This window comes from Salmo salar, chromosome ssa13 (assembly GCF_905237065.1).
Source record: "Salmo salar chromosome ssa13, Ssal_v3.1, whole genome shotgun sequence".
NCBI lineage: Eukaryota > Metazoa > Chordata > Actinopteri > Salmoniformes > Salmonidae > Salmo > Salmo salar.
Genome location: NC_059454.1, coordinates 21,908,802 through 21,959,746, shown reverse-complemented (window position 1 = coordinate 21,959,746; position 50,945 = coordinate 21,908,802). Strand labels below are relative to the sequence as shown.

Here is a 50,945-nt window from a genome sequence, read left to right as displayed (position 1 = left end):
GTTTGGGAAACGCTTTAGTAGGGCTAATAAAGAAATATTGGCCACATTATGATCAAACATAAGTCTTAAGTAATATGTTGAGATTCTGATGGTCATCAAAAAGCAATAATTATAGGCATACAAGTAGTGTAGCATAACCCTTACTGTGTGATAATGCTCAGAAGGGTCAAAGATACTTGACAAAATAGGCTACATTTACAAACATGTCCACAAGATGTCATGCAACTTTCAAGACCAGAAGAATTGTCAAATGAAATAATATATTCTAAATCTATCTTCTTCTAATATATTCTCAACTAAGCCTATAGCCTACGAATAGTCCTACATTAAAAAGAGAAACGCACGACCACAAGCAGTCTATGTAGAATACGTATATTTGCATGAATTGACCTTATCAGTCTGTCTTCAACATCAAGTGCATGGTACAGCCTGCATCCGGATGTGACGAGATTGTTACTGCATTATGCTCAGTGGGGAATATTTGAAGCCACACAATATTGCGGAGGATAACGGAACCATGGACAGGATGTGTTGACATAGTCGTCTTCATTGGATTCAAGGTTTGATGTTATTGCGTTTTTATTTTATAGAGTGGGCACCATTTATAATAATAATAATAATAATAATAATGCAATAATACATATATTCAAAGTCCCAAATTCGCTGGAGCCTACAGTTGATAACTACATAACGATGATAAGCAATAGGCATCCGATATGTATCAATTTCTTTGTAGCCTAATATAAGATCAGGATTGGGGTGTCTTCAATCATAGTAACTTCATATTTACATTTTAAAACAAATAAATGTAGTATATTTCAATGTTGCGTGCGTAACGCTCTTGTTGCCAAAACGCTCATGACAACTGTAGGCTAGTATACAGTAGCCTATCAGTACCAAATCATGGCATACTGTTAAACTGCATTTTTATACGTAGGGGATGTTCTGTAGTGTAAGTCTTATTGTTTTCCCTGTAAGTGGTTGGGTGGAGTTTTTAAGATTAGGTTAATCATTAACGATGTCTCAGTTGGTGGTGGATGTGTAGTTGGATGTGTAGCCTATTCGTGTAGCTTATGGGTTAGTGTGATGTTTATGATCAGGATATTTATATAGCAGGAATCAACTGCTACACATCTTATATTTTTTTAAAGGATCGGTCTAAGCGACAAAGGATATCGCTCATTCAGAAGCTTTGCCAGGGCCCTCCTTTAGGAAATACTTTCTCTCTTTTGTTTTCATTTGCGCTGAGAATAACGACAACGCTTTGACGCACAGTGTTGTGGGATATGAAGCCATTGACAGCTCCAGGCAATGTGTGTGTTAACCCGATTCTATTTGCCTCTATAACGCGCAGCTTCCCTGTCCTGCTCTGGATACAGTGATGCAGCACTGAATGGACAACTCGTGCCACCTGCAGAGTGACAACATCCCAGAAACACCCACCAACAATCTGGAGAGTCATCTGCAACCAACCAACTGAGGGTTGAGAAAGACATACAAGTGACAGCGAGGAAGTAAAACGAGGAAATATAAGAATTCTGAGTTATAGAGCTGGAGTGAAAGAAGACAGGAGGATAAAGAGAGAAAGGGTGAGTTGTGGAGCTGCCTGAGTGCTGCAGTGTGGAGGTTGGAGGTCATGGTGGGACGGGGCCTGTGGGTGTGTAAGCCCCGCTTTGGTAAGCGGGGGCGGTTCGGGGTGGTGCCTGCTCTCTGTGTGCTGATAGTCAGTGCTGCTCTGCTAGCTCTGCTCTTTGTGGACTCCATTGAGTCATGGGCCACCTCCATGAACATGAACACAATGGTAGAGGCGCAGGGGGGGATCATACCCCCACAAAGTGTCCCCCCAACCAGACCCGAGGAGTACCTCCTTATGCCCAGCCCTCTCGTCTGCCAGCGTGCCAAACCCTACCTCATCGCCATGGTGACCTCCGCCCCAGCCAATCAGATGGCCCGCCAGGCCATCCGGGACACGTGGGGTGGGGAGGTGGAGGTCAGGGGTCATAGGGTCATGACTTTGTTCATGGTCGGGGTGGCCTCTGACCCTGGGCTAGCCAAGCTGCTGATAGAGGAGGCCCGGGAACGAGGGGACCTGATCCAAGGGCGCTTCTGGGACTCCTACTCTAACCTGACCCTGAAGACCCTCTCCATGCTGAACTGGGCCCGACGCTTCTGCCCCCAGGCCCACTTCCTGGCCAAGGTGGACGATGATGTCCTGTTCAACCCCGGGGCCCTGCTGCGCTACCTGAACAGGAGTACCGTGACCAACACCTACGAGCATGGGGACCTGTACCTTGGCCGGGTCCACCTTCATGTGGCTCCAGACCGAGACCCAGACAGTAAGCACTACCTCCCTAGAGGGGCGTACCCTGCATCTGTCTTCCCTGACTACTGCAGTGGCACTGCCTACATCCTCTCTCGCTCCGCCCTGCTCAAGATCTCCTTGACGGCCGCTGCCTCACCTCTGCCCACCCCTCTGCCCCCCGAGGACGTGTTTGTGGGTCTGTGTGCCCGTGCGGCTGGAGTGCTGCCCTCCCACTGCCCGCTGTTTTCTGGTGGGCCCGCAGTGCCCTACGGGCGCTGCTGCTACCAGGCCATGGTGTCCATCCACCACATCTCCCCCAGAGAGATGCTCCGGTTTTGGGCTGACATCCACTCCCCTCCCCCCTGCTCCTGGCTGGGCCTGCGTGCCTCCCTGGGGGTCTGTAAAGTCCGGGCCATGCTGGGGACCTTTCTGGGGGTGGATCAGGGGCTGTGAGTGGGGTGTTGCCCTCGTGGATAGGAAACTATTGTGTTTTGGGGGCTGTGCCTCTGCCAGGATTTCAATACTGTGAATAGCACAAGCGCTCTATTTCATTGGGTACGGTAAGGAATCACTGTGCCCTATGAAAATGTGCTTTTATTTTTTATAGCTTTTTAGGAATATTTGAATGTATTTTATGTTATGTTATAATGCTGGCATTTTGTCAAAGCTGAAGGAATATGAATCAGTAGTTGAAGGGAATTAGTGTGAAGATATATTTAAGACTGTTAGAACACACAACATACCAGTGTTTCCCAACTCCAGTCCTCCAGTATCTCCAACAATACACATTTTAGTTGTAGCCCTGGGCAAGCACACCTGATTTAACTTGTCAACTAATCATCAAGCCCTCATTGAGTTGAATCAGGGAGTTTGTCCAGGGCTACAACAAAAAGGTGTGCTGTTGGGGGTCCTGGAGGACTGGAGTTGGGAAACACTGCTGTAGAAATGTAAATATTACTGACCAGGAAACACATAACCTACAGGATATTTGCCATTAATGTAAGAATTTAGAGTAATGTTATTAATGCATAATGGAATGTTATACTAATTAAAATCTAATTTTATTTTTCACATCCGCTTAATACAACCGGTATAGACCTTACAGTAAAATGCTTACTTACAAGCCCTTAACCAACAATGCAGTTTTAAGAGAAATACATGTTAAGTAAAAAATAGATAAGTAAGAAATAAAAGTAACAATTAAAGAGCAGCAGTAAATAACAATACCGAGGCTATATACAGGGGGTACCAATGGTTAGTTGAGAAGTTTAGAAGCTGTTGAGAAACCTTTTGGACCTAGACTTGGCGCTCCGGTACCGCTTGCCGTGCGGTAGCAGAGAGAACAGTCTATCACTAGGGTGGCTGGAGTCTATACCACTGCCTGGTATAGAGGTCCTGGATGTCAGGAAGCTTGGTCCCAGTGATGTACTGGGCCGTGCGCACTACCCAAGCAGTTGTCATACCAGGCAGTGATGCAACCAGTCAGGATGCTCTCAATGGTGCAGCTGTGTAACGTTTTGAGGATCTGAGGACCCATGCCAAATCTTTTCAGTCTCCTGAGGGGGAATAAGTTTTGTCATGCCCTCTTCACGACTGTCTTGGTGTGCTTTGACCATGATAGTTTGTTGGTGATGTGGACACCAAGGAACTTGAAGCTCTCAACCTTCTCCACTACAGCCCCGTCGATGAGAATGGGGGCATGCTTGGTGGTCCTTTTCCTGTAGTCCATAATCATCTCGTTTGACTTGATCACGTTGAGGGAGAGGTTGTTGTGTTGGCCAGGTCGGTAATATGTATGTACATGTAGGTAGAGTTAAAGTGACTATGCCGGGTGACTATGCCAGGTCTCTGACCTCCTCCCTGTAGACTGTCTCATCATTGTCAGTGATCAGGCCTACCACTGTTGTGTCATCAGCAAACTTAATGATGGTGTTGGAGTTATGCATGGCCATGCAGTCATGAGTGAACAGGGAGTACAGGAGGGGACTGGCCCCCATGTTGACTATCAGCGTGGCGGATGTGTTGTTACCTACTCTATTTGCGCCCTACTGGGTGGAAATTACAAGTGTAATGGCTGTGCTCAATGCAATGGCACTTATAAATGTAGATCCTTCAAACACCCACAAACAGGGAAACAGATCCCAATCAAAGGTGTTATTACGTGCTCCACTAAGGCAGTTATTTATCTTATAACTTGTCCTTATGGAAAAAATGATGTGGGTAAAACAAAGCGTGAATTAAAAGTACGTATCTCAGAGCATCGTAGCACCATTAGGTGCAAAAACTTGACTTACCCAGTTGCGGCCCACTTTTTGGAAGCAAACCACTCGATTTCGTCTCTGCGTTATATTGGCATCGAACATGTCACCCTCCCGAGGAGAGGGGGTGACCTTGATAATTTATTGTTAAAACGAGAGGCTGCCTGGATCTTTAACTTAAAGACCCTTGCACCCTTCGGTCTCAACATAGACTTTGATCTTAAGCCATTCTTGTGATTATTGTGACTTTGCCATTGTAATTGTAAGCTCGTGTAGTCTAAAATGAATCTATGATCGTATGCTATCCATTTGTTTTTTTGTATGGTGTTCTTTGTATGCCATTTTTATATTTAAGAATTAACCAATGATATTAGGCCAAACTTGGCCATGATTACAGACACCTGTGTGTCTTTTGACACTATATAAACGAGTCATCTCGCAGTGTTTGTGATCATATCCTGATGAAGACAGCTTGGCTGTTGAAACGTTGGACATAAACATTTTTGCATCTGAGATCCTAGAGTGTGCGGCTCTCCCTTATTTTCAAGTTACCTACTCTTACCAACTGGGGGCGGCCCATCAGGAAGTCCAGGATCCAGTTGCAGAGGGAGGTGTTTAGTCCCAGGATCCTTAGCTTAGTGATGAGCTTTGAGGGCACTATGGTGTTGAACGCTGAGCTGTAGTCATGCATAGCATTCTCACATATGTGTTCCATCTGTCCAGGTGGGAAAGGGTAGTGTGGAGTGCAATAGAGATTGCATCATCTGTGGATCTGTTGGGGCGGTATGCAAATTGGAGTGGGTCTAGGGTTTCTGGGATAACGGTGTTGATGTGGGCCATGACCGGCCTTTCAAAGTACTTTATGGCTACAGACATGAGTGCTACAAGTCGGTAGTCATTTAGGCAGGTTACCTTAGTGTTCTTGGGCACTGGCACTATGGTGGTCTGCTTGAGACATGTTGGTATTACAGACTCGGTCAGGGAGAGGTTGAAAATGTCAGTGAAGACACTTGACAGTTGGTCAGCGCATGCTCGGAGTACACGTCCTGGTAATCTGTCCAGGCCTGCGGCCTTGTGAATGTTAACCTGTTTAAAGGTCTTACTCACATCAACTACGGAGAGCGTGATCACACAGTCGTCTGGAACACCAGTGTTGCTTGCCTCGAAACGAGCGTAGAAGTGATTTAGCTCATCTGGTAGGCTCGTGTCACTGGGCAGCTTGCGGCTGTGCTTCCCTTTGTAGTCTGTAATAGTTTGCAAGCCCTGCCACAAGACAAGCATAAGGTAATCAGCTTACTGTAAGACTGAAACAACCTGCAAAGGGACTTAGTATATAGTCTCTTCTGTATAGCTACTATGTAAGATTACTTACTGCCTAAGTAGACTCAAGCTGCTTTCACCTCAGTTATGAAAAATTAGCACTAACGATGCATGAAGTTGCCAAAATGCAACTAACTCTTGCTTCCACTTTAATAATATGGTAAAAATGTAAATGATAGTTTATCTCTTCCCCCACCCACTCCAGATCACTCCAGAGTACCAAACATTTTCTCTATTATGTATTCAGCTGAAATGTAATTCAAAACAAGTGGTTCTTTCATTGTTTCCTCTCATCGACTCCTGTCCTTCATCTGAACTGAATTCTGAATAGATGATTTGCTTTCATCTGTGCAGTTCTATAGATAAACTTGAAGGAACAAAAGAAGAAACAGAGGCAAAGGGAGCACCTCAGTACACAGTCAGCCCGTCTTCCCTGGTGGTTCAACCGCTATGGTCAGTCAGCAGTACTCAAGACATGAAGAAGACCAGATGAGATGGACTGCCATAGGCGAACACATACACACACAAACACACAGATGCGGTATTTATAACCCCGCTCCAATAACTTATGTAACTGTCATGTTTAGCGAGTAGAGTGTGAATAAAAGACATGCATTGTTTTTTCTGGGCCGGGAGGGTAATGATTTGTCTGACCCAGAGAGGGATTCAGTCCACTGCTGCAGAGGGCTCTTCTGTAGTCAAGAGGGTTGCGTTTACACAGGCAGCCTAATTCTGATATTTTCCCCACTAATTGGTCTTTTCACCAAATGTATATCTTTTTACGTCAGATCTTTCTCAGAGTTGATCTGATTAGTCAAAAAAACAATTAGTGAGAGAAAAAAATCTGAAAAGGGCTGCCTGTGTAAATGCAGCTGAGGAGATCCATTACAAATTAAAATGCAGTTTACAACATTATTTATGAGTGTATGTTGTAGACATAGGGACATCTCTTGGATTTTTTTGGGGGGGGATGTATATTTGGGGAGTGTTTCCAATAACCTTTTCAATACTAACGTGGTGAGAAGTGAACTGAAACATTGTAATTCGCATTGTTTGAACAAAGACAGATCCGGGTAGCCATGTATGTTCTTCCTCCTCCCTCACCTAGAATGAATATTGAGTACTGTATTCTGTGAAGATGTATTAGTATGAAGGATGTGTGAATGTACTCAGAAAATGTGTGTGTGCAAGAATGGATTGATCACTAATAAAGCCCTCAATCATACCCTTTCTCAGACTGAATATCTTTGGAACTGCAATAACAGTCACTCTTACCTATTAAACAACCTACTCTCTATTTCTCTTTCCCATTTACTCAACTCTCTCTCTCACACACTCACACCCTCTCACAATCTTTAACAGTTGACTTTGCCCCCTCTGATTTTCTGTCCAACTATGAAACCTTTATATCAGGATAAGATAAGGATAGGACAATTACAGCTGGGTGTGAGTAGAGGCTTGCGGGTAGATGCATATAGGTGATGACAAGAGGAATGCAAACAGTGAGCCGGAAAGATAATTAAGCAAAACAAAGTCCGTCCTCAGGTATAACCTTCCCTTGTGGTTGCCTAGCAACCATGGGACAGGTATCTTATTCTACCCATTATATGCTTAACCAGTTCTAGTAATATTCTCTGTCATTTGTGACAACAAACACTTGATTATAAGTGGTCAGCTGGAAAGCAGGCTTGAAGCAAGACCTGCATGCAATTAATCAACCAATGTCAATGAGCATTGACAAAAACATTACTGAGTGAGGTAGACCACACTTCTTACCGGTCTGCTGAGAAATGTTAACAAAAACCCAAAGAGACGCAAACATTTCATGCTTAATTCTGTTGCAATTGTATTATTCAGAGGTGGTGTTACCCTCACATAGGGAGGAGTAGGAAGCCAGTAAAGGTGTTGTGGTTGTCTTGAATATCAGTGAGCCCCTGGCCTTCAGCGAAATGCAGGTAGACCACATTCCCCTTCTCCAGCTCCAAAGTATCTAGTCACAAACTCATTACTCCCATTGTGGTTGATCCATTCCAAATCATTGACTGGACATTCTTATATAACCTCACACCCATTACAGCAGAAGCATGCCAATCGCAGGCGGTGAATCTGAAGTAAGACTCCTTTCACTAGTGATGATACCTGTAGTTGGGTTGTAGGCTGTGCCTATGTTGGCGAAGACTCTGCTGCAGACCAGTGATGTCTCAATGTTGAAGGGGCTTGCAATGCTGTCACCCAAGCCAGCAGAGAATGCCACTTGTGATCTGTCTGTGTTCTTTCTTCAGCTCTTCCACCTGGCTCTCACTGGCTGTCACTGGCCTCTAAGGGTGTTTTGTATTTCTTCAGCTCCTCTACATCATTCTCACTGTCACCCAGTCCAAGGCTGCATTCTCTCTAGTTCCACCACCTTGTTCTTGTGGCACTGCAGTACGGTCTTAGCTGCACTCAGCTCCAGCACCTGGCTTTCACTTGCATTCAGTCAGGCCTCTATGGCTGACAGGTGTGCTGCTTGGGCTGCATTGTTTCTCTTCAGCTCCTCCACTGTCCGAGTCTGACCTCCATGTTCCTCAGCTCCACTCTGTTCCGCCACTGTGATTCCCTGGTTGTCCACCAAGTCTCTCAGCTCGTTCCAGATTCAGTCAACTTGGATTGTTGTTGTAGTAGTTTCATTCTCACCCTGAGGCTGTGCTCCAGACAGACAGAATAGCAACACCAGCACAACTACAGCACCCATCATTCTGAGACGATGCCTCTTCCCAAATGATGTACTCGACAGGGCTCAGTCCCCCTCTTTATACACACGTTTTAGTAAACCCGCATGAGAAAGCTGCCAGGGAAAGTAAAAAATAAAGTAATAAAATCCATCAAGGAGTAATAAGAATGTTCATATCAGAACATTTTATCCCAATGTTCACAGACTGTGGACGAATCTAAATATCAATAAGTATGCATTTGTTTAGTGGTTTAAAAAAAAAACATTGGTAAAACTGCTAGTATGCCGCATTGATATGACATGCTGGTAGTAGTCTTAGTCGTAGTAGGGTTTGTGTAGATGAAACTGATGGTTGGTTTTTGCTTTCCAGCAGACCGAAAGAGAGCAACGGGGATAGACGACATTTCATCCTACTTTTGACTTCCACGTCTCTAGCATTACATTAAAGTTAATTGAAACATTATATGGGTAGAATGTGGAATCTTTTGCCACTGATGGAAAAGGACTGGTCAATACACCACACATACTTGTTTTGTGAACAAATGTTTTTTTTATTTCACAAATGCCATGTTTTTTATTTTTTTTTATATATAAAACATTTGTCAAGTAACAGTATTAAACTGTGCTGAAAACACCCATCATAATTGTCACAATAGAGAAGGCGATAATACTTAATGATAGCCTTTCCAACTGACATAAAAACACTGACAGCATTTCACTGAACCCACAATAACATCTGCTAAATATGTGTATGTGACCAATAAAATTAGATTTTGATATGAAATGCACTGACAGTTTATAAATGTCACACAGAATGAGCTCAGGGCACCGATTATGATGCAGTTCCAAGTCATCTCATACAGTTTGGTATGCATGTTCTGTGTGTCTGCAGTGGCTGTTGGAGCCTGCTGTCTGGGCTTCGGAGGAACATGTCCCATACTCAGAATGTGCCCTTTATCTGAAAGGTCAACGCTCATTCCCACAGAGGCGTCTACACACACACACTGGTCCCTCTGTCTTACTTCCTGAATCTGTCCAGAGCAGACTTCTGACCAGCTGCTGCCGCCTCTTTCTTCTCTTTCTCCTTCCTCTCTTTATCTATCTTCATCCTGTCTTCCACTGTTTGCCTGATCACATCCTGAGTGGAGGAAAGCCACCAAGAGCGGGTAGGAAGCAGAAAGACCAAGGGAGATGCACATAATTTGTAAAATATCAAAAGATGAAATAATGAAGACATAATTCCATATAAATTGCATGGTGTCTTTGTAGTAATAGAACTTACCCTCTGGTCCTCATGTGCCACTTGCTTCTTGCGCTTTTCCACTTTTCCACTTGAACTCCGACCTTTGGTCTTTAACCTTGGTGTAAACTTCTCCTTGGCCAGCGGGTCAAAGCCCTGAAATCAAACCCCACACACAACATCAATGCATGATTTATGAAAAAGTTCAGATTTGTCACCATCTTAATTCTCAATATGCAATATCCCTCTGATAAACTGCTTCCATCCCTTGGTAGTACTGACCAGTACTTGGACCCTGTCCTCATGTCTCTGTTCCCAGGTGGAGTGGTCCACCTGGCTGAGCTGGCTAGGGTCCAGGCCAATCAGTTCTGGCTGGATCTTCTCTAGTAGGGCTTTGACCTCCCACTCCTGCCTCTGCTTGGCACTGCGGTACGGGTTGGCATCCAGACCGTCAAAGTTGGGCTCGCCAGCACCTAATGGTGGAGAGAGAGCATGGAGTTAGAGACTGTTCACCAGGGTTGGGGTCAATCAGAATTTAGATCAATTGGACACGCCACACAGGAAGGAGAATATGGATTGAATTTGAGTCGGAATTTAATTCTGACCTGGTACGACCATGCTAGTGAAGCCCTCTCCATGGCCCACCCCTAGGACGTCCTCAAAGGGGCAGAAGTGCACACCCCACACTGAGCCCTTTGCCCTGTGGGCCATGTAGGGCTTGGTCACTGGGGTGCCCCACACATCTCTGTACACCTACACACAGACAAGCAGACAACGTGACCACAGAGATATCAATATGAGCACAAGAGGTTCCAACAGAGAAACAATCAGACACAGACATTAAAGGAAAGGTTCACCCATTTTGAATGTTATATTATTTTTGTGCATCTCTGAGGGATGTTCTATCGATTCTCTGGGTCATTTCACGTTTTCATGTGTATCTGAGTGATTGGCGTTCAAGCCGGTATGACGTAGTGTAACAGTGTAGGTTCCGTAGCTCTCTTCGCCCCAACCTGGGCTCGAACCAGGGACCCTTGCACACATCAACAACTGACACCCCACGAAGCATCGTTACCCATCACGCCACAAAAGCCGCAGCCCTTGCAACGCAAGGGGAAACCCTACTTCAAGTCTCAGAGCGAGTGACGTCACTGATTGAAACGCTATTAGCGCGCACCACCGCTAACTAACTAGCCATTTCACATCGGTTACACTCACCCCCCCCCTTTGACCTCCTCCTTTTCCGCAGCAACCAATGATCCGGGTCACGGCACCAATGTAACAGTGTAGGTTCCGTCCCTCTCTTCGCCCCAACCCGGGCTCGAACCAGGGACCCTTGCACACATCAACAACTGACACCCCACGAAGCATCGTTACCCATCGCGCCACAAAAGCCGCGGCCCTCGCAACAAGGGGAAACCCTACTTCAAGTCTCAGAGCGAGTGACGTCACTGATTGAAACGGTATTAGCGCGCACCACCGCTAACTAACTAGCCATTTCACATCGGTTACACTAGCACCGTGATAAAGTCGCTCTCACTACACTGGAAGTTAATAGGAATAAGACTTTTAGATCACAAAAACATATATCATACATGTCAGATTTAAACACTGGTCGCTGTCATAATGTCTTCGCTTGAATGTGGCATTGATCATATTTTTGCGATATTCCTACCTCGAGAAATGTTTTATTTAATGGAGGGTCTAGCACATTTTTTCCTATTTGTCTGCCTCTAGTCCAGTGCGCATTGCATGGTGCCGTTGCCAGAGATATTATAGAAATGAGATAGGAATCCAATGAAGAAGGAACGTATAACGCCGCACCCAGCATACTGTCGACCAATCGCGTTCATGTTGTTGTCACGCGGTTGCTAAGCTAATCGTCACGCAATCCTTTCTCAAAGTCAGTGTATATGTCGAGAAACGTCCCTATTTTCCTCAAGTATGTGATGTCACGATTCCAAAGCTATACGATACTACAGATTGCAAGTTCATTATCTCAATTCTCAGAAAAGATTTGTAATGTTGTACTTAGTGTTGACGAAAATCGTGCTAATGTTTTTTTTGTTTGTTGTGCTAGTGCCCAATAGACTCCCATTCACTCCTTGATAACTAGCTACGTTACATGCTGATATTGTCTTTGGTATTATTGTGTGTAGCAACGTTTTCTAGCTAGCTAGCTAGGCAGTGTTGTAGAAAATGACATAATTAGTCATGCTATCCCGTGTTTTACTGCTTAGTCTCGTTATCTGCTAGTGTTTTTTCTAACCTAATACAAACGTGTCTGTGTGACTGGGCGTATAGCTACGATCCGTTTAGGTGCGACATCCCGTGGGTTTACTATCTGCAGGAAGTCAGCTGTGTGGAACATTGCAGGAAGGAGCACATTATAGTGTGAACTGTGACAAATGCAGTTATACGGTTGAGCCCTTGCACCATCTTAATCTGCGCAGACAAACCAATCTCCTTTTACACAATGTTCCACCCGTTTCCACACATCTGCTAAACTGCAACGTAGACAAAAGAGGTTGTACTTTTCTATAAAAGTAGAGACCCGATTATGTTTGTTAAGCTGTCAACTCTTTATCATTCTTGGTGATAAAAGTTTGCAGTCTCTCTTCCTATAGAATTTCTCAAGACAGCAGCCCAGAGAGAGAGCATTGCATTGTGGATTTTGTAGTCGACTTGAGCTGCAGATTTCCACAATGATGTTCCATGTTGCTAACAACCTTATAATAACACCAAAATGAAACATTTGTTCACAAAAAATATTCTCCTCACATAGTGTTATTTAACACTGTAAATGAAAGGAATGAGGCGTTTTGGGTAGATTTTTCCAACGAATACTCATTGATAAAAAAAGTGGGTCAGGAAAAGTACAGAGTTTGGACAGCGTTAGAGCTGGGCACAATGTTGCTGCCTCAGATCAATCCATTCTCTCCCTCTTAATGAGTATTTGGGTTCCGGTTCCAGTTCTGTCAATTCCATTAGTATGCTTGGATCTAGATTCAGTGGACAATATAGGTCAATATAGTTCTGAGGCGTTACCATGGCTTGCTGGAATGGAACTATGGAATAGCAGTGTCAAGAAGACCACAGGAAAATACAAAAGGCATGGGACAAATACCTAGACAAAATTATAAGCAGCATGTATGACCTGGACTATGTCTCCTGTGGCGGCGGACAGCAGGCCCCTCTGACTCAGAGACAGGCAGGAAGCTCCCGCAGGCAGGAAGTAGGACTGCAGGGGCCGGTAGGATCTGATGTCATACACCTTCAGCTTCTTGTCCATGCCAGAGGTCACCATGTACCTGCACAGACAGAAGTGTTACAGGACAGCCCCCTGCTGGACATTTTAGGGAAGTACACAAGGAAAAGACCAATCACAAAACACTGACCCAAATGTGGATATCATATTGAATACAACAGCTACACTGCACAACATAGCCACCTTTTCAATGGCTGAGAGACCAAAACCACTCATAACAAAACCAGGACTATATCATGTCTTTGACTGGGACTCACGTGCCAGTCTTGTCGACGGCGACAGAGCGCACACCTCCCTGGTGGCAGAGCATCTTGACAAGTGGCTCTCTCTGGTTTGGCGTCCAGAGGGTGACAGTGCCGTTGGAGTGGCCCAGGTGGATGATGGCGTTGTGAGGGTTATGGGCCATCACATCCAGCCGGCCAGCCTTGGTACAGATGGCCACCACCTCCTTACCCACTGACACGTCCAGGTACTGCAGGAAGCCTGTCGCACTCTGGAGGAGGTAGGGAGAGACAGGATGAGTTCACGGGTGAGACTACACTCACCTGTTGTGTTGAGTAACCTGAGACAAGTAACCCGAGACCTGAAGACTTGTGTAACCCCCAGAGCTTGCCTACATCTTGATTCACATATCACTCATTACACAATTGATTCCCCTGACACATCTGACACAAACACACATATTACAACGTTAGTATAAGTTTACACACTGCTGTAGCCAGCAGGAAGTGGTAGGGGAGAAACTGCATGCGGAGAACATCGTTGAACTTGCGGATGCAGTGGAGCTCGATGCCCTTGTTGTCATAGATATACAGCCACTTCTTCTGAGCCACTGCAAACAAGGCCTCACTGTGGAGCCACCTAGTGGATGCACAGAAAAATACAGATTAGGATGAGTCAATGGGAGGAGGAAATTATGCCTAAAACTGAATGTAAATGAGTGTGTGAATGTAAGTGTGAACTCACTTTACGTCGTTGACTGTCTCCATCACGTTCATCTCACACATCAACTGTTTGGACTGCCAGTCCAGGCAGGTCACATGACCTCTCCTGCCACCAAGCAGCAGGTGTCTGGAATAGAGGGAACACACACATACAAAACATCAGACTTCCCAGGACTAAAACAACTAATCACAATGAATTTACCCAGCAAATCCAGCTCTAACAATAAAAGCACAAACAGAATATCTGGCGTGCTTGCACAGAAAACAGTCAACAAACAGAACATGAAACTGACCGCCCAGTCTTGCTGTAATCCAGTCGGTAAGGCCCAAACTGAGACAGGGTCAGGCTAAAGTACTGTGGAGGGAGAGAGAGTGACAGTTAGAAAACAATAATAATACTACTTGATTTATTGGTCCACTTGCATGGATATTCTTTATTTTTGTCACAGTACCCTACCTGACTGACAGACACACACACAGGGAGCAGCACAGGGGCTGTGGCAGAGCAGCGCCTCTGGAGCACTTAGGGGTAAAGTGCCTTGCTCAATGGTGGTAGTATACAGGGATATTGAAGCTGGTAACCCTCCGGCTGACGGATCCTTCCCTACAGATTCCATCCCAGGAAGCTTGGGGGTTCAAACCGGCAACCCTTGTTACTGGCCTGGCTCTCTAAACTCAATGCTACCACCACCCCCAGACAGATCCATCGTTATAAAAAAAGAGAACTCAGATCATTTCTGCCTGTGGGCAATTGAAATGACAAACACATTTTCATCCACAGTTTATATATATGAGAAAAAAAATCACGACAGCTGTGATGTAAACAGCACGTTTCGGTACAATTTTATAAATGTAGAAAGATCTTTTGTTTGTTTGACGTGGTTGGATCTTTTTGCGACTGTAAAATGTATTATGTGAGAAATGGTGGTGAAAACTGCTTTATGTGCAAATATTAATATAATAACCATTATATCGAAGGAACTTGGGAGTCACATGATGATATGTGATCCTCCCACTACGACTCTGGAAACCATGCAGTTTATTAGGCTACAGATAAATAAGTTACAGGGTGGTGAAAGTGCTTGGTGATCGTCAGACGGGGCCACAGTGTCTCCCGACCCCTCCTGTCTCAGCCTCCAGTATTTATGCTGCAGTAGTTTATGTGTCGGGGGGCTATGGTCAGTCTGTTATATCTGGAGTATTTCTCCTGTCTTATCCGGTGTCCTGTATGAATTTAAGTATGCACTCTCTAATTCTCTCTCTCTTTTTCTCGGAGGACCCGAGCCCTAGGACCATGCCTCGGGACTAAGTCCACCTGGCCGTGCTGCTGCTCCACTTTCAACTGTTCTGCCTGCGGCTATGGAACCCTTACCTGTTCACCGGACGTGCTACCTGTCCCAGACCTGCTGTTTTCAACTCTCTAGAGACAGCAGGAGCGGTAGAAATACTCTGAATGATCGGCTATGAAAAGCCAACTGACATTTACTCTTGAGGTGCTGACCTGTTGTACCCTCGACAACCACTGTGATTATTACTATTTGACCCTGCTGGTCATCTATGAACATCTTGGCCATGTTCTGTTATAGTCTCCACCCGGCACAGCCAGAAGAGGACTGGCCACCCCTCATAGCCTGGTTCCGCTCTAGGTTTCTTCCTAGGTTCTGGCCTTTCTAGGAAGTTTTTCCTAACCACCGTGCTTCTATACCTGCATTGCTTGCTGTTTGGGGATTTTAGGCTGGGTTTCTGTACAGCACTTTGTGACATCAGCTGATGTTAGAAGGGCTTTATAAATAAATGTGATTGATTGATTGGTGATGAGCTCGATGCTCCTTTCCAATAAATATCAAGGGTCTTATTCTGGTGACATGATGATCGATGTTTGACTACCGTTTCACAAATAAGAATATTCTCGCTCTTATATCAATAATAATATCATGTAGACTAGCCTTCCCGCACCGTATTTGAGAGCTGTTGGCTAGAGCGCATGTGCCAAGACCAGATATGCACATTAGCTATTTAATGCACGTTTTTGTGACAAAACTATTAGTAGAGTTGAAAAAGCGATGGAAATACATTGAAATCTAGACTTTTATTCGGTACATGAAAACGTAAGCGAAAAAGTAAATTTTGTGTGCACTACATCATCACGCACTGATTTTTATCTGCAACAAGTCCATTTAGTGGAAACACAGCACTGGTGTGAAAATAGGCATATTTGCATGAAAATCTGTCACCAATTGGATGGAAACCTAGGTATTGCCCCTTCAGTGTCTCACCTTTGCCCCGGCAGTAATATCCACAGCATCAGCGATGTCATCCTGTGAGATGGTGCATGTGTCCTCATATTCGTCTCCCTCCAGGAACCTAAGACCAGAGAAAAACAGAAAGTTGCAGAGATGATAGCGGGATAGCCATTTTGGTCTACTAAACTTGGCCCTACAAATGTATTGACATTACCCAGCATCCTCTGGGAGCATAAGGTCATATCGTGCATTCTGCTTCTGGGCCAGGTCTGAGGCTGCCTCTGATCGAATGACCACATCTCTGAGCTTGTACTGTGGCCGAGGGGGCTGGGGAGAGAGGGATGGGGAAAAACCTTATAACTTACTAAAGTTACAGTACATGTACAAAACAATGGTATATTTTCAAAATTAGTAATTGACCTTATTCTGGCAGAATGTCTTGGTAAATGTGTATTCAAACATGCCTCACCAGTTCTCCCTTCACTCCCCTCTTGAACTTTTTCAACTTCTCTTCAGGGACAGGCGCTGAGCCTGGGAATGGATCTGATTTCTGCGGGATTTAATTAAACATTCATGAAAAACGCATTCTTAAAGGATAGGGTGAAACATTTCAAGAATCTTCAGTGCTACAGATTGACTGGCCACTTACCCCTGATATGACCTTTCCTCTTGCTCCTCCTCGCTTTCCTCCTCCCTTTGTCCTCTTCTTATTTTTTTGCGGAGTCTTTTCGTTGTTATCCCCTTCTTTCTGTTTCTTTCCATCATTCTTCCCGTCTTCCTCTGTGCCCTCCCAGTATCTCGTTGGAGGCTGATTGCAGAACAAACATATCAATCATCAAGTCAAATAACACATTAATTGGAGCAGGCTGGATTTTTTGCATGCTGTCCATTATACATATTACGAAAAAGGTTAATATGTTACAGATAACTTTTTCAGATGCCTTTTCACCAGTTTCAGTGGTAGCTAGACAGACAGTAGCGGCATGGACGCTTACGTTACTAACGTTAGCCCTCAAGAAGACAGAGTAGCTAGCTAAAAGTAAAGGGATTTCAGTAGTATTCTCTCTATCCTAAACAAATGAAAACGTATCAACAAACTGGCTAGCAAACAACACGTTTTGAGAAACTGCTGCAGTCACTAAATCGTTCGCAGTGTAATGTTACTGAAAGCGTTGAGAAAAATTGGATAGGGGATCAGGGTTACAATCAGTGTGTAGCCTTTAATCAGCGTTGCGGGATCCAAAAAGTCGGACCGAGAGTAGAATATAGCTACATTAGTTGATCAGGTGTAAGTAATCTATTTGTAAACGTGTTATGGTAAATGTAGAACTTTACCTTTCTTTTTTTCCCCACGTGTGGTTTTTTCAACATTTTCTCGCTGGACGCCGCCATCTCTGTTGTGTACTTTTTAACTTCCGGTAAGAACTGGTACGTCATACGAATCGGCTGACTTCTTCTTCGATGAGTTTTAAGGGCGGTTGGCATCCAATATGTTGCATTACCGACACCTATTAGACTGGAGTACAACTCCCTTATACTTTGCTTGAAAAAAATAAAATAAACAAATACCCTACCATCTAACACTACACTCAACCAAAAATGACATTTAAAAAATATTTAAATTAAATATCACCCTACATATCAGGGGCTCACGAGTGGTGCAGCGGTCTAAGGCACTGCATCTGCGTCACTACAGACCGCGTTTCAATTTCAGGCTGTATCACAACTAGCCATGATTGGGAGTCCCATAGGGTGGCGCACAATTGGCCCAGCATCGCCCGGGTTAAGGTTTGGCTGGGTAGGCCGTCATTGAATATAAGAATTTGTTCTTAACTGACTTGCGTAGTTAAATAAAAGGTAAAATAAAAAACACTCCACTATTTAAATATATTTAGTCCTACCTCATGCCAACAACCTGAAAGGATGGGACATCACCACTTAACATACACTGTAACTCTTCTGATGTCAAGTCTCGCACCTCCAAATACCTCTCTGCAGCTGCCACCACAACCGCAATTTTCTGCGACTTATGTTCCATCCCTGCAGTACAGTTGATAACCATTGCTATAAATGCAAAAAAATCCAATCTTACTGAAACATATATCACTAGTTGGCCTATCCCTCTGTACTGGTACAGATCTACTGCCCACACCACTCCTCTCAGGATCCCTCCCCCTTTACCCATCTTCCTCTACTTTCTTCACTGCCTCAGCATATGACAACTTCTGCACTACTCTAACCCTGGAAACCTCAACCTGCACGGGACATTTCTGATCCCCAGCCTCACTACTTTCCCCAATGCTACACATTCCTTTGTCTCATGCCCTTCTGCACACTTCTCACACCTAGGAACCTCAAATAATGTATACAAAATGCTCCAGTCTGGTTTTAGACCCCATCATAGTACTGAGACTGCACTCATGAAGGTGGTAAATAATCTTTTAATGGTGTCAGACCAAGGTTCTGCATCTGTGCTTGTGCTCCTAGACCTTAGTGACGCTTTTGACACCATCGATCACCACATTCTTTTGGAGAGATTGGAAACGCTAATTGGTCTACACGGACAAGTTCTTGTCTGGTTTCGATCTTATCTGTCAGAAGATATCAGTTTGGCTCTGTGGATGGTTTGTCCTCTGACAAATCAATGATACGTTTTTGAATTCCTCAAGGTTCTATTTTAGGACCACTATTGTTTTCACTATATATTCTACCTCTTGGTGATGTTATTCGGAAACACAATGTCAACATTTACTGCTATGCGGACGACACACAGCTATACATTTTGATGAAACATGGTGAAGCCCCATAATTGCCAACCCCGAAAGTCTGTTTCAGACATAAGGAAGTGGAGGGTGGAAAATGTTTTACTTTTAAACTCGGACCAAACAGAGATGCTAGTTCTAGGTCCCAAGAAACAAAGAGATCTGCTGTTTAATCTGACAATTCATCTTGATGGTTGTACAGTTGTCTCAAATAAAACTGTGAAGGACCTTGGCATTACTCTAGACCATGATCTCTTTTTTGATGAATATATCAAGAATATTTAATGGGCAGCTTTTTCCATCTTCGTAACATTGCAAAACTCTGAAAGTTTTTGTCCAAAAATGATGCAGAAAAGCTCATTCATGCATTTGTCCCTTCTAGATTAGACTACTGCAACACTCTACTCTCCAGCTACCTGGATAAAGTACAAAATACATTTCAGTTAGTGCTAAATACCTCTGCTAGAATCTTGACCAGAACCACATTTTTTTTCATATTACTCTGGCTTCCTTTTAAGGCTTGGGCTGATTTCAAGGTTTTACTGCTAACCTACAAAGCATTACAGGAACTTGCTCCTACATATCTCTCCGATTTGGTCCTGCCATACATACCTACACATACGCTACAGTCACAAGATGCAGGCCTCCTTATTGTCCCTAGAATTCTAAGCAAACAGCTTGAGGCTGGGCTTTCTCCTATAGAGCTAATTTTTTATGCAATGCTCTGCCTATCCATGTGAGATAAGCAGACTCGGTCTCGATCTTTAAGTCTTTACTGAAGACTTATCTCTTCAGGTGGTCCTATAATTGAGTCTGGCCCAGGGGTGTGAAGGTGAATGGCAAGGCACTGGAGTGATGAACCGCCCTTGCTGTCTCTGCCTGGACTGCTCCCCTCTCTCAACTGGAATTCTCTGACCCTATGACGGGGGGCTGAGTCAGTGGCTCACTAGTTCTCTTCAATGCCGTCCCTAGGAGGGGTGTGTCACGTTGTGCCAGGCTTTTTTTTGCAATACTCGACTTGAGTGGGTTGAGTCACTGACGTGATCTTCCTGTCCGGTTTGAAGCCCCTTCAGACTTGTGCAGTGGAGATCTTCGTGGGCTATACTCAGCCTTATCTCAGGGTAGTAAGTTAGTTGTCTGTTGATATACCTCTAGTGGTGTGGGGGCTGTGCATTGGAAAAGTAGGTGGGGTTATATACTGCCTGGTTGGCCCAATCTGGGGGTATTGTCTGACAGGGCCAGAGTGTCCCCAGACCACCCTTGTCTCAGCCTCCAGTATCTACGCTGCAATAGTCTATGTGCTGGGTGTCACGTCCTGACCAGTATAAGGGTTATTTGTTATTGTAGTTTGGTCAGGACGTGGCAGAGGGTATTTGTTTTATGTGGTTCGGGGTGGTGTTTTTGTAGAAGGGTATTTGATTTATGTATTCCGGGGTTTTTGGGCACTGTTCCTTGTTAATGTATTTCTATGTTTAGTCTAGTTAGTTGTATTTCTATGTTTAGGTTAATGTGGGGTTGGACTCTCAATTGGAGGCAGGTGCTTTCTCGTTGCCTCTGATTGAGAGTCCTATATATGGGTAATTGTTTTGTGTAGTGTTTGTGGGAGATTGTTTCTTGTTTTGCGTGTGTGAGCATTACAAGACTGTTTTGTTGATCGGTCGTTATTTTGGTGTTCAAGATGAGCATCCACATTCCTGCTGCGTTTTGGTCCTCCATTCCAGACGACAACCGTGACACTGGGGGACTAGGGTCAGTCTGTCCTATCTGGTGAAATTCTCCTGTCTTATCTGGTGTCCTGTGTGAACTTAAGTACACTCTCTCTCTCAGGACCTGAGCCCTAGGACCATGTCTCATAAATCCTGGCTGTCCCCATTCCCAGTCCACCTGGTCATGCTGCTGATCCAGTTTCTACTGTTTTGCCTGCGGCTATTGGAGCCCTGACTTGTTCACCAGATGTGCTACCTTGTCCCGGACCTACTGTTTTCTACCCTATTTCTCCTTCTCCCTCTTTCTCTCCCTCTTTACTGCACCTGCTGTCTTGACCTCTGAATGCTCGGCTATGAAAAACCAACTGCCATTTACTCTTGAGATGCTGACCTGTTGCACCTTCTACAACCACTGGGATTATTATTTGACCCTGCTGGTCATCTATAAACTTTTGAACATCTTGAAGAACAATCTGGCTTTAACGGCCATATACTTTTATAATCTTCACCCGGCAAAGCCAGAAGAGGGCTGGCCAACTCTCACAGCCTGGTTCCTCTCTAGGTTTCTTCCTAGGTTCTTCCCTTTCTAGGTAGTTTTTCCTAGCCACGATGCTTCTACATCCACATTGCTTGCTGTTTGGGGTTTTAGGCTGGGTTTCTGAATGAGCACTTTGTGACAGCTGCTGATGTAAAAACTCCTTTATAAATGAATGTGATTGATTAATTACAGGCACACATTCTCTTTCTCTCTGACATGCAAGAGTTCAAATGGTTTATCTTTCTGTTGCATGAGAGTGGTGGAAGAGTGCCCCTCTCTCACTCTGTTCCACCTTTTACTCACTGTCGCACTTTAGCAGTTGATGTTATTCTTCAGTAACACAGACACCAAAGAAAATCAGGAGTAGAAAAATATATTTATTGAAAGAGAACAAATCATAGTTATGCTGGAAAGTAGATGTTTATTCTTCCCTGTCCTCAGTGTTTTCTCCACTGAACAAAGAGACAGGATGTAGTTTCTACCCAGGCCTAGCCTGTGGTTGACCAATTAGAATTCCTTGCAGTAAAATTGAGCCAGTGGCCAAATACCAAGTATCCCATTTCAGGTTCAATGTATAGACAATTTGGACCAATGAAAACCTTCCACATGTAGCTATCCCGGACTGAAATTCCTACACAGATCCTAAACAGATGTTGAACTGAAAAACACAGTTCTATTGCTCTCTAGCCCTCTTGACCTCTAGTCCGCTGCATTGTGTATTTATCTTAGAACATTCTTACACGCACATACCTCAGAAAATTATACTCCCACTTTCAGTTTGTGTCACGCATACACATGCAATCACCTTAACATATACTGTTGCCTGTAGACAACGTATTATGAGAACTGGTTGCACAAATCCCTCCTTCTTCTCTGAGTAGACAAATTGTTTGGTCCGAGGGTAGCTTGCTCCAGTGTTCCGGAAAGCAAGTGCTTACTTGAAAAGGGGCCAACAATGTGTCCCAGTGGACTAGAGGCTGAGGGGCACAAGAGAGCTTAGTTCCTCTCTAGGTTTCTTCCTAGGTTCCCGCCTTTTTAGGGAGTTTTTCCTAGCCACTGTGCTTCTACATCCACATTGCTTGTTGTTTGGGGTTATATGCTGGGTTTCTGTATAAGCACTTTGTGACAGCTGCTGATGTAAAAAGGGCTTTATGAATAGATGTGATTGATTGATTACAGGCACACATTCTCTTTCTCTCTGACATGCAAGAGTTAAAATAGTTTATCTTTCTGTTGCATGAGAGTGGTGGAAGAGTGCCCCTCCTTCTCTCACTCTGTTCCACCCTTTACTCTCTGTCACGCACATACCTCCGAGATTCATACTCCCACTTTCAGTTTGTGTCACGCACACACACATGCAATCACCTTAACATATACTGTTGCCTGTAGACAACATCTTATGGGAACTGGTTGCTCAAATCCCTCCTCCTTCTCTGAGTAGACAAATTGTTTGGTCCGAGGGTCACTTGTTCCAGTGTTCCGGAAAGCAAGTGCTTTCTTGAAAAGGGGCCAACAATGTGTCCCAGCGGACTAGAGGCAGAGGGGTACAAGAGAGCCTGGTTCCTCTCTAGGTTTGTTCCTGGGTTCCTACGTTTCTAGAAAGTGTTTCCTAGCTACCATGCTTCTACATCCACATTGCTTGTTGTTTGAGGTTTTAGGCTGGGTTTCTGTATAAACTCTTTGTGACATCTGCCTATGTAAAAAGGGCTTTATGAATAGATGTGATTGATTGATTGATTACAGGCACACATTCTCTTTCTCTCTGACATGCAAGAGTTTAAATAGTTTATCTTTCTGTTGCATGAGAGTGGTGGAAGAGTGCCCCTCCTTCTCTCACTCTGTTCCACCCTTTACTCTCTGTCACGCACATACCTCCGAGATTCATACTCCCACTTTCAGTTTGTGTCACGCACACACACATGCAATCACCTTAACATATACTGTTGCCTGTAGACAACATCTTATGGGAACTGGTTGCACAAATCCCTCCTTCTCTGAGTAGATAAATTCTTTGGTTCGAGGGTAGCTTGGTCCAGTGTTTCGGAAAGCAAGTGCTTACTTGAAAAGGGGCCAACAATGTGTCCCAGTGGACTAGAGGCCGAGGGGTAAAAGAGAGGGCATACGAGGGCGGCAAATTAAATTAGGCTTAACAAGGACATTAAGAGGGAAAGTACCTGAGGATTAAAGAACATTATGGTGAAGTGGTAATTCACAGACCCAGAGCACAAAGGATCCAACCAGTGCATTACTTCAAGAGAGAGGAGAGGTCATCTAGAACCAGACCCATGCAGACTTACGCATCTCTCTGGGGATCCATTGTGCTGTTGAAATCTGCTCATATCTGCTAGCCTGACCAATCAGAGCAGGCGTGGAATGAATCAAGGACTGAGAAAATGGGTATTCTCCAGTTTCTTTGACAACATATGTTCTAGGGAGCTTCAAAAGAGCTGAAACCCTTATATTAAAAACCAGTTCTCAGGGTCATGTGTGTTTATTGAAGTGAGTTGCTTTATGCTCTTGTCACCTTACCCATTTTGTGACATAATTTGTGAGAGGAGTGCTAATACACACATACATGTGTGCATGAAATAAAAACCAACCCACACACTGGAAAGAAGAATTAAAAACCATTCGAAGAAAGAAGTATCAGAGTGAGTGTATGTGTGCGTGTGAAGCAGAAGGAGGGTGGTCACTAACGGGGGAATAAAAGGATATGGAGGGGGTGGCTTGACACAATACATCTGTGACTGCAGTAACGAGAGAGAGAGAGGGAGAGAGAGAGTTCTGAACTTATGTAAGAAGGAGTGGAGGTAAGATAAGAATGCGAAGCTGGGTTGGAAAATAAAAACCAAAGCAAGAGAGAAAATACATTGACTGTAGTGAGGGAAGAGAGAGGAACAGGAGGAGAAACAGAAGGAATGCATGGACAGAGACCAGAAGAGACTGAGAAGCTGAGAAGAGTGGCCAAACAGGATACTACTGAATTCCATTCAACATGGAAAATGTGAGCTTCTCTTTTTTTTGGTGAAATGTTCTGTGCCAGTAGCTGATATCTTATGATTTTATTTGCATATTTCAACATTTTGAGTGTAATGTAACTGACTTATTTATTTTCTCTGCTCACAAATTGTGTTGTCTTACTGCAGATGGCTTTCTATTGTGTATTTGTGCATGATGGCTTTGTAATTTAGCATGAATAAATGTGACTGTGGTGAACATTAAGTTCATTAAGGGTCAAAAGGAAGTTGTTATAAAGCAGAAAGTTGTTTAAGTTATTCAACATTTTTACTGACACCAATGCAAATATTATGAAATGTATTCAAATGTACATTTTACTATTCGATAGAATCGAAGAGATTGTTGCCTTTTCTTAGATCTTTTCCATGAGACCGAAAAAGGATTTACATGCCTAAGTCTGAAAGTGTTTGTGCTCTGGTTTTGAAGTCTGTACAGATAAGATCTTGGCCCGAAATTACTGACCATCTACCTATAGAGACCATGCCAGGAAACCTGCAGACCTTTTCCCTTTAACGTAACATAACCAGCTTCTTACTTTTGTAGAGACAGGATCAAATGGCCTATTCAACCTATTTTTTATAGATCACATATCAGGCTCATTATGTTGGAAACATACAATGTTAATAGTCAACTAGTTGTGCTTTGGAAAGTTATCGTGACCATCTACAGTCTATCATTTTCTGTACTGTATGTATTTTGACAAGGGAACTGTCAAGGAATTATAAGTGGAAACTGGGACCTCTTGTCACCTGTAGAATATCCTTGAATGAAGCAAGAATATTAGTGAATAGTTGATTATTGTAACTCTCCCTGATAATATCTCTCTGATCAGCGGTGGACTGTGTTGTTGTTACAGATGGAGCTGCCACCTCGACCAAAACTCTTTGACTTCCATGGAGTCTCCATGACCCACTATTTCACTGACAACTGGGAGAACATACAAAACTTCCAGGCCAGGCCAGATGATATCCTCATCGCCACTTACCCCAAAGCAGGTCTGTGTGTGTGTTTGAGTGTGTGTTTGTGTGTTGTCAACATTTTGTAAAGATAAATCTTTGACATGCCTCTCTCTCCCCATTTCTCCATCTTCCCTCCCCCTTCTTTCTCTCTCCCAGGTACCACATGGGTCTCCTACATTCTAGACCTGCTGTATTTTGGTCAGACAGCCCCTGAGCGTCAGACTTCACTGCCTATCTATGAGAGAGTGCCTTTCCTGGAGAGTGACTTCCATATTCTCCCTCCAGGTTAGAATACAACTCTGATATAACTCCACACACTGTGAAGCCTTTATCTTGATTACACATCAATAAAGTATGCGGAGATCAAATCTTTGTCATGCTTGAAAACTGAATCCGGAAAACACCACATACAATACAATAACCCAAGTCCTCATCAACAGCCTTTTTACTGTCACGAAGTTGAAGGACTTTTTGAATGACTTGAAATCTTATACTGTGAGAAGTTGTGCCAATCACATATTCCAGCTACATGACAATAAGCAGTTTTACTGTAAAAATCATCCTTAACTCCATAAAGTAACCTATCCAGATCCTCACCCCTCTGTACACACAGGAACGGAGCTGGCAGACAAGTTATCCACCTCTCCTCGCCTCATCAAGACTCACCTCCCAGTCCAGTTGGTGCCCAAGTCCTTCTGGGAGCAGAACTGCAGGGTACATTATATGTAACTCTCTGTTTGTTGTCTGTGTAGTCTGTGAATATGACTCCGCTCATGTCTGCTGGTGTAGCATATGGTTAACATTTATGCATCCTCAAACCTGCTGTGCTGCATTTTGTCCAGTAAGTGAACTTAATTAATGACACAATTTGTGTGAATCCCCAATGGAGGGCAGCATAACACAATACACAAACTTTTGCAAACCTCTCTAGAACCAGCGTGCGTCTCCGTGTGGATTGCGAAGACTCTATAGAAATCCAGTCTTTGTAAACACTTTTTGTTGTCCTAATTTTTTCCTCTTCCATTTCCTTCTGTGTGGTTTGTTTAAGTGATATTGCCAGAGAAGCCGGTGTTAGGAGGATGTATTGACATGGGGGTTGTTAGGCCTGAGAGGAAGTCGAGGTCCGGTAAACTGTACCAATATATCCTCCAAACACCGGCTTCGAGGACATTATGACTTTTATACAACGAGTTGACAAATTTTCATTAAAAAACGTTCTTTTGATGAATTTATTCATACTTTTTAATCCTTCCATGGGATATAGTCCCATCACAAATCTAAGGTTGCTACCCAAGCCGGCTGGTCATCCTTTCTATCGGTTCAGTTGCCAGAGACCCAGTTGTTAAGTCTTTTTGTTCTGTATCTATAGACGCACCCCAGTCGTTCGTTCTAAATGTTCGATTGCCATACTGGTTGGCAATGTTCTTATACCTTGCTTGCTAGCTATCCAACTATGGCTAACTTACAGTCATGTCAAACAGAGCAGCCAGAATTACTAGTGACATTTATTTGGATACATCCATAACAATTAACTAATGATGCACGATTTCACCTGGTGTAGAAAATGTGCTCTCTCGTCAGGACACTGTTGTTCAGAGGAGCTAGCCAACAACACAGCTAACACACTCACTTCAAACTGAAGCTGAAAAGACTCCAAACTATCTGCATTTCACTTCATTTTACCTGTTTCCTATTGACATTTCTTTGTATATATCCATAAAAATTATGCCAGCTGATTCATGATTTCGACTGGCTGAGAAACTCTGCCTGCCTCTCTGTCTCGTCCTGACTCCCAACACGTTCATTACTATGGGACCGCTGGAGATTGAATTTGAATATTGAAACAATGTTGCAAATGTCGGAGAGACAGACAGCAAGGTTTATACAAATGCTAGTCTAAAATAAATGTGATATAATGTAAAGATGTTTTTTATAGAGGAGATCAAGTTTATAAATTGCCTGGCTGGGCTGATGAGACAGTGGATTGCGCAATGAGATGGAACAGAGTAAATAGGCATTTCAACATCATAGCTTTCTTTAGCGGGTGGTAACTTGTGGAACAGACACCGGCTGGAATGCGGTTTTAACCAATCAGCATGCAAGATTAGACCCACCCGTTGTATAATTAAATAATATACTCTTACATCAAGTAATGTTGTAATTGCAGCGATTTTTCTCTCTCTCTCTCTCTCTCTCTCTCTGTAGGTAGTGTATGTGGCCCGTAATGCCAAGGACAATGCAGTGTCTTATTTCCACTTTGACCGCATGAACCAGGCCGACCCAGAGCCAGGAGACTGGAACAACTTCTTACAGAGATTCATGGATGGAAAGAGTGAGTGAATGAGAGAATAAACGAGTGAATGAATGAGTCTGTGAACAAATCAATTACAATGAGTAAGAGAGATAGCACAGTACAGATGTTGATGAGGCTCTGTGATTCTGGCTTATTGATCAGTCTTTTTCCTGACTATATATGCATCTCTATCTATCTCCCTAACATCCTCTCATGTCCACATGGCTGCTTTCCTCAGTGGTGTTTGGTCCCTGGTATGACCATGTGACTGGCTGGTGGGAGAGGAAACAGACTCACTCAAAACTCCACTATGTTTTCTATGAGGATATGGTTGAGGTGAGTAGAACAACTACCTCTTGTGCCATAAAGGTGCTGACCTCTTTGCAGATTATGTAGCACATTAACTTACATAAAGGCAGTGTGGATATCCGTGTTATATTGTTATATTGATCAGCTCTAGCATTAGCTTTCAGTGAGGAAGAGTACTGTAGTAGGATGTCCCTTGTGGGTATCCGTACCTATGTATGACATGCACAGCATAGGCTAGTAGACATGCTGAAGCTTGAACCTTGTCGTGCCTCCTTATTTTAAGTAATACTACATGGTTTCAGAGTGGTTTTAATAATCACAAAAACGTGAAGGACTTACCATGTGAATCATACAGCCGACAGGCTGTTTCAAAGCAAGAAGGGCACAGAAACAGAGATAAGCAGCGTAGATCATAATTGGGCTAGTTAACGAGAGAGGACTATGTTACTGCGGGCAACGTTACAAGAGGTAGAAGCCGAGAGGGGTCCAGCTGCGACGTCCTCTCTCAGAGCACTCATCCCTCAGGGTCTCTATTCTGCCACCTACTGATATGTAATCTCAGTGCAGTGCACCTCTCAGGAAAAGAGGGGCTTTTGAAAGGAGTGGATGTTTCGAAAGGAACCATATATGGAGAAGTGGGATGCGAAAGGTGCCACTCAAGACGTTGTTTGGGTTATCAGATGTTACTCATGGTCTGCACAGACGACAGTATGGAATTTCATTTCTGCAAAAAATAAATTCTATTCACTCAGTGTGAGTTGTCTCTTTGAACGTTACCTACCGGTAGCCATGTATGTAACATTACGTTTTCGTAAAGGTAAATTGTAGCTAACGTTAGCTACCTTAACTTATAAGAGCATGCATTAATTTTACAATGCATTATTTATTATTGAATATTTAAAATAATAATAATTGAAATATCAAGCCATGGTGGTTCTAGTTGTTATGGAATTCCAGCGTTTCGAGTGTTTAAAGACTCTTTTTGAAATCCCCACTTCTCCTAATGTGGTTCCTTTCGACACCCCCACTTTTCCTGAGAGATGCACTGAGTGATGCACCGAGAGATGTCATATCAGTAGGTAGCAGCATAGAGACCCTGAAGGATGACTGCTCTGACAGATGACATTGCAGCTGGACCCTATTGAAGAAGCCGGCGGGATTTCAGGTCTGGTGACTCCCAAGTTCAATGTGCTCTTGAGCAAACCTGGACAGGCCAGTGGCTAGTGCTGACGGATTTCGAATTAGCTCCGCAGAGAATGTTGATTGTATGGTTTACACTATGGGTGATGAAGCCGAGGATATATTAAAGGCTTCAGTGTTGACTGAGGAAGAGAAACTTAACTGCAGTGCTGTTAAAGATTTCGTAGGACGACACAACATTATATTTGAGAGAGGTAGGTTCAATGTGCGCAAACAGAAGCTGGGAGAAACCGCCGACAGCTTTATCACATCTGTTCACAAGCTAGAGGAACATTGTCAGTTTGACAGTTTGGCTCACTCAGGAAAAAACTGATCCAAAATCAGATTGTAGTGGGAATAAGAAATATCTCACTTTTTGAAGTTACTGTTGGATTTACAGCTTACCTTGTCCAAAGCTATAAATCACCTTAGGCAGTGAGACAGTAAAAAACAACAGGAAATGCTGTGCAGCGGAAGCTCTATGCAGACAGAGTGTAGAGAGTGAGGAAATATATGCGTTCTCATACCGTGCTAAAAAAACTGAGGGGAACACAGAGACAGACGTGGAAAAAACAATCACAGACAGGGCCAGTAACCAGTTCAAGCGTTTGTGGCAAATGTGGGAAACCCCCTTTCCACAACTGGAAAGATTGCCCAGGAAAGGATGAGGAATGCAGGAAATGTCACAGGAGAGGACACTTTCTGCAGTCTGACGATCAAAGTTTTCAAAAAGAAATTCCCCCCCAAAATTCCTAGGCTACAAGGTGACTACAAAATCTGCCTCAAGAAGGATGACATCCCCAATGCCATTACAACCCCCTGCCATGTGCTTATCCCTTTATTGGCCAAAGTAAAGGACGAGTTGGGGAGGGTGGAAGAAATTGAGGCTGTGTTTAAAATAGAGAGTCCCACTGGTTCCCAAATGCCAATGGGGACATAAGGATCTCTGTGGACATGACTAACTTGAATGAGGCACTCTGCAGAGAGAGACACATCTAACCATCAACGGAACAGACGCCGGCCCAGTTGGATGGCTCACAGGTCAACACAAAGCTGTATGCCCGCTCAGGATTTTAGGAGATACCGATGTCACCAGAGAGTAGGGCGCTCACAATGTTTATAACACGGTTTGGCTGGTACTGTTTCAACGTTTTGCCATTTGGAATCGCTTCCGGTCCATTTCCAACGACGCATGTCCCAGCTGTTGGATGGGCTGTGTCGTGTCTTTGGCTATGCCGGATTAAGTGATATGACATGCTATTCTATAAAATCATTTCTCTGTAATTAATATTACCTGATTAAGCTAATCAGGTAGATAATTAACTAAAAAGTCGGGGCACCACAAAATAATGTTTATAGAGCTGTTATCTTCCGAATAAACTCTTAAAGACCTGGTAATCTTTTACGTCAGTAGCAGTCAATATTTAATCCTCACCTTATTTAGTCTCATCTGAAAGTTGTAAATTCTTGGTTATCTTCACGAACCCTGGCTAACAAGTTGAATCAGCAATACCAAATTTGGTTTAATTATTTATTTACTAAATACCTAAATAATCACACAGAATTAAATATACACAGAATGGATCATACATTGATTACAAATTATGTCATAAAGAAAACGTCCCTGGTAGACGAAGCTGACATGACGGCTGGTTACACAAAGGAAAGGGGGTTGGATTTGAGTGAAAGAGCGGAAAGACTGAGGAACAAAGGGAGAAGCTATGCTATCATAAATACAGTATCTTATGCATTCTAAATTACCTCACATTTGAAAAAGGAGAATGCAATAAATATTTACTCTGACCTGTGCTTCGGTAGATGGGAGGCCGGGTGGTCCAGCATGGATCTCTGGTCCTCTGAAGAATATCTGGTGGTAGAATGGATACTTGGTAGTACCGTCGTCGTGTGGTAGAACGTCCTCTCCTAGCCCACATCTACAGTTGCTGCGCTAACGCGACGGCTAGGAGGTATCACTTCTTTAGTGAATAAGAGTTCAAAGTTCATACCAAGTTGCCATACTTTAAGCTCATGCTATATTCTGGCTGGTATAGTCGAAATTCATCCTTCCGGCGTGTAGGTCGTCACCTTCACATTGAAATTCTATGCTAATTTCGTTAGGTTCTCTAAGGTTGGCTTAGTTCTGTAGGTGGTCTTTGTCCTTTCAACGTGGGGACCTCAAGTCCACACGTCCCTGGAACAGCTTATTATCTGAGCCCTTTTAACGTAGGACTGTCGCCCTAACGTCCTCGGAACAGAAAGTTACATTTTCGTCAAGAGCTTTATAGAGGAGGGGAGAGAAGGGTGTGTTTCATAGTTTATAACCAATGTAATTTCACATGTGCAGGGCTACTGACTTGAGCATAGTTCACTCATGAATACCCAATTCTCTCATTTGGAAGCTAAAATTACATTTAATCTTTTCACAAATAGTTTCATATTTAAACTTTTAAATTGCACAACAATTCCATGTGAATCTGATAGCTAGAATGTGTAAACTTTCCAAGATACAGTTTGTCATCCTGTCATTAGTAATAATGTCTCAGAGAACAACTGATCTGAGATCATATTCATTTAGTACCAACGCATATTTTCAGCTGGTTGGATTACCGAAATATGGTTCCGTTCCCATCTTTTGATGTCACCAGACTCTCTCTCAATGTTAACCAAGGGATTTTCAATAGTCACATCGGTAGAGTAGAGAGATGAAAAAGGGGAAAGGTATTTATGGTGGTCATAAACCTCCCCCACTCAGGCCAATGTCATGACAGCTGAGTGGAGTCATAGTCCACGCGGACAACGTGCTCGATTGCGGACAGGACAGAGCAGAGCATGAGGACTCACAGCAGTTCTGACTAGACTCCAGGAGACTTGCTTGACGCTCAATGAAAAATGCATCTTCTCATAGTCAGAGGTCTTGTTCTTGGGACACAGAATCAGTGCAGCTGGAATACAGCCGGACCCAGACAAGATCAGTACCGTCACAGACATGCTCATCCCCCAGAACGTGGCTGAAGTTAGGACCTTCTTAGGCATGGTCACATATGTGGGTAAGTTCCTCCCACAGTTTTCAGACACAACCGAACCCTTAAGAGAATTATTAGCCAAAGAGAATGACTGGTCATGGGGTCACATGCAACAGGCGGCGTTTGAGAAAATCAATGGAGACCTGGCCCCACAGAGAGTGCTGGCCCAGTACCGTCCCCACGCTAAGACAAAGGTATCAGCACATGCATCATCTTTTGGGCTAGGGGTGGTCCTCACACAGATGAAGGACAACATGGAGTGGTAGATAATACTTTAAGTACAGTATCCAGTGTGTGTTTTCCTGCAGGATACAGGGAGAGAGCTGGACAGGCTGTGCTCCTTCCTAGGTTTGTCTCCTTCAGCAGAGGAGAAGGAGAGGGTGAGAGGAGGAGTGCAGTTTGATACTATGAAGAAGAACAGCATGGCCAACTACTCCACCGTCCCAATCATGGATTTCAAGATCTCTCCATTCATGCGAAAAGGTATACTTCTCCATTTCTCCCCTATACCTCTCTCTGTCGGTCTTTCCCTCCTCCCCTCTCTATGTCCACCACCTTTTCTTTGCTCACGACTCTCTCTCTCTCTCTCTCTCTCTCTCTCTCCCACTCTCCAGGAAAGGTTGGTGACTGGAAGAACCATTTCACTGTGGCCCAGAGTGAACAGTTTGATGAAGACTATAGGAAGAAGATGAAGAACACCACCGTACAGTTCCGCACTGTAGTCTAGGTTGTGGTCAAGTTGACTGTCTGATTGTTTGTGGTCAGGTTGATTGTTTATTTGGCGCATATGGACCTACGATAGGCTCGGCTGGGGTGTCAGTCTTCCATTGGTCCACAGTGAACTGGGTTATGGTGTTGAAATATACAGGGTGAGGATCATATCGTATCATATCCTAGAGTGTGAATGAGAAAGATCATGAAGTGTCTTATAATATCATTTTTTGAGAATGATTGATGCTACTTTGAGATATGAGCTATAGGTTGAGAACTGAAAACAAAAGTAAAATGAGGACATGCTGCACAGTACATTCTCAGCAATGTGAGCTATTTCTAAATCCTCTTGCCTGGTCTGTTTACTGTCGATACAGTAATAAATATGTGAATGGAGAAGAACATTATTAAGCATCAAGCATTGTTTTATGCTGTTTAGAAAATATACATACTTTGAAACTGTAACAATTCCTACTCGTATACAGTATGACTAAACGTAATACATTGATGTTCATGTACTTGCATTTAAATTAATATGAAATGTCTATATGACCCAAAGCGGTTAAAGAGCCAGCAATTTGCACATACGCACACCCTCCACTTTTCACAGCTGTATGTTCATTATGCCTGTGAAAAGCATGACACTTGCACTGTAAAAAGTGGGATGGCGCTGTAGTTCATCTGAAGTGCTTCTACTGTTTGGAATGATAGAAAATTACACTTTGGTTCTTCCAACCTACTTTATTCAATTTGCCTGAAATCAAATAATGCATTTTTTAGATCAGTGTGATTTTTGTTTATTTAATGAAAGCTTCTAAATTGCTTCCAACAACTCATACGCATGCACATTGAATAGCAGCATGGGCAATGTAGTGGTGGCAGCTTATCAGAAGAGTTGGAGGTGTGGCTAATGGGGGCTTTTTTTTCACACGTGAGAGTGAATGTCATTCCAGTTAATGTGGTCTATTGTATTTGATATTAAACGTTAAACTTGTACCATTATCTCCTCAAATATTGTATGAACATTCACCTGTGACATCTGACCTCCTCACCAGACCTCCTTACCAAGTAACATTACAGAGTATCTTTTTGTATTGATTGTGGGCGTCTAGCCAGCAACCTGGCAATAAAAAAGGTTGATGCAGTAGGTGAAAGGTGTGTACACGCTTCACACACTGCCCAGGCACACAGTCTGCAGCCTAGACACTATCTACCCCAGGACACTGCCCATTCAGTAGCCTATCAGGTGTGTGTGTGTGTGTGTGTGTGTGTGTGTGTGTGTGTGTGTGTGTGTGTGTGTGTGTGTGTGTGTGTGTGTGTGTGTGTGTGTGTGTGTGTTTTGATGGAAGGTGGGGGATAGAGTATGTTTGGGGTCAGGTCAGGTGTGTAAAGGCATCCACAAACAGGTTTGGTTTGTTCCTAGCAGAACTCGGCAAGGCAAAGCAAGCCTTGCATACTCCCTTTAAAAGCCATTCGCTTGAAAAACAAGAAACAAGCACATCTACCGTTTGCCCTCTTGAGGCGGCATGTCAAAAACATAGCCAGTCTACTTCCTCAAAATAGTCTGAATTAATCTAAAATAATTCAAAATTTTTGCCGAAGAGGTCTTGGTTGAGTAATTTTACATCTAACTAAGATGTTTGGTGCAGTATTTTCAAGTGATTTTTGTTGTTGTTGATGTTACGGATACAGGTATCCTGTGTGTATTTGTTTTCTCTCCTTCTGCCCTAGTCACAGGTGGCAGTAATCAGTCGCCAATTAGTCGCCAATCTGAAGACAGACCTGCTCCTTTTCTCTTACCCAATCACATACCCTTTCCCTTTGTTTAAAAGAAATTCAATCAGTTGTCTCTGCAGCTATCGCTCTTTTGTTTTTGTACCTACATCTCACATTGACTGTTACCATGTGAGTATGTATTGCTGTGGTGTATGGCTGTTTGTTTGTTGGTGGGAAAAGGCGATACCAAGCCAAGTCGCCCTTGGGTATACATTACCCGTAGCGGACCACCCGCCCCCCCCCGTGTGTTTGAAAAATAAACCTAAAGTGTTAGACGGTAGATTTAGGTTGTCTGTTGTTTTTAGTTCTCACTGTTCCTTTTCACTCTTATGATTTGCATGAGATATGTTACGAGTCTCGTTTCCATCCCCCCTAGACTGCAGGGCCAAAGGGGTGCAACAAACACTTCATTGAAGAATCCCTACTGTTGACCAATCAAAGAACTTCGACTTACCTCAAGAAAGATTGTGTGCTTCAACAGCCCACAAAAAAAAACATTGAACGGTGTCGAACACCAAAACGAACAAAAATGTGTCAACATTTTGTCATAATATATGCGCAAACTGTTTTGACTGGGAAGCACATGGTAAGCTTAAGGTAATAATAACATAACTCATATCTGTGTCCAGCTGCCACCTACTGGTGAATTTCTTGTAATGTAAGTGCCCCTGGCGATTTAGTAGTGACACATGAGATACTGAGAGGGAGAGCAGAAAAGCCCCTCAGCTCTGGAGTAGAGCTACAACAAACCAGACCCTATCCCTCAAGTGAGAAGAAAATTATGGAAGATAGAATGGGGAGGAGACAGGAAAAGAGGAGCACAGAGAATAAATTAGGAGTCATTTTGTAAGCAGTGCATTCACCCTGAGGTATCTTACTCAGAAAGAGCAGGGTAAGTCAGTTATTTTGGTACGTAGGAATTGCTATCATGTGTAGTATGATTTTACTGTCGTCATTTGAGAAACATTAAGACTTAGGCTTTGTTAAAAGGATCCGACCCTTTATTTCAATTTTCGCCTAAAATGATATACCCAAATTGAACTGCCTGTAGCTCAGGACCTGACGCAAGGATATGCATATTGTTGATACCATTTGAAAGGAAACACTTTGAAGCTTGTGGAAATGTGAAATGAATGTAACACATCAGATCTGGTAAAAGATTATACAAAGAAAACAACTTTTTCTTTCTGTACCATCATCTTTGAAATGCAAGAGAAAGGCCATAATGTATTATTCCACCTCAGGCACAATTTATATTTTGGCCACTAGATGGCAGCAGTATATGTGCAAAGTTTTAGACTGATCCAATGAACCATTGCATATCTATTCTAAATGTTGTATCAAGACTGCCCAAATGTGCCTAATTAGTTTATTAATACATTGTCAAGTTCATAATTGTGCACTCTCCTCAAACAATAGCATGGTATTCTTTCACTGTAATAGCTACTGTAAATTGGACAGTGCAGTTAGATTAACAAGAATGTAAGCTTTCTGCCCATATCAGATATGCCAATGTCCTGGGATTTTTTGTGTTACTTACAACCTAATGCTAATCACATTAGCCTACGTTAGCTCAACCGTCCCGCGGGGGGGACACCGATCCCGTAGAAGTTTTAATTAACCACTTTGTGTCATATAGACATTTCATATTAATTTAAATACAAGTACATGAACATCAATGTATTACGTTTAGTCATACTGTATACGAGTAGGAATTGTTACAGTTTCAAAGTATGTATATTTTCTAAACAGCATAAAACAATGCTTGATGCTTAATAATGTTCTTCTCCATTCACATATTTATTACTGTATCGACAGTAAACAGACCAGGCAAGATGATTTACAAATAGCTCACATTGCTGAGAATGTACTGTGCAGCATGTCCTCATTTTACTTTTGTTTTCAGTTCTCAACCTATAGCTCATATCTCAAAGTAGCATCAATCATTCTCAAAAAATGATATTATAAGACACTTCATGATCTTTCTCATTCACACTCTAGGATATGATACGATATGATCCTCACCCTGTATATTTCAACACCATAACCCAGTTCACTGTGGACCAATGGAAGACTGACACCCCAGCCGAGCCTATCGTAGGTCCATATGCGCCAAATAAACAATCAACCTGACCACAAACAATCAGACAGTCAACTTGACCACAACCTAGACTACAGTGCGGAACTGTACGGTGGTGTTCTTCATCTTCTTCTTATAGTCTTCATCAAACTGTTCACTCTGGGCCACAGTGAAATGGTTCTTCCAGTCACCAACCTTTCCTGGAGAGTGGGAGAGAGAGAGAGAGAGAGAGAGAGAGTCGTGAGCAAAGAAAAGGTGGTGGACATAGAGAGGGGAGGAGGGAAAGACTGATAGAGAGAGAGGTATAGGGGAGAAATGGAGAGGTCTACCTTTTCGCATGAATGGAGAGATCTTGAAATCCATGATTGGGACGGTGGAGTAGTTGGCCATGCTGTTCTTCTTCATAGTATCAAACTGCGCTCCTCCTCTCACCCTCTCCTTCTCCTCTGCTGAAGGAGACAAACCTAGGAAGGAGCACAGCCTGTCCAGCTCTCTCCCCGTATCCTGTAGGAACACATACACACTGGATGTAGAAACAGCTAACCTCCTAGAGCAGCAGTTAGTATGGCTCTTGAGCATATGTGTGCACTGAGCTCATTAGATGCATCTTAATAATACTGTAACACACACCTAGCATCAGTATTCTACTCACCTCAAACATGTCCTCATAGAAGAGGTAGAGGATTTTGGAGTGAGTCTGCTTCTTCTCCCACCAGCCAGTCACATGGTCGTACCACGAACCAAACACCACTGAAGAAGTATTATCCCTTGCTCATTCAATCACTCCTTTATTCTCTTGTTTACTCACTCTTTCCATCCATGAATCTCTGTAAGAAGTTGTTCCAGTCTCCTGGCTCTGGGTCGGCCTGGTTCATGCGGTCAAAGTGGAAATAAGACACAGCATTGTCCTTGGCATTACGGGCCACATACACTACCTACAGAAGAGAGAGAGAGAGAGAGAGAGAGATTGCATTTATATATAGTGGTTATATAGTGGAGAAACATAGAAGACAAGATACAAATACTGCACCCTGCAGTTCTGCTCCCAGAAGGACTTGGGCAGCAACTGGACTGGGAGGTGAGTCTTGATGAGGCGAGGAGAGGTGGTTAAGTTGTCCAGCACCTCCACCCCTAGGACAAACAATATAATAATGCTAAATAATGTTTGATGGATATTATCACTGTTCAGCAGTTTGTGTCATTGTATTAAAGACTTTAGTTACTGCTTTGAAGACATCATCTCAATTTTCTACAGAGAAATGACAAAATGGGAGAGGCATGATTAAGTTTTCCAATGCTCTATTCTGACCTGGAGGGTAAAGAGGAATGAGCAACTCCGGAAAAAGAACTTTCTCAAAGATGGGTCTCTGACGCTCAGGGGCTGTCTGGCCAAAATACAGCAGGTCTAGAATGTAGGAGACCCATGTGGTTCCTAAGAGAAGAATACAGATAGGGGACATATATACAGTCATTCACAAACCCAAACCCAATCTTTAATGCAACATCAACCTCAGACTGAGAGAGACCTGCTTTTGGGTAGGTAGCGATGAGAATGTCATCTGGTCGGGCCTGGAAGTTCTGTACATTGTCCCAGTTGTCAGTAAAGTAGTTGGTCATGGAGACTCCATGGAAGTCAAAGAGTTTTGGTCGAGGTGGCAGCTCCATCTGGAAAAGTCGGACATGTATTCGATCAAGGATCACCACAGTATTGTTTATGCTTGGATATGAAACTTGAACAGAATTTTTTAGCCATCCGAATGGTTGTATTATTCAAACGTAGAGAGGAATAACGCTCTATTGATATGTTTGCCTACAAATGTTAAAGCTTCTCGAGTGTTCGGGAGTTATTTACTCAGAAAAATAAGAACCTAACACTAGGGACAACAACATAAGTGTAAGGCGTCTAGGTGTAGCAGGTAAGGCGGAGTCAGGACACAGAGATGAGTAATTCACGTAACTTTACTCAAAACATCAAATATTCCAGAAGGAAAAATATACCAGCTCACAAATACAGACCAACTTTCAACAAACAAACACGCACAACACCATGGGGGAACCAGAGGGTTAAATAAGGAACATATAATTATGGTAATGGAAACCAGGTGTGCACAATAAAGACAAAACAAATGGAAAATGAAAAGTGCATCGGTGGCGGCTAGAAAACCAGTGACGTTGACCGCCGAACGCCGCCCGAACAAGGAGAGGGACCAACTTCGACGGAAGTCGTGACAATAAGACGGAAATGTCATTTTGTTAATATATTTTTGCCTAATGCTTGTGCCACTTGTTAAATCTTACTTCACAATAAGCATTCCTTACACTTGTTACATGCAATGTAATTATTATCAAAACAATGTATCAACCAATATACTTTGCATTCAGGTGATAAAGTTGTATTCACCTTTTTTTCCAAGGTTAGTGTAAATTCCCTAAATACGAATAGTGGTGCAGTTGTTTTCAACCTGGTTAAGCTTAATGCGTTGGTTGTCAATGGATACTTGCTGTTTAGTGCAGGTTGGTATGAGACATAACTATATATAGTGTAAGCCGTGGAGCTGTGCTCCTCATGCCATGTCTCAATGATCTCTGAGTTGGTCTGGAAACCAAACACCTTCATAGGGACATCAACGACCTCATCTGGGGTAAGATACTGTACATTCCATCCTTTGTGGTCAGTGGATACTGTGATTAGGTGAAATTCATTACCAGTCCCATGTAAATCACCTCCAATATCTGTTTGTCCAGCTTTGTGCGGCTCTCATGAAGCCAACTGTTGGAGCGGCCAAGGGGGTAAGGGCCTGTCACGCCTTGATCTGTTTCATCTGTATTGTGCTTGTCTCCACCCCCCAATGGGTGTCTCCATTTGTCCCCATTTTCCCCTGTGTATTTATACCAGTGTTTTCTGTTTGTCTGTTGCCAGTTTGTCTTGTCCCTACAAGTCTTACCAGCGTGTTTTCCCATTTTCCAGTCTGTCTAGTTACTGTTTTCTAGTCTTCCCAGTTCTGACCATTCCTCCTGCCCTGCGCCTGCCTGCCGTTCTGTACCTCATTGACTCTGCCCTGGACTACTGACCATTCCTCCTGCCCTGAGCCTGCCTGCCGTTCTGTACCTCATTGACTCTGCCCTGGACTACTGACCATTCTGCCTGCCCTGAGCCTGCCTGCCGTTGTGTGCCTCTTTGACTCTGCCCTGGATTAATGACCTGCCTGACCTCGATCTGCCCTGGCCTGTCCCCTTGTATAACACATATCATGAGAACTGTACTATCCGCCTCCTGTGTCTGCAACTGGGTCATATCCTGAGTCGTGATAGGGCCGCACTCTTTGAGAAGACACAGCATAAGAAGAGTGACAATGAACAGATCCATGGTGTTAACATGTATGAGTGCTATGCAGCGTGAGACAATTTATATCAAACTCAGTCTGGGAATTTGATGATAACATCTCTGGCATTTAAAGAAAGATGATTGTTTAAAGAAATGACACAGTCTCTCTCAGTAGGAATTTCCATGACACTGGGGCAAAGGTTCACCTTCAAATAGGACAACGAACCTAAGCACACTGTTTTAGCTTCGTCATTATGCGGTATTGTGTGTAGATTGATGAGGGGGGAAAAATGATTTAATCAATTATAGAATAAGGTTGTAACATAACAAAATGTGGAAAAGGTTAAGGGGTCTGAATACTTTCCAAATGCACTGTATGGCAGAACCAAATTGGAGATAGGTAGGAGCAAGTCCATTAAATGTTTTGTAGGTTAGCAGTAAAACCTTAATCAGCCCTAGCTTAAACAGGAAGCCAGCATAGAGAGTCTAGCACCGGAGTAATATGATAACATTTTGGGGTTATAGTCAAGATTCTAGCAGACATACAGTATTTAGCAATAACTGAAGTTAATGTAGTGCTTTATCTGGGTAGCCGGAGAGTATAGCGTTGCAGTAGTCTAATCTAGAAGTGACAAACGCACGGATGAGCTTTTCTGCATCCTTTTTGGGCAAAAAGTTATAGATTTTTGCAATGTTACAAAGACGGAAAAAAGCTGCCCTTGATAGGTTCGTCAAAAGAGTGATCAGGGTTCAGATTAACGCTGAGGTTCTTAACAGTTTTGTTTGAGATGACTGTACAACCATCAAGATTGTCAGATCCAACAGCAGATCCCTTTGTTTCTTGGGACCTAGAAATAGCATCTCTGTTTTGTCCGAGTGTTAAAGTTAAACATTTGCTGCCATCCACTTCCTTATGTCTGAAACACAGGATTTTGGGTCTTCACTGTGATTCATCTAAATGTACAGCTGTGTGTCATCCACGTAGCAGTGAAAGTTGACATTGTGTTCCCGAATGACTTCACCAAGGGGTAGAATATATAGAATATAATATCGCCCTCTTTCAGACAGATAAGATCTAAACCAGGCAATAATTTGTCCGTGTTGCCGTATTAGTGTTTCCAATCTCTCCAAAAGAACATTGTGAATGATGGTGTCAACACACACACACACACACACTCACACACACACTCACACACACTCACCTGATGGGCTACTGAATGGAAAGTGTCCTGAGTTCTAGGAGCATGAGGACAGATGCAGGGCCTTTTCCATTAAAAGGTCATTTACAACCTTCACGATTGCAGTCTTAGTACTTTGATGGGGTCTAAAACCAGACTGGTGCGTTTTGTATACATTATTTGTCTTCAGGAAGGCAGTGACAGCTTTTTCAAAATGTTTGAGAGGAATGGGAGATTCGATCTAGGCCGATTAGTTTTTAAAATTTTCCGGGTCAAGGTTTGGCTTATTCAGGAGAGGCTATATTACTGCAACTTTTCGTGAGTTTGATATACATCAGGAGGATAGGGAGACGTTTAGGAGGGCCAAGCACAGGAAGTAGCTCTTTCAGACAGTTTAGTTAGAATAGGGTCCAGTAGGCAGCTGGAAGGTTTAGAGGCCATTACTATTTTCGTGAATGTGTTGAGAGATACAGGATAAAAAAAACTTGATTGTGTTTATTGATCCTAGTTCCTGGAAGTTCTATGCAGACTCAGGACAACTGTGTTTTGGAGAAATACGCAGATTCAAAGAGGAGTCCATAATTTGATGTATAATGATCATGAACTTTAGACTAGAGGTTGTGGTCAGGTTAATTGACTGTTTATGGCGCATTTGGACCTGCCATATAGACTGCCATATAACTGGGTTATGGTGCTGAAATATACAGGGTACGGATCCTATCTTATCAGTTTGATTGAGAAAGATCATGAAGTGTGTTTTAATATATTTTTTAAAGAACTTTTGTTGTTAATTTGAGATATGAGATACAGGCTGAAATAAGATCTGGACTAAAAACAAAAGTAAAAATATTTACCCTCGGTACCCACAGTACCTGTTATGAATGTGAGGTATTTGTGAATTCTCTTAGTCTGATTTTCCGTGTCTGAGAAAAAACTGTGTGAATCCATACTGCATGCAATGTGTGATTGGAGAAAACATTATTACCAAACATAAGTTTTATGCAGTTTTACATTTTTTCTACTTTGTATGGATATTGTATGTAACAATTATTACTCTTATATTGTATGTAACAATTATTACTCATATATTGTATGCCCCCCCAAAATTATACTTTGACGGTCATGTACTTGTTTTAAAATAAATATGAAATCTCTGTATGTCCAAAAGCAGTAAGTGAGCCAGGTATTTGCAAACGCATGCATGCATGCATGCACGCACACGCACACACACACACACACACACACACACACACACACACACACACACACACACACACACACACACACACACACACACACACACACACACACACACACACACACACACACACACACACACAGTCTTGTACAGCTAACTTTGTGGGGACACTAACCTTAACCCTAACCTTAACCCAAAAACCAAACCTTAACCCCTCAACTCTGGAGTAGAGCCAGAACAAACCCGACCCTGAAAAGCAAAAGAGTGAAGAGAGAATGGGGGAGGTGACAAGAAAGAAGGAGCACAGAAAATAAAAGACTCATAAATTCTAGATCACCTGTACTCCACACACAGAGACGCGTACAAAGCTCTCCCTCGCCCTCCACTTATTAAATCCGACAACAACTCTATCCTCCTGATTCCTGCTTACAAGCTAAAATTAAAGCAGGAAGCACCAGTGACTCGGTCTATAAAAAGTGGTCAGATGAAGCAGAAGCTAAATTACAGGACTGTTTTTCTATCACAGACTGGAACATGTTCCGGGATTCTTCCGATGGCATTGAGGAGTACACCACATCAGTCACTGGTTTTATCAATAAGTACATCGAGGACGTCGTCCCCACAGTGACTTTACGTACATACCCCAACCAGAAGCCATGGATTACAGGCAACATCCGCACTGAGCTAATGGGTAGAGTTGCCGCTTTCAAGGTGCGGGACTCTAACCCGGAAGCTTACAAGAAATCCTGCTATGAACTGTGACAAACCATCAAACAGGCAAAGCGTCAATACAGGGCTAAGATTGAATCATACTACACCGGCTCCAACGCTCGTCTTATGTGGCAGGGCTTGCAAACTATTACAGACTACAAAGGGAAGCACAACTGCAAGCTGCCCAGTGACACGAGCCTACCAGACGAGCTAAATCACTTCTATGCTCGCTTCGAGGCAAGCAACACTGAGGCATCCATGATAGCATCAGCTGTTCCGGACGACTGTGTGATCACGCTCTCCGTAGCCAACGTGAGTAAGACCTTTAAACAGGTCAGCATACACAAGGCTGCTGGGCCAGACGGATTACCAGGACGTGTGCTCCGAGCATATGCTGACCAACTGGCAGGTGTCTTCACTGACATTTACAACATGTCCCTGATTGAGTCTGTAATACCAACATGTTTCAAGCAGACCACCATAGTCCCTGTGCCCAAGAACACAAAGGCAACCTGCCTAAATGACTACCGACCCGTAGCACTCATGTCCGTAGCCATGAAGTGCTTTGAAAGGTTGGTAATGGCTCACATCAACACCATTATCCCAGAAACCCTAGACCCACTCCAATTTGCATACCGCCCAAACAGGTCCACAGATGATGCAATCTCTATTGCACTCCACACCGCCCTTTCCCACCTGGACAAAAGGAACACTTATGTGAGAATGCTATTCATTGAATACAGCTCAGCGTTCAACACCATAGTACCCTCAAAGCTCAATCCTAAACTAAGGATCCTGGGACTAAACACCTCCCTCTGCTACTGGATCCTGGACATCCTGACGGGCCGCCCCCAGGTGGTGAGGGTAGGTAGCAACACATCTGCCACACTGATCCTCAACACTGGAGCTCCCCAGGGGTGCATGCTCAGCCCCGTCCTGTACTCCGTGTTCACCCATGTCTGCATGGCCAGGCACGACTCCAACACCATCATTAAGTTTGCAGACGACATAACAGTGGTAGGTCTGATCACCGACAACGACGAGACAGCCTGTAGGGAGGAGGTCAGAGACCTGGCCGGGTGGTGCCAGAATAACAACCTATCCCTCAACGTAACCAAGACTAAGGAGATGATTATGGACTACAGGAAAAGGAGGACCGAGCACGCCCCCATTCTCATCGATGGAGCTGTAGTGGAGCAGGTTGAGAGCTTTAAGTTCATTGGTGTCCACATCAACAACAAACTAGAATGGTCCAAATACACCAATACAATTGTGAAGAGGGCATGACAAAGCCTATTCCCCCTCAGGAAACTAAAAAGATTTGGCATGGATCCTGAGATCCTCAAAATGTTCTACTGCTGCAACATTGAGAGCATCCTGACTGGTTGCATCACTGCCTGGTACGGCAATCGCTCGGCCTCTGATCACAAGGCACTACAGAGGGTAGTGTGTACGGCCCAGTACATCACTGGGGCTAAGCTGCCTGCCATCCAGGACCTCTACACCAGGCGGTGTCAGAGGGAGGCCCTAAAAATTGTCAAAGACCCCAGCCACCCCAGTCATAGACTGTTCTCTCTACTACCGCATGGCAAGTGGTACCGGAGTGCCAAGTCTAGGACAAAAAGGCTTCTCAACAGTTTTTACCCCCAAGCCATAAGACTCCTGAGCAGGTAATCAAATGGCTACCCGGACTATTTGCATTGTGTGCCCCCCCCAACCCCTCTTTTTACGCTGCTGCTACTCTCTGTTTATCATATATGCATAGTCATTTTAACTATACATTCATGTACATACTACCTCAATTGGCCCGACCAACCAGTGCTCCCGCACATTGGCTAACCGGGCTATCTGCATTGTGTCCCACCCACCACCCGCCAACCCCTCTCTTATGCTACTGCGACTCTCAGTTCATCATATATGCATAGTCACTTAAACCATATCTACATGTACATACTACCTCAATTAGCCTGACTAACCGGTGTCTGTATATAGCCTTGCTGCTGTTATTTTCAACTGTCTTTTTACTGTTGTTTTATTTCTTTACTTACCTATTGTTCACCTAATACCTTTTTGCACTATTGGTTAGAGCCTGTAAGTAAGCATTTCACTGTAAGGTCTACACCTGTTGTATTCGGCGCACGTGACAAATAAACTTTGATTTGATTTGCTGAAAGGTGAATTTGTCTCCCAGTGTCTGTTGGAAAGCAGACTGAACCAAGTTAGCTCTAGGATTTTACCTGTGCTTAGCTCTGTTCTTTTTATTTAAAAACTAAGCTCCCTAGGCCTCGTCGATGACATTTATACACATATCATGATGCAGCCACCACCATGCTTGAAAATTGTAAGAGTGGATTTCCCACAAACATAACGGTTTGTATTATGTACATAAAGTTATTTTTTTTGGCACATTTTTTGCAGTTTCTTTATAGTGCCTTATTGCAAACAGGATGCATGTTTTGGAATATTTTTATTCTGTACAGGCTTCCTTCTTTTCAGTCTGTCATTGATGTGAATATTGTGACGCAACTACAATGTTGTTGATCCTCTCCGGCAACTGAGTTAGGAAGGACACCTGTATGTTTGTAGTGACTGGTTGTATTGATACACCATCCAAAGTGTAATTAATAACTGCACCCTGCTCAAAGGCCTATTCAATGTCTGCTTGTTTTTTACCCATTCAATAATATGAGCCATTCTTTGCAAACCATTGAAAAACCTCCCTGTTCTTTGTGGTTGAATCTGTGCTTTAAATTCACTGCTCGACTGAGCGACCTTACAGATAATTGTATGTGTGGGGTACAGAGATGAGATAGTAATTTAAAAATCATGTTGAACACTATTATTGCACACAGAGTTAGTCCATGCAACTGATTATGTGACTTGTCAAGCACAACTTATTTAGGCTTGCCGTAACAAAATGGTTGAATACTTATTGACCCAAGACATTTAATCTTTGTAAACATTTCTAAAAACATAATTCCACTGTGACATTATGGGGTATTGTGTATAGATCAGTGACAAAACACTACATTTAATCAATTTTAAATTCAGACTGGAACACGACAAAATGTGGAAAAAGTCAAGGGGTGTGAATACAGTATTTACCCATCCTAGTTGTAAATGAATAAACACATATATTAGGCAAAGAAAATCACTGAATAAATGCCTTATAGATTACCATTGGTTTATATAATTCCTTATAACTGTCACGTCCTGACCAGTATAAGGGGTTATTTGTTATTGTAGTTTGGTTAGGGCGTGGCAGGGGTGTGTTTGTTTTGTGTTATCGGGGTTTTAGGGTATTGTTCTATGTTTTTGTATTTCTATGTTTTTTCTATGTTGTGTATTTCTTTGTGTTGGCCTGGTATGGCTCTCAATCAGGAACAGCTGTACATCGTTGTTGCTGATTGGGAGCCATACTTAGGTAGCCCTTTTTCCACCTGTCTTTTGTGGGAAGTTGTTTTTGCACTGCTGTATTTTAGCCTGCAAAACTGTTTAGCTGTCGTTCGTTTTTCGTTTTCTTGTTTTCTTGTTTTTGTGTAGTGTTCTAAATAAAGTAAATATGAGCATTCACATACCCGCTGCATTTTGGTCTACTCACTACGACGGCCGTGCCAATAACAGCCTAACTACATATTTCAAATTAGTGCATTTCAGGTGTTCCCCCTGCCCAATTTAGAAACAGTGCCTTTAAAAAGTATTAACAGTAACACTTAATTTTAAGCGTCTGTAATAAACCATTTACAAGGCATTTATAAATTGTGTTCACCGTTTATGAATCATTATTCCCACATTAATACACCATTTACTAATCATTGATAAAGTATTTTTGCACTCCCTAAAGTGAGTGCTATTTATACTTAAATGTTTTGCGTGTCCAGTGTAATTACTCACAAAAATATGGGCATGCCATTGGCAGACATTCCTGCTGTACCTGGTAAAAGACCCAACACGCAACACAGGATGTTTAAGGAAATATATATACATGTGTGAATAACTAGCTTTACAAATGTGGGAGTAGTGACTAATAAATGGTGAGCAAACGGTTTGTAAATGCCTTATAAATGCCTTATAAATGGTTTATTATGGACCCTTAAAATAAACTGTTACCATACCAGTAAATAAACTGGCAGTACCTGTGTCTATATGTCTCAATATTATTTATGGGTAATAGCAATTAACCCTTAGGATGTGTTTGTTCATTCAGAACTAAGATGCTGCTGGGCCCAGCCAAGGCAGTGTGGTCCCCTGGTCTTCTGGTACCAGTGCTGTGGGAAATTATGCTAGGCTGAAGCAGACACAGCTCAGAGGTGAGTGCAGTGGGGGTAGGAAGAAAACAGAGGGACATGTTGGCGTGATGTGGGCTGGTGTAGCTGAAATGCCAGGGCTAACTTTTTGTCCCAGTCCGCACCTGACTGCATTTTTGGAGCAAACAACACAAACATCCCCACAATTGTCAATCACTGATGGAAGTCCTCCTAACTCAACCCCAAAATGAAATGGAGGCAGAAGTAGCACATGATCACTGATACAGGGTCAGAAATTCTTCACCCACCCTAATGGTTAAGGATAAAATTGGAGGTAGCAGGTAGGTCCCGGACCTGTGTTTATAAGGAGGATTTCTACAGTACTTTGAGGTGAAAGTGAGGGAGGCAAGAAACGGGGACCCAGGTCGTGTTCAGTAGGACACACGTTTGGAAGGCTTTTGAAACAGAAAAACATAGAGTAGAGTTTCTTATTGGAGGTGTTCAGGTAATACCTCCCCATTACAGTCCGTTTCAAAACATCTCCCATTTTTGACTATTTTACTCAACCCGAGAACTCGAAGGTTTCATGCCACAATGACTACCACCCTGTACCACTCACATATCTAATCATGAAGTGCTTTGAAAGCCTGGTTATGGCACACATCAGCTCCATCATCCCAGACCCACTTCAATTTGTAAACCGCCCAACAGATTTATAGACGATGCAATCTCATTTGCACTCTACACTGCCCTCACCCACCTAGATAAGAGGAATACCTATCTGACAATGCTATTCATTGACTACAACTCAGTGTTCAACACCGTTGTCCCCGCCAAGCTCGTCACCAAGCTTAGGGCCTTGGGAGTGAACACCGTCCTCTGCAAATGTATCCTGGACTTCCTGACAGGCTAACTCCAGGTGGTGAGGGTAGACAACATCACCTCCATCACGCTGACTCTCAACACGGGGGCCCCACAGGGGTGTGTGCTTAGTCCCTTGGCTTGGAATGGCCAAGGGACTATGCCCTGGATTGCATGGCGCTACAGAAGGTGGTGTGGACAGCCCAGTACATCACTGGGGCTGAAATCCCTGCCATTCCGGACATCTATATCAGGTGGTGTGAAAGGAAGGCCCGGGAAAATCATTAAGGACTCCAACCACCAAAGCCATAGACTGTTCACTCTCCTTCCGCACTGCAAACAGTGCCATTGCACCAAGTCTGACACCAACAGGCTTCTGAACAGCCTCTATCCCCAAGCCATAGGACTGCTAAATAGCGAACTAAATTGCTAACAAAATTGATTCTCAGACTATCTGAATTGACCCTTGCACAGTGCCTTCGGGAAGTATTCAGAACCCTTGACCTTTTCCACATTTTGTTAGGTTACAGCCTTATTCTAAAATGTATTAAATTGTATTTTCCCCTCATTAATCTACACACAATACCTCATAATAATAAAAGCAAAACCAGTTTTTTTCACATTTTATCAAATGTATTACAAATAAAAAACTGAAATATCACATTTACATAAGTATTCAGACCCTTTACTCAGTACTGTGTTGAAGCACCTTTGGCAGCAATTACAGCCTCGAGTCTTCTTGGCTATCAAATCAAATCAAATCAGTCACATGCGCCGAATACAACAGGTGTAGACCTTACAGTGAAATGCTTACTTACGAGCCCCTAACCAACAGTGCAGTTTCAAAAATATGGATAAGAATAAGAGATAAAAGTAACAAGTAATTAAAGAGCAGCAGTAAAAAATAACAATATATACAGGAGGGTGCCGATACAGAGTCAATGTGCGGGGGCAATGTTTAGTTGAGGTACATGTAGGTAGAGTTAATTAAAGTGACTATGCATAGATGAGAACAGAGAGTGGCAGTGGTGTGGAGAGGGGAGGGGGGGGGGGGCAATGCGAATAGTCCGGGTAGCCAATTGACTAGATGTTCAGGAGTCTTATGGCTTGAGGGTAGAAGCAGTTTAGAAGCCTCATGGAACTAGACTTGGCGCTCCGGTACCGCTTGCCGTGTGGTAGCAGAGAGAACAGTCTATGACTAGGGTGGCTGGAGTCTTTTGAAAATGTTTAGGGCCTTCCTCTGACACCACCTGGTATAGAGGTCCTGGATGGGAGGAAGCTTGGCCCCAGTGACGTACTGGGCCGTTCGCACGACGCTCTGTAGTGCCTTGCAGTCGGAGGCCGAGCAGTTACCATACCAGGCAGTGATGCAACCAGTCAGGATGCTCTCAATGGTACAGCTGTAGAACCTTTTGAGGATCTGAGGACCCATGCCAAATCTTTTCAGTCTCCTGAGGTTTTGTCGTGCCCGCTTCACGACTGTCATGGTGTGCTTGGACCATGTTAGTTTGTTGGTGATGTGGACACCAAGGAACTTGAAGCTCTAGACCTGCTCCACTGCAGCCCCGTCGATGACAATGGGGGCGTGCTCGGTCCTCTTTTTCCCGTAGTCCACAATCATCTCCTTTGTCTTGATCATGTTGAGTGAGAGGTTGTTGTCCTGGCAGCACATAGGCTGTCTCGTTGTTGTCGGTGATCAGGCCTACCCCTGTTGAGTCATCGGCGTGCCGGATGTGTTGTTACCTACCCTCACCACCTGGGGGCAGCCCATCAGGAAGTCCAGGATCCAGTTGCAGAGGGAGGTGTTTAGTCCCAGGGTCCTTAGCTTAATGATGAGCTTTGAGGGCACTATGGTGTTGAATGCTGAGCTGTAGTCAATGAATGGCATTTTCACATAGGTGTTCCTTTTGTCCAGGTGGGAAAGGGCGGTGTGGAGTGCAATAATGGCTGCATCATCTGTGGATCTGTTGGTGCGGTATACAAATTGGAGTGGGTCTAGGGTTTCTGGGGTGATGGTGTTGATGTGAGCCATGACCAGCCTTTCAAAGCACTTCATGGCTACAGACGTGAGTGCTACGGGTCTGAAGTCGTTTAGGCAGGTTACCTTAGTGTTCTTGGGCACAGGCACTATGGTGGTCTGCTTAAAACGTGTTGGTATTACAGACTCAGACAGGGAGAGGTTGAAAATGTCAGTGAAGACAGTAATTAACCTGAAAGCGTTGCTGTATCTAAGTTAATGTGGAAAAGTTTAACTTTGTCTCATTTGTTGGAACAAATCAGTTTGTGTATTATCCCAATAAACGACCCAGAAAAGTAGGATGGCAATTTAACTTATTTATTCAATTGAACGAGACAATGATATCCAATCAGTTGAGATTGGTTGGATACCATACAGTGTAACCTGAATTATTTAAAAACAATTACTGGTGATTCTTCACAACCAGAGGTCACTGATAGCACAAGCTGAAATCATACGGGATTCCCTCCCGCCACGGCATTTCACTTTGAACAAAAGAGAAAACAAAAATGTCTGCTCCCCCTTTTGTTAGCTTAGCACTTGGTGCAATGCTTGGATGGCGGTCAGTGCAGATAATTTATTTTGGTAGCTGAAGGAATTATTGGATTTCCTTACACAATTATGACCATTGGATTATTTCTACAGTCATAAAACCCTGTATGAATATGGTTTAGCTTATTTACCAAAGTAATTGATTACTTTCTGCAAGTTATTCACCTCAAAAACAAAGTTTGCGACAACACTAGATAGCTAGCTCAAAAACTAGCTT

The 50,945-nt window shown here is 43.3% G+C and overlaps 4 protein-coding genes across 5 annotated transcripts; 2 read left to right on the top strand and 2 right to left on the bottom strand.

The window, feature by feature from the left end:
• Positions 1-369: 369 nt before the first annotated feature.
• b3galt4 (UDP-Gal:betaGlcNAc beta 1,3-galactosyltransferase, polypeptide 4) lies at positions 370-7,105 on the top strand. 2 transcript variants are annotated; one of them, XR_001319910.2, is made up of 3 exons: positions 478-560; positions 1,355-1,589; positions 6,235-7,105. XR_001319910.2 is itself a non-coding variant. In XM_045693047.1 (2 exons), exon 2 carries the CDS (start codon positions 1,637-1,639, stop codon positions 2,753-2,755), a length of 1,119 nt encoding a protein of 372 aa, XP_045549003.1. In that variant the 5' UTR covers positions 370-560; positions 1,355-1,636; the 3' UTR covers positions 2,756-3,854. The 2 variants fall into 2 exon arrangements, 1 of the variants encoding a protein (XP_045549003.1); XM_045693047.1 differs by lacking the exon at positions 6,235-7,105 and having other exon boundaries at positions 370-560; positions 1,355-3,854.
• A 2,009-nt stretch (positions 7,106-9,114) lies between these two features.
• On the bottom strand, positions 9,115-17,755 carry wdr46 (WD repeat domain 46). Its single transcript, XM_014134844.2, has 14 exons — positions 17,621-17,755; positions 16,935-17,093; positions 16,755-16,835; positions 16,500-16,612; positions 16,319-16,406; positions 14,336-14,397; positions 14,065-14,169; positions 13,809-13,959; positions 13,356-13,591; positions 12,988-13,141; positions 10,436-10,583; positions 10,113-10,303; positions 9,873-9,986; positions 9,115-9,728 (listed from the first exon to the last, which is right to left on the bottom strand). The coding sequence occupies exons 1-14, from the start codon at positions 17,720-17,722 to the stop codon at positions 9,609-9,611; spliced, it is 1,824 nt and encodes a 607-aa protein (XP_013990319.1). The 5' UTR covers positions 17,723-17,755; the 3' UTR covers positions 9,115-9,608.
• Positions 17,756-24,163: 6,408 nt separating this feature from the next.
• st1s3 (Cytosolic sulfotransferase 3) lies at positions 24,164-33,189 on the top strand. The gene is given in 8 exon segments (NM_001141353.2): positions 24,164-24,295; positions 25,166-25,304; positions 25,425-25,553; positions 25,882-25,982; positions 27,474-27,600; positions 27,800-27,897; positions 32,381-32,555; positions 32,687-33,189. Coding segments are annotated over 8 exon segments (891 nt in total). The 5' UTR covers positions 24,164-24,286; the 3' UTR covers positions 32,800-33,189.
• Positions 33,190-36,209: 3,020 nt separating this feature from the next.
• LOC106566636 (cytosolic sulfotransferase 2) lies at positions 36,210-38,337 on the bottom strand. Its single transcript, XM_014134847.2, has 7 exons — positions 38,166-38,337; positions 37,949-38,071; positions 37,670-37,770; positions 37,448-37,574; positions 37,292-37,389; positions 36,969-37,143; positions 36,210-36,839 (listed from the first exon to the last, which is right to left on the bottom strand). Exons 1-7 carry the CDS (start codon positions 38,302-38,304, stop codon positions 36,727-36,729), a joined length of 876 nt encoding a protein of 291 aa, XP_013990322.2. The 5' UTR covers positions 38,305-38,337; the 3' UTR covers positions 36,210-36,726.
• Between the last annotated feature and the right edge of the window lie 12,608 nt (positions 38,338-50,945).

What these genes read in the sequence shown, in the direction of transcription:
- b3galt4 (XM_045693047.1), top strand. Translation starts at nt 1,637, where the DNA reads ATGGTGGGACGGGGCCTGTGGGTGTGTAAGCCCCGCTTTGGTAAGCGG.
- wdr46 (XM_014134844.2), bottom strand. Translation starts at nt 17,722, where the DNA reads ATGACGTACCAGTTCTTACCGGAAGTTAAAAAGTACACAACAGAGATG. An exon ending in GAGACAGTCAACGACGTAAA is followed by an intron (nt 13,960 to 14,064) that starts GTGAGTTCACAC and finishes TGCATCCACTAG; the next exon opens with GTGGCTCCACAGTGAGGCCT. An exon ending in CACTAGCATGGTCGTACCAG is followed by an intron (nt 10,304 to 10,435) that starts GTCAGAATTAAA and finishes CTCCACCATTAG; the next exon opens with GTGCTGGCGAGCCCAACTTT.
- LOC106566636 (XM_014134847.2), bottom strand. Translation starts at nt 38,304, where the DNA reads ATGGAGCTGCCACCTCGACCAAAACTCTTTGACTTCCATGGAGTCTCC. An exon ending in TCTATGAGGACATGTTTGAG is followed by an intron (nt 37,144 to 37,291) that starts GTGAGTAGAATA and finishes GTGTTCCTACAG; the next exon opens with GATACGGGGAGAGAGCTGGA. An exon ending in CTCTCCATTCATGCGAAAAG is followed by an intron (nt 36,840 to 36,968) that starts GTAGACCTCTCC and finishes CCCACTCTCCAG; the next exon opens with GAAAGGTTGGTGACTGGAAG.